This window comes from Heterodontus francisci, chromosome 24 (assembly GCF_036365525.1).
Source record: "Heterodontus francisci isolate sHetFra1 chromosome 24, sHetFra1.hap1, whole genome shotgun sequence".
Lineage (NCBI taxonomy): Eukaryota > Metazoa > Chordata > Chondrichthyes > Heterodontiformes > Heterodontidae > Heterodontus > Heterodontus francisci.
In genome coordinates, this window is record NC_090394.1 from 62,455,719 (window position 1) to 62,527,807 (window position 72,089).

The 72,089-nt window shown below is 41.3% G+C and overlaps 2 protein-coding genes across 9 annotated transcripts in view; one reads left to right on the plus strand and one right to left on the minus strand.

Moving 5' to 3' along the window:
- The first annotated feature begins 4,182 nt into the window (after positions 1-4,182).
- Positions 4,183-44,235, plus strand: emp2 (epithelial membrane protein 2). The gene is made up of 5 exons (XM_068056396.1): positions 4,183-4,376; positions 31,436-31,569; positions 36,143-36,239; positions 37,387-37,527; positions 40,230-44,235. The coding sequence occupies exons 2-5, from the start codon at positions 31,492-31,494 to the stop codon at positions 40,394-40,396; spliced, it is 483 nt and encodes a 160-aa protein (XP_067912497.1). The 5' UTR covers positions 4,183-4,376; positions 31,436-31,491; the 3' UTR covers positions 40,397-44,235.
- An 11,545-nt stretch (positions 44,236-55,780) lies between these two features.
- Positions 55,781-72,089, minus strand: part of atf7ip2 (activating transcription factor 7 interacting protein 2) — a 186,575-nt gene continuing 170,266 nt past the window's right edge. For 5 of the 8 annotated variants that reach the window (XM_068056399.1, XM_068056397.1, XM_068056401.1 and 2 more), the window contains 2 exons: positions 68,428-68,513; positions 55,781-58,780 (listed from right to left, as the gene is read on the minus strand). In XM_068056399.1, the coding sequence (XP_067912500.1) occupies positions 58,373-58,780; positions 68,428-68,513 (494 nt within the window). In that variant the 3' untranslated portion in view covers positions 55,781-58,372. Of the gene's footprint in view, positions 58,781-68,427; positions 68,514-70,030; positions 70,192-70,926; positions 71,137-72,089 lie in introns of those variants that run through there. The other 3 variants (XR_010977408.1, XR_010977409.1, XR_010977410.1) reach the window with 3 other exon arrangements.

Genomic DNA, 72,089 nt, shown 5'->3' on the forward strand with positions numbered 1-72,089 from the left:
GTTGATTTATTTTTTTACTATAATAGTCTAAAGTTTTAAATTTAAAGGGTTTAGTCATGGCAGGAGAGCTTAAAGCTGTGGTTTGCTCCTCTTGCTGCATGTGGGAATCCGGGAACATTTCCCGTCCCCGGGACCAGCATGTGTGTAGGAAATGTGTCCAGCTGCAGCTCCTGGAAGCTCAGATTTCAGAGATGGAACGGCAGCTGGAAACACTGTGGAGCATCTACGAGTCTGAGAGCATTGTGGATAGCACGTATAGAGAGGTGGTCACACCGCAGCTGAAGGGACTTGAGGAAGGAAGGGAATGGGTGACCACCAGGCACTCCAAGGGAATCAGGCAGGTAGTTCAGGATTCCCCTGGGGTCCCGCTTGCAAATCGGTATTCCATTTTGGAGGCTGATGAGGCTGGTTCCCTCCAGGGAGTGTGAACAGAGCCAAGCTTCTGGTACCACAAGCAGCCTGTCTGCACAGGAAGGGGGAAAGAGAGGAAGAGCAATAGTAATAGGGGATTCTATAGTCAGGGGAACAGATAGGCGCTACTGTGGCCATCAACATGACTCCAGGATGGTGTGTTGCCTCCCTGGTGCCAGGATCGGGATGTCAGTGAACGGCTGCAGGGCATCCTGAAGGGGGAGGGTGATAAGGCAGAGATCATGTTACATGTTGGTACCAATGACATAGGTAGAAAGAGGGATGAGGTCTTGCATCAAGAATTCAGGGAGTTAGGCAGCAGATTAAAAAGCAGGACCTCTCGGGTTGTAATCTCTGGATTACTCCCAGTGCCACATGCTAGTGAGTATAGAAATAGGAGAATAGCACAGATGAATGCATGGCTTAAGAGTTGGTACAGGAGGGAGGGTTTTAGATTCTTGGACCACTGGGACCGTTTCTGGGGAAGGTGGGACCTGTACAAGAGGGATGGTCTACATCTGAACCAGAGGGGAACTAACATCCTTGCTGGCGGGTTTGCTAGTGCTGTTGGGAGGAGTTTAAACTAATTTGGCAGGGGGAGGGGAGTAAGACTCCTAGCAGAATAGGGACACAGCTAAACACAGGAAAGCAAACAAGTCAGAGGGAATACAGCGGAAGTAAGTTTCAAGGGAGTAGACCAGGATGGATGGCCTCTACTTTAATGTTAGGAGTATTACAGGTAAAACGGATGAGTTAAGGGCAAGGATTAACACGTGGAATTGTGATATAGTAGCCATCACGGAGACATGGTTGAGGGAGGGGCAGGATTGGCAGCTCAATATCCGGGATATAGACTCTTCAGGCGAGACAGAGGAGGGGGTAAAAGAGGAGGGGGCATTGCAATATTAGTTAACGAGTCAGTTACTGCAGTAAGGAGAGATGATATCTTGGAGGGGGCATCAAATGAAGCTTTATGGGTAGAGTTTAGGAATAAAGGGACAGCCACATTGCTAGGTGTTTATTATAGATCCCCAGATAGTCAGCGGGAAATTGAGGAGCAAATATGTGTGCAATTCGCAGAGATGTGTAAAAATAATAATAGGGTAATTATATTAGGTGATTTCAATTTTCCCACATTAATTGGGATAGTCATCGTGTTAAGGGCTTAGATGGAGTGGAGTTCTTAAAATGTATACAGGAGAACTTTTTAGCTCAATATGTAGAGGATCCAACAAGGGAGGGTGCAGTGCTGGACCTAATTCTGGGGAATGAAGCCGGACAGGTGGTTGATGTGTTGGTGGGGGTACATTTTGGTGATAGCGACCACAACATGGTGCAATTTAAGCTTGATCTGAAGAAAGAAATAGACAAGTTGCAAAAAAAGGTTTTGGATTGGGGGAGAGCGAATTTTAGTAAAATAAGGCAGGATCTGGCCAAGGTAGACTGGAAAGAGTTACTTGTCGGGAAATCTACAGAAGAGCAGTGGGGGGCATTCAAAAAGGAAATGGGGAGGGTACAGGCCCAACATGTTCCCTCTGGGGTAATAGGTAGGAGCAACAAGCCCAGGGAACCATGGATGACCAGAAACATTCAGGGTACAATGAGAAGGAAAAGAGAGGCTTTTAGCAAATGCAAGGAGAGCAAATCAATGGAAGCATTAGTGGAGTACAGAAAGTGTAGGATGGAGCTTAAGAAAGCAATTAGGAGAGTAAAGAGGGGATATGAGAAAGCTCTGGCTGGTAAAAGTAGGGAAAATCCCAAGATATTCTATAAGTATATCAATGGGAAGAAGATAACCAGGGAAAGAGTAGGACCCATTGGGGACCAAAAGGGAAATCTGTGGGTGGAGCCAGAGGACATTGGTAGGGTGTTGAATGAATACTTCACATCTGTCTTCACCCAATAGAATGAGGATGTAGATATGGAACTCAGAGAGAGAGACTGTGTGGTTCTTGAAAAAATTGTCATAGGGAGTGACAAGGTATTGGAGGTTTTGGCAGGCTTAAAAGTGGACAAATCTCCAGGTCTGGGCGATTTGTGTCCCAGGATGCTGTGGGAGGCGAGGGTGGAGATTGCAGGGACTCTGACCCTAATTTTTAATTCCTCTGTGGCTATGGGGGAGGTGCCAGAGGACTGGAGAACAGCTAATTTAAGAAAGGTTGTAGAGACAAGCCAGGGAACTATAGACCAGTGAGTCTCACGTCAGTGGTAGGGAAACTATTGGAGAAAATTCTGAAGGAGAGAATCTATCTCCACTTGGAGAGGCGAAATTTGATTAGGAATAGTCAGCATGGCTTTGTCAGAGGGAGGTCATGCCGAACAAATATGATTGAATTTTTTGAGCATGTGACCAGATGTGTAGATGAGGGTAGTGCAGTTGATGTAGTTTATATGGATTTCAGCAAAGCCTTTGACAAGGTCCCACATGGGAGACTTATCAAGAAAGCAAATGCACATGGGATACAAGGTAACTTGATAAGGTGGATTCTAAATTGGCTTAGCTGTAGGAGACAGAGAGTGATGGCAGACAGCTGTTTTAGTGACTGGAAGCCAGTGTCCAGTGGCGTACCACAGGGATCTGTGCTGGGTCCCCTATTGTTTGTCATTTATATAAACGACATAGATGACTATGTGGGGGATAGGATCAGTACGTTCGCGGATGACACAAAGATTGGCCGAGTGGTTAACAGTGAGGTTGAGTGTCTTGGGTTACAGGAAGATATAGTCGGGATGCTCAAATGGGCAGAAAAGTGGCAGATGGAATTTAACCCTGAAAAGTGTGAGGTGATACACTTTGGAAGGAGTAATGTGACACGGAAGTATTCAATGAATGGCCTGACACTGGGAAGTTCCGAGGAACAAAGTGACCTTGGCGTGTTTGTCCATAGATCTCTGAAGGCAGAAGGGCAGGTTAATAGGGTGGTGAAAAAGGCATATGGGACACTTGCCTTTATCAATCGAGGCATAGATTACAAAATCAGGGAGGTCACGTTGGAGTTGTACAGAACTTTGGTAAGGCCACAGCTGGAGTACTGTGTGCAATTCTGGTCACCACATTATAGGAAGAATGTGATTGCATTGGAGGGGGTGCAGAGGCGATTCACCAGGGTGGTGCATGGGATGGAACATTTAAGCTATGAAGAGAGGTTGGATAGGCTTGGGTTGTTTTCCCTGGAGCAGAGAAGACTGAGGGGTGACCTGATCAAGGTGTGCAAGATTATGAGGGGCATGGACAGGGTGGATAGGGAGCAGCTGTTCCCCTTAGTTGAAGGGTCAGTTACGAGGGACACAAGTTTAAGGTGAGGGGCAGGAGGTTTAAGGGGGATTTGAGGAAGAACTTTTTTACCCAGAGGGTGGTGACGGTCTGGACTGCACTGCCTGGGAGGGTGGTAGAGGCGGGTTGCCTCACAGCCTTTAAAAAGTACCTGGATGAGCACTTGGCACGTCATAACATTCAAGGCTATGGGCCAAGTGCTGGCAAATGGGATTAGGTAGACAGGTCAGTTGTGTTTAATGCATCGGTGCAGACTCGATGGGCCGAAGGGCCTCTTCTTCTTTGTATTATTCTGTGGTTTTGAAACTCTCTATTAAATGTCTCCTTAACCTTCTTTGATCTAAGGAGAACAATCCCAGTCTCTCCTATAAGTCAGGAGGGAAACAATTATTTTGCTGCTGACATGTTTTACTTGCTAAGTCTCAACATGGATTTCCATCTGAGGCTGTTTACAGGATGAGTCAAGCGATGGTGAGTTACTGCAGATAGGGGTGTGATGGTGACTGGAGTGTTTGGGAAAGCCTTGTGTGGCTGAAATTTCCAAGTGAAATGCACTCACCGCGCCCAGTTAACTGACATCACAGGGAGACGCCTCAGAAGCCAGACTTTCAAAAACACATCTGCCAAACCTACGATAAACAGCCCGAACTCGGACCCTCACGCTTGGACTTTTCTTCGCTTGATACATCGTGTGAGTAAACCGGAAACTTTGCACGTTAAACAATAACATTCGGAGTTCAGATGTTTCTGATAATTCTGAAACGTGGACAGAAAAGGATTTTTTCCCAGAAGGGGGAAAAGAAATGGAACAAATAGGTCGCGTTTAGTAAGGTTCGGTGTGATGCCACCAGCAGTTCAATATTTGCAATAATGAATGACTTTTTTCTTTCTTTGCAAATTTTAGTTCTAAAGCAGAAAGTTCTTTTTAGAGACACACACGTTTTATTACTTGTGAGTTTAATATTGCTGTCAGCTGTACTTTATTTACTGGTTGGCTTAAGAGGTGACTCGATGCGAGTTAGGGCTGCATGCATACAGTTTGGGGATGGATTTTTCTTTCAATTTAAAACTTGCGAGCTCTCAGCAACTATTTTCTTTCCAAGGGAAGCGGCGCTGGAAGTTTTCTTGTGTTTGTAGTTTAGCGGCCCCTGGAGGATCGGGTTCCCGAGTTCATGGACTGCTCAAGGCGCCAAACTTCTTCTAACTTCAATCTTTACATTTCAAACAGTCACCGAAGTATCGGGAGGGTTAAACCCCAATGGGATTATCTCGAGAAGTTTAGAAAAGTAATTTGCATCAGCAGATGCTATTTCAACCAGGGCCAGATTTTAAAGGGGTGTGGTTATTCAGTGTTTGTGCCAGAAAGTTCAGCTTCTAAACCGTTGGAAAGCTGGCTGGTTATGTGATTTAAATTCAAGTCAATCGCTGTTACTAACTTCTTAAAATAAAAATAAATGGCGCTGGAGTGTTTGCAGTTCAGTAAACCTGTGGCAGCTGCCAACAGGGCACTTGTGGAATTGAAGTTTCCTCACTGAGTTGTTTCTGGAATGGACCCAGCTTAAAAAGCGGCTGTGAAGCCCCTTTCAAGTCATGGCATGTTGAGAATAGGGGTGAAAGAATTAATATTTACTGTGTTGGCTTTCCATGTGTGACCGCTAACTTACTTCACCAGTTTATAGACTCAGCGTTACACTTCACTTCCACCAAAAGTCCATAACCAATTTCCTGAAATCCACCTCCTGAAAACTGCTCAAGAATACGCCGACCGGAATTTCTTTGCTGCTTCTCCCGAACGTCCACCTTAACTTCAGAATCCCCCGTTTGTGCACTTTCCCGGGGTCTCCCCCCCGAAGTTGCGGCGGACGATTTGGGAGAACTGCCGAAGAAGATTTCTTTTGCCGTTCCACATGAACCTCTGGCTACTCTCCTACCCAGACTGAACGTGCAAAGCAAATTTACAATCACTTCAATAATTTCTTTTGACTTCAAAGTCAGTGATTTTCTATCATGAGATCAGTGACATAACCTGAGTGTCTCATTTGCATATTTGTCTGAAATCCCAGGATCTTTGTTTTTAATAAACTTTTTTTCTAGGTTTGCACTATTTATATTGGAATGTTTCCAAGCAGAGCAGATTGAGGATTTTAGACAGTTGGAAACAGCCAAATAAAACTTGCAATGCACAATGAGCATGGATACCAAGAAAAGCGCCTGCTGCAGGGTCTATCCGTCAACAGAGGTCCTAGAGTACAGGAACTGAAGGGAGTGATGTTGGTCTTGGGTGTGAGTGTCAAGTGGGTGAATGAAGTCAACAGAAAAATAACTGGAGTGGGAGTGCAAAATGGGTATTTTGCATCAGCACCCGGGACCCATTTCACCCTCTGACAGTCTAGGCTGGAAAGTCAGGAATAAAGACAATGCTGGAAATACTCAGCAGGTCAGGCAGCATCTGTGGAGAGAGAAACTGTTAACGTTTCAGGTCTATGACCTTTCATAGCTGGAAAGTCAGGAGTGAAGCCCATGCAAGACCCTGGAGAGCGGGCACTGCAGCACTTCTTGTAGCTGATTGAAAACCCAGACCTTGTTTTTTTTTCCAACTTCATTTTACACAACGCGAGCTCAGATTCTAGACCACTATTGAAAACAGATATACTGAGTTTCAGCTGTCTCCATGTTTGCACATCAACCTCCTTTAAGTTTGAAAAATGGCTGTCGCAGGAACTGAAGCTTGATTCGCGTCTTCCTCTTGTCTGGTTGAAACTGTCGCGTTTCTTTTTGAATAAACCTTACCTATTTTCAAATATGGCATGCAGAATATTTATGATGAGCTTTGTGCTGATGGTAGAGTGAGATATCAGCAATAGAGAATGGAACATTTTTCCATTTGGACCTCTCAGAAAATACAGGGGGCATAACTGAGTGTAAATGCCAGCATGTGTGCGTCTTGGGCCTCCATTGTTGATCTGTCAGAAGTTTGCAGAGGCAGGGCGGGGCAGAGAGATGCATGATTGTATGGGGTGCATACCATAATGTTAAGTTGCTAGCCATGTTGGTGATTGCCAGGCCATCTCTTGAAAATAAGCAGGAGTTGCCCCTGGTGCACACTCCTTTTTTAAAGGGAATGTTTGGGCAAAAGCAAATGTAGTTCTCTCCTTAAGGCTTCAAACCCAGTTGGACCTCACTTCTGTCTTTTTTTCCCCCCCCAAGTAGCTTGGTGCACCTGGCCTCCACTGAGTGCCACAGTACAGGATCTCCGGCATTCTGGAATCCTCCCCCATCATGTTGTCTTAAGGGGAGGTTGGAGGTTTTGCTCTCAAAGCATAGCAGGAATTCCCAGGGCTCTGCCACTTGGTGTATCTGGGTCCTGGCAGAGTTTGCAGCTACCCTGGCAAACCCCTGCTGGAATTACAGTGGCAGTCTACCACTTTTCTGGGCCTTGATGTCAGTGACCAGTATCTCCAGGTGAGGCTAGGTATGGCTGGCTGAAGGTTAAACCTTCACTACCTCTACCCTACTTGTTTGCTTCAACCCGATCTCAGAATAGCACCCCATACAGCACCAGTGTAACATTTCCATTTGTTACACCAGTTATTATCTAACTTGGGTTTTCTCCGGGTGCTCCGGTTTCCTCCCACAAGCCAAAAGACTTGCAGGTTGATAGGTAAATTGGCCATTATAAATTGTCACTAGTATAGGTAGGTGGTAGGGAAATATAGGGACAGGTGGGGATGTTTGGTAGGAATATGGGATTAGTGTAGGATTAGTATAAATGGGTGGTTGATGTTCGGCACAGACTCGGTGGGCCGAAGGGCCTGTTTCAGTGCTGTATCTCTAATCTTAATCTAATCTATAATCTAATCTTTCACTTGAGTGAGATTAATATGACTGATTTTGTGCCAAATTCAATAGCATGTGTTTGTGGCCCTGCACCCGACTGCCTAAACCTATTTCATCTATAACCAGTAGAGGACAGTGGTGAGCCTGATGGATTTGGAGTTGTTTTTCGCCCACTTAATGAAAATCCTGGTCTTTTATGGACTGACTGGTACAGAAGGAAAACTTTCATCTAGTTTCAAATTTCCAGGCTGAAATAACCTCTGTTTCACTTACTTCCCAGCTGTGTAGTAAAACTCAAACACATCAAAACAGGCCAAATCTATGAAGTTTGATTTAAACAATCCCTCTCTGTAGAGTGTAAGGGGCTGAATGAGTACGGTTTGGGCTGTTCTCATCCAGTTCATTGTGGGTGTGACTGAAAATACAAAACAACCTCATAATGTAGCACTAACTGGTACTGACTGAACAGCTTTACTGTGCACATAGCCCATGCTCTGAGTTGTAAATGCAGAATACTGACCTGGGGTACAAAAGATGGATGTGCATTTTGTTCATTAATGTTATTCCTCACATTGAGAAATTTCCCACTCTCTGCCACTTTAAAACTATTGAAATGTCACTTTTTTTGGTTCTTGCAATTAATAGTCAGGCATTAGCAGCTAAGAACAAAGCCTAATTTTTCACTCTGAAAATCCAGGTGGTAATGCATTCAGTTTGAACTGTAGCTTTTTAAGTGTGGTCTTTTGTGATGGAAACCACACCTGCCAACTAGAAACATATTAATTTCGTCATATGGAATACTACTTGAACTTTTTACTGGTCATTGAACATAACTTGTTTAAAAGGACCACAGAGCTGAACAGCTAAAACATGGCTGCACATTTGCATTCTGAGAGCTGCACAGAGAGACAATGGGAGTGCTCTCTTATTCAATTGGCAAGATGGGTTTCATCAATAGTGGTGATCAAAGGACATTGAAAGCGATTGAACTTGTAAGAGACAGCATTCCACCCACCCACCCCCCTCCCCAATGAGTCTGTCTAGTAAGCTTTGAAGAATCAACAGCCCTCGCTTACGATGCTGTTTCAAACAAAGAGGTGGTCACATGACTAACCTGCTGGCCAAACTGGGAAGTGATTGAATTGAGCCTCGCAGAAAGGTTTGGGGCAGACTGCAATTTGAAAACCAAAAAGAAGGAAGGTACATCTCTCTCTGTCTCTCTCTCTCAAGCAAAATCCCAGGGACCCAAGGAATAGAGGCCTGCTACCCGACCTGGACCCGACGACATGTGTCGGGTTCGAGTTGGGCCCATCTTCTGAGGCCGGCTTTCGGGGTTGGGTCGGGCCGAGTCCTGATTGAGTAGGGTCGGGCCAGACACACACGGTAAGTGCTCTGCTGGTAAGTATTAAAAATAAAAAAACTTACCTGAGCTGGGAGTCCGGGACGCAACTGAGTCTGCGCAGTGAGCGAGTGATGTCACTATGATGTCTCGCGCATGCGCTGCAATTTCTTGCAGGTTCGATATCAGGAAGGTAAGTAAAGGGATGGTCGGGTTGGGCCGAGTAGTGACGGGTTCGGGCCAAATCGGAGGGACTTGCAGGTCGGGCTCGGGTCCGCTGTGGTTCAGTTGGGTTCTTTTTCCCGACCTAAAGCAGGCCTCTACCACGGAAGCAGCTTCAGCCTCGACAGAGGACCTCTTCAGCTTTCTGGTACTAGGGAAACAAGTTTGAAAGTGTACACTGGGCCCCAACAAGAACTGCAAGACTTCAATTATAATCAAGGACTTTACAGCAAAACTAAAGACAGCAACTGAATTCCATTTCCTACTCCAGCCCCCCCACCCTTATTCTTTCGCCTCCTCTGTATCTGTGTGTGTGTTTATCTCTTATACATGGTTGCGTCACGTATTTTAGTAATTTTAACTAATGGTAAGGCTAATAAACTTGCATCTTGTTTAAACCCAAGAAAACCTGTCTGGTTGGCTCATTTACAATTACAATTAGAGTGCAGTGAGCAAGGATTCACTGAGGTTAAGCTATAAACACTGTTTTAAAAGTTAAACCCTGTTAGAGTCAAACCAGGAAAGGGGTCAGAGGGGAGCCTGAGACCCCTTCCTCACCTGCTTGTAACACTATTTAGTTTAATATTTAACAAATATACCAGATATAGTAGTGGGCACTGTTTCTGTCACTACTAGCTCCCTGGGCCTACCATTGCTGCTGTTGATTTTTGGAGGCAAGTTCCAAACTCAGCAAGGCACCATTACCCGACAACTGCTACAGCCAAAACAAAATGTAAACAAAAATCTTAAAGCCCTTAGCCTCACCTCTGCCTCAGTTGTGCTGTGTGGTGGGGCAGTGGCTTGTGTAGTTAGTGCATCCCATTTCAGCTGCTGCATTGTATCAAAAGTTTGCACTGAAGAATGCATTCAGAGGCTGTATTGTAATATATATTAGATCAGGTGCATTGTTAGTAGAGACAATTGAGAAAAGCCTGTTCAATACAAGATTCATATCTCAGCAAAATTGATTTTAAACTGTATTTATAATATGTCTGAAGTGCACGTATAGAGAGGTCTTGATTTAATGCGAGGGATCTGGTTTCAGTAGCAATTTAATGCAAAACACATGATATGGAAAATTTTTAGTCTAGCACATTGTGTCCGATGCATGCAAATTGATCTTCATCTTTCTCATTTGTTCCCCTCCTTTTGGTCCAACTGCCTTTCTTTCTATCTATTCTCCCATTGCTCAGTATTTTATGCCCTTTGTTCTCCTATTTCTTTCTCTTATTTCTCTATCTTCCTCTTCTTCCTTCTCTACTGTGCATTGTTGTTTGTTCCTGCCGTGGTTCGGTGCCTTTTCAAAACACCCACCCTTGACATTGTTCATCTTTTATTTGGGAAATGGAAAATTCTCATCTGACGAATAAAAACATCTCGAAACAAATCTCTCGCCATTTATTGTAGCTATAGAACACAGTACATGCATACATACATAGCTGCTAATTGAATCCAACCCCAGTTTTGTGAATACTGGTTCTGTATCACTTGAGTGATAATCCGTTGTAAAGTGCTTTGGGATGTCTAGAAGAGGCACATACCTACAAGTTTCCCTTTTATTTCAGGTACATGTAAATAAGACCCAGATGGATTCTGAGTGTTACACATACTTCAAGTAGAATCTCAATCACAAGGCAATGACGTTTACAGAACAAAGAGCTGCAAACACTCAGTGTGTTGGTTAGAATCGGTGGAGGGAACAGACAAAAAGAAAGATGTGCATTTATACAGTGGCAGCCAATTTCTGCACCACAATCTCCCAGAAATAGCAGTGTGATAAATGACAGATAATTGTTATTTTTCAAGTGTGGATCCTTCATCAGGACTGTTAGCTATGGCAATTCCTGGAAGAGATGATTAGTAACTAGTAAAATATTATAGGAAGCATATGGTGCCCTTTTGTTAATTTACTCCCGTTTCTTTAGGCGATGTGCACTCAGAGCTCTGGTGCTGATCTGTAACTGACTGCTAGAAAATGAGAATGGAGTGGGTTAACACAGTTCTTCAATTGAATTTTTCCTCATTTGTTGTAGGTGCCAACTTACAACCTGCTACTCCATGTTTAATATGTTTTACATAGAATATATAGCATAGAAACTGGCCATTTGGGCCAACAGATTTATGCTCCACTCATACCATCTCCCATTTATTTACTTAATTTTGTCATTTCAACATTATCCTTCATTTCTCTGATCTAGTTTTCCTTGGAATGCATCTATGCTATTTGCCTCAGCTACTCCAGGTGGCAGTGAGTTCCACATTCTCTCATTCCACATTACTATCTCTCTGTACTAAATCCCACTGAGAGTAAGTTTGTGATATCCGTAGTTACTATAAAGTCTAGAAACACAGGGGTTTCCTCACTCTCCAACTCTTTTAGCTGGCAACTATTTGCAATGTGCATTACGTTTTTTTTGTACTGCACATTTTTTTTTATTTCCAAAATATACTTTATTCATAAAAATCTGTAAAAATTACATTGCCAAACAGTTTCCAAAAAGCACCAAAATTACAAACATTGCAAGGGAGATCAGTTTCCTTCAATACTGTCATGAGTTTCTTCCCAACCCTTTCGTTTCACAATTGTCATGTCAATTACAGTTTTACATTTACAGCAATTGAGAATATTAACGATACAGTTCGAGGGGTTTCCCATGGATCCAGCCCCTCAGTCCAGCTTGGTGGGGGAACCTTACACTGTGGTCTTTCCCCATTGAGCCTTTGCTGCGGCTGCCCCAAGCTTATTGCGTCCCTCAGCACGTAGTCCTGGACCTTGGAATGTGCCAGTCTGCAACATTCGGTGGTGGACAACTCTTTGCACTGGAAGACCAGCAAGTTTTGTACTGCACATGCGTCAGTTTTGTATTCATTCACGAAATGTGGGTGTCGTTGGCAACACCAGCATTTATTGCCCATCACTAATTGTCCTTAAGGTGGTGGTGGTCCGTCCTTTTGAACTGCTGCAGCCTATTGTAGCGGTTTTGATACAAATGAGTGGCTGGCTTGCTAGGTCATTTCAGATGGCAGTCTCATGTTATGTTGCTGTGGGTCTGGAGTCACATAGGCCAGTCCAGGTAAGGACTGCAGATTTGCTTCCCTAAAAGGACAGTAATGACAATCTAGTAGTTTTATGGTCACTATTATGGATGCTAGCTTTTTGTTGTAGATTTATTTAACTAACTGTATTTAAATTCCCCAGCTGTCGTGGTGGGATTTGAATTGATAATTCTGGATGATTATTCCACTAACATAACCATTATTCCTCTAGTATGCAAGGTGATCACAGTTAAGTGATACCACAAAGTGCAAATGTCTGGAGTCAGTGGAAGAATGGGATGATAGAGGGTTGGGTAGGAGATCTGATTGTTATTTCATTTGAGCACAGGCTGAATAACTGAAGCAAGTACCTGAATAGTAAAATAACCCTGTTTTTTTTTTAAAGTACAATATGGTGGAGCAACCCTTCAGAAGGAGTAAGTACTTTTTTGGCAAACTGGACTCATGAAGCTGTGGGACGAACTTTAGAGTGGTGCTGAATGTGGGGGAGGTGAAAATAGTCCAGAATAATCTGTAATTTGTGCCTGGCGCGGGTACTATTTATGCCCTTCAGCTCAGAGGTTTAGAGATATCAGCATGTAAAAATACTCTTTTAAAATCAGTTTTACCTTTTTTAACAGGGTTTCATTGAGAAAGGCACAATGTTTTGCAGTCTATTTTCCCCTAGCAGAAGGAACAATAGCAGAAACATATTGATTGTGCAACTTTATATAGTTAAGGCTAAATATGAATGTCAGGAGTGGGTTTACCACAGTTACAATTGGTGGATTGTTTTGAGGTTAATATTTATACCTTTTGGCACCAAATTTATTTAAACTGGGAGGGCTACTCCTGTGGAAAATAGTTAACTAGCACAATCTATAGGGATTTAAAAAAAAACTGAGCTGTCCAGTGGTTTTATTAGACTGCTGGACTTCTGAGTCCAAATTCCACTCATTTTCACCCTGGAGAGATGAGTTTGTTGTCTTGGCTCAGCCCTCCTTAAGGGGGAAAGCGACAGCTGTGGTCACCAATGTGTCTCTTGGTGCAGCATTCCAGCAAATTTGCTGGCAGTTTGAAGAAGAACTGGGATTAATAATCCATGTCTATGGCTGGAACATTCAGAATTGCTGACTGAGCAGTATGCTATGGATGCCTTTTGGGAAAGAGACGGAAACAGTGGAAAAGCATGATTTTATAATTTGCTTAGTAGGAATTGTTTTCAAAACTCTGCAAGGCTTGGTGCATTTAATTACATATTTTATGCAAGCTCCCTCTTCCCCTAGGTGGGTCATCTACAGTATATTTACTATTTGTAACTTTCCCAACATTGTGATCAAATGATGCTGAAGTGCTGTTTATTCTGAAAGTTCAAAATGAGTTGCTATCAATCAGTGCAGTAGGCTTCTGTAATTGGCAGCATTTAGTACATTTGTTTAGTTTGTCTTTAGGCTCCATCCAGCAAAAACACCATTTGCTGACTGGCTGAAGTGGTGCGAGCTCCTGGCCATTAAGGAAACAAAAATTCTGAATTAGATGTTGGTAAGTGTGAACAAATGAGACTTCAGTGGAAAAGGACATTGGGCAGGGTGTTAACAGAAGCTGCTGATTTGCTATTGCCCATTTTGTGCCAACACTGTAGTCTAATTTTGACCCCCATGTGAATCCATGAAATGATACTGGGCAGCCTCAATGCAGTTCTTGGTGAACATGAGTTACATAGCTTGAGATGTGGGCTAAGACACATTGTAGCAAGGTTAAGGGACATTTATTCTGCGTCTGGCTGTTATTTGTGACTTGAGCTTGCTTAATGCTGACCCAGGCTGCCAGAAATGGAAATTTTCATTTCCCAGTACTGATATGTCTCTCCTGACACAACTCAAAAGCTGCTGCACAAATCCTCGCCTATCCTTTTGTGGATGTCACCCTTTTCATAACGTGTAGATTTGCAAGTGTTGTAATGTAGCTAAGACAAATTTGTAAATCATGTGCCTATTAGGATATTGCTATTTTTGTGCTCGAGTTATTTATATTGTGTTTTTGGTTGCCCTGTCACTCGTTGGCAGACATGTGAATGTAGAGTTGCTATTTAATTGAACAACCCTGTCGTGAAGCTACTGTCATGAGGAAATATGTGATCGTGTTTGACTACCCTAAATTGGGTGGGGTTGCACAATCTTTGTGTTGCTGTGACAACCCAAATAGTTTGTAAAAAGGATGATGTATATCTCGAGAGATATACAATCAATGTCATGATGTTTTATAGATCATCCGGAAGGTCAGCTCTTGGGAGGGTGCTACATTCACGGACTCCCAGGCCTCCTGTACTTTCTGCGGCCTGGACGAGTCCGTGTTCCACGTTTACACGGAGTGTGCGAGGTTGCAGCCCCTCTTTGAGTATCTGAAGGGGCTGCTCCTCAAATTCTGGCTGCACTTCAGTCCCACGCTCCTGATCTTTGGGCACCCGGTGTGGAGGGGCTTGGGCCAGGAGGAGGATCTCCTCGTCGGTCTGCTCCTGGGCCTGGCCAAGGTGGCAATTCACAGGTCCAGGTTGCGGGCCGTCGGGGGTTCCGTCCTCCCCGACTGCCTGCCCCTCTTCCGTGGTTACGTTCGCGCCCGGGTGTCCCTGGAGAAGGAGCATGCAGTGTCCGCTGGTACGCTTGAGGCCTTCCGCGACCGGTGGGCACCGCAGGGACTGGAGTGCATTGTTGACGTCGAGAATGGCATTTTAATTTGAGTTTTTGTTTATTTCTGTTTTTAATAAAGTTATTTTAAAAATATAAGTGTGTACATAAAGGGGGCCTGAGGAATAAAGGCCCCCTCGATATAAAATATATAAAAGGGGCCTGGGGTATAAAGGCCACAAAAAAAAAACAGGGGTTAGATACAGAGTGAAGCTCCCTAAAAAAAAACGGGGGTTAGATACAGAGTAAAGCTCCCAAAAAAAAAAAAAAAAATGGCAGTGGTACACAGGGACTAACTGTAACCTGATCCTGTACTGTATGGGAACAATGGTCAACAGTTGAGACAACATGGTGAGGCTTTGCACTGAACAACTAATGTGGCACCATGCACTGGTGGGAGAGGAGCTCAACCTTGTAATCTTGACTACTTGTGTGTATGAGAGCTCTCATTTGGATCATGCTGTCTAAGGGAGGCATTTCTACTGAGGTGAAAATTGAAGGGCAAATAAGCCCTTAGTTTCTGGTTCGCCTCATAATTAATAAAAAGCTACAACAGTAGAGGTCTTAACCTGTTAGTCTTTGTTTCTGTGTGGGGGAATCATAAAATGCCATTGAAAAGTAACATACAATGCACCTCCCACCTCCCCGCCCCAAGGCATTTATAAATTTCAGTGGTTTCTCTGTAACTACTGTTGCGTAACAGTGGAATGGAAATTCAGTACAATGGAAAACTTTTATACATTTACATTGTAGATAAAATTTACAAGAGACCAGCTTCACTGTACTTGGAAGTGGCTGAACTTTGCAGTCTGACAAAATGGAGACGACAGAAAGTTGCAGTTAACAGTCTGTGTTCAGGCAAACATACTGCTGCTTGTGATTCCAAGACATTCCTGAACTGCAGTCGAACTTAAACTTACTGAACTCACTGTTACTTCAGATTGAGCCTGACTGCAATGGTTTTCAAAACAGACATTGCAATCCTGAAATCAACTTGTTTTCTGTAGCTGAGCTTAAATGAAGCCTTTCATGAGTTGTAGTTCTGTGGGAATCTCTGTGTCGAGGTCAGGCATTTCATGACGAAGGGCACTGGTTTAAACAATGAATGTTACTATCTGTATTTTCATTACATGGGGTAATTTCACAATGAAAGGAATATCATTAATTTAGTTGATGCAATTGAACTGGGGCACTGGAAATTCTCATGTTTGTTATAGGTAGATGCTATTACATTTTATATTTAGATACACCAGTTTTTGTTTTGGATGATTCTCATTGGTCTCCACTATGCACCTCATGAAGCTGAAAATCTCTATGTACTGCCACCACAACAATGCAATCACACCAATAGCAGAACCGATTCTTGGACCTATTTTTTAAATACAGTCACAGGATCTGGGTGTTGCTGGCCAGCGTTTATTGCCTATCTCTAATTGGTCTTAAGGTGGTGAACTGCTGCAATGCAATGTAGATGGTACACACTGCAGACATGGTGTGCCACTGCTGGAGGAAATGGATGGGGTGTTGATAAAGTGGGTTGCTTTGTCCTGGATAGTATATAGCCTCTTGAGTGTTTGGAGCTGCAGCCATCCAGGCAAATAGAGGAGTATTCCATCGCACTGCTCACTTGTGCCTTTGCGAATGGTGGAAAGGCTTTGTGGAGATAGGTGAGTCACATGCCACAGACTGTCCAGCCTCTGATGTGCTTTTGCAGCCACAGTATTTGTTCAATTACGTTTTTTGTCAATGGTAACCCCCAGGGTGTTGCTGAGGGATTCAATGATGGTAATACAACTGAATGAAAGGGGAGGTGTTTAGACTATTTCTTGTTGATGATCATTGCCCTGGCACTTGTGTAGTGTGAATGTTACTTGCCACTTATCAGCCCAAGCCTAGATGTTTTCCAGTCTTGCTGCATGTGAGCAAGGGCTGCTTCATTATCTACACCATGGGTTATTTTGCAAATATAAATACATTGAGATTTTAAATAATTTTCCAATATAGATTTCCGTATTCCCATAATAGCTAATAAAATGGAATGTAAGGCTTTCCAGGACATACAACTCTGGTATTTCAACATGGAAGTTTGGCATTTGCTACCAGGTAGTGAAGAAATTCAGAAGGCAAGAGACATTTAGTCCTTGCACAAATCTCATGACTGCAATGAAGCATGAGGGTAGGCTGACGACTCCATCTCCCTAGACTGTGGAAAGGCGGTAGGGGAAAAGGGATCAAAAGTAAAGACGTATAGCATGAAGAAAATATAATTTTAAACAGGTATTTTATTGCACAGGAGCGGTGCTGTCATTCACTCGTGCCTGCTGTACCTAATACTTTTCACACTCCAAGAACTGTTGTCTACTGCTTTCTTTGGCATTTTCTATAAAATAGGTCGAGGGAAAATTTGAAAACATCACATGGCGTTAGATTAGAATCTACTGCTGAAGACTGTGTGCATTCTGGGGTGACTGGTGCTGTTTGTTCAAATTGATGTACAGTAACAAACTTGTGACCCTATTAATTATTGGCATTGCAGAATGATGGTCACACATGCATTACAAATGCTACAGTCTTTTATAGAAGAGAGCAGGGGTGGGAGGAGATTTTTATAGGGACGGAATGTATGAGCCTGGGAATTGCTATGAGAAATATTATCTGATCAAATTTTTTCTCCTCAGCTATATTATTGGCTGGAGTTGAGCCATTTGTTTTAAATGGAATGGCGAATCTTGCTTTAGTGGGAGAGAAGAATTTATAACCTATTAAACATCCTCACAGTAATATCCCTTGTGGGAATTTCCAGCCTATTCAAGATTTTGAGAACTGTTGCTTTTGTCTTCAGTATCAGTGGCATCAGAAACATAATTACTGTTTGGTACAAAGTATTACATGATTTAATGCTGTGCTGCTGAAGAGGGAGCGGAGACCTGAAAAGGCAGCAAATTGGGATATGGAAATGATTGCCACCTAAATTTTTTGAAAAAAAGCCTTCCGAACATGTCCACAGCATGACTTCTGTATTCCAGTTGTGTGGTTAATGGGTTCGCAGAGAGGAAACCAGCTGTTTCCACACAAGGAAGAGTGGATATGTTTTCAAAATTATTTTTGTGCTTTTTCTAGTATCATTAGATTAGTGGAGGACCAAGACCCAGTCAACTGTTTGTGCTGTTAGCTTGGATGGCGAAAACATCTTAAAAGGGAAGTCAAACACCCACCCACCTGAAAGAAAATAAAAAACATTAATCTCCTGAAGGTTGTAGGTATGCAATTTCACAAACTTTAAATCAACCACTTAAATAGGATGTAGTTAGGAAAGGACGTGCATTCAGGACACTTGGGAGTATCATAAGATTATGGATTGGAACACAATTGGATTTAATATGAAATGATATGGCCCCACCCAGCATTAAACTCTAATAGGTGGCATGTGGCACAAGTATGCTGGAGGCCAATTCAAATTAGCTTTTGCAAAAAATATTGGTGAATCAACCGATCACAAATTAAGTCATTATTTTATGCTTGTGTCTTTCAAAAGAGAACTGCAACTCCTGAGTTCAAAGCATATGACTTTTCAATTTGTATTTCAAATCTCCTTGCATGCAGGGATTTTGAAGAATTGTAAACCACAATGTCTGTGGCTCAGTGCATGTAACGAATGCATAGTTGCTGAAGAGCATCGCATTTAGGGTTAAACCATTGTCTCTATCTAGGAAACCACTAGCCTTTACATTACTTTGCTGAAGCTTAATATAGTTGCTATCTTTTGCCAAGTCACTAATCAGGCAGGATGGAGGGGCAGGGCAGGAGAAGCTATGGGATCCTGACTTGAATACTGATTAAGTTTTTGCCATTAATTTTATAAACTTTCACACTCTTGCCTCCACATCACGAGATTTTTTTTTTTCCAAAATATACTTTATTCATAAAAATCTGTAAAAATTACATTGCCAAACAGTTTCCAAACAGCACCAAAAAATACAAACATTGCAAGGGAGATCAGTTTCCTTCAATACTGTCATGAGTTTCTTCCCAACCCTTCCGTTTCACAATTGTCATGTCAATTACAGTTTTACATTTCCAGCAATTGAGAATATTAACAATACAGTTCGAGGGGTTTCCCATTGATCCAGCCCCTCAGTCCAGCTTGGTGGGGGAATCTTACACTGTGGTCTTTCCCCATTGAGCCTTTGCTGCGGCTGCCCCAAGCTTTAGTGCGTCCCTCAGCACGTAGTCCTGGACCTTGGAATGTGCCAGTCTGCGACATTCGGTGGTGGACAACTCTTTGCGCTGGAAGACCAGCAAGTTTCGGGCAGACCAAAGGGCGTCTTTCACCGAATTGATAGTCCTCCAGCAGCAGTTGATGTTTGTCTCGGTGTGCGTCCCTGGGAACAGCCCGTAGAGCACAGACTCCTGTGTTACAGAGCTGCTTGGGATGAACCTTGACAAAAACCACTGCATCTCTTTCCACACCTGCTTTGCAAAGGCACATTCCAGGAGGAGGTGGGCGACCGTCTCTTCCCCACCACAGCCAACGCGGGGGCATTGTGCGGAGGGGGCGAGACTTCGGGTGTGCATGAAGGATCTGACGGGGAGGGCCCTTCTCACCACCAGCCAAGCTACGTCTTGGTGCTTGTTTGAAAGTTCTGGTGATGAGGCATTCCGCCAAATGACTTTGACGGTCTGCTCGGGGAACCATCCGACAGGATCCACCGTTTCCTTTTCCCGTAGGGCCTTGAGGACATTCCGTGCAGACCACTGCCTGATGGACCGGTGGTCAAAGGTGTTTTCCCGCAGAAACTGTTCCACGAAGGATAGGTGGTATGGCACCGCCCAACTGCATGGAGCGTTCCGCGGCAATGTGACCAGGCCCATCCTTCGCAACACCGGGGACAGATAGAACCTCAGCACGTAGTGACACTTGGAGTTTGCGTACTGGGGATCTACACACAGCTTGATGCAGCCGCCCACGAAAGTGGTCATCAGGATGAGGGCCAAGTTGGGTACATTTTTACCGCCCTTGTCCAGAGATTTGAACATCGTGTCCTTCCGGACCCGGTCCATTTTAGATCCCCAGACGAAGCGGAAAATGGCTCGGGTGACTGCCACGGCGCAGGAGTGGGGTATGGGCCAGACCTACGCCACGTAGAGCAACAACGTGAGCGCCTCGCACCTGATGACCAGGTTCTTACCCACAATGGAGAGAGATCGCTGCCCCCACATGCCCAACTTTTGTCGTACCTTGGCTACTCGCTCCTCCCATGTTTTGGTGCACGCCCCGGCCCTTCCGAACCATATCCCCAGCACCTTCAGGTAATCTGACCTGACGGTGAAGGGGACAAAGGATCGGTCAGCCCAGTTCCCAAACAACATGGCCTCGCTCTTGCCGTGGTTAACTTTGGCTCCCGAGGCCAGTTCGAACTGTTCGCAGATGCTCATCAGTCTGCGCACGGACAGCGGATCCGAGCAGAAAACGGCGACGTCATCCATGTACAGGGAGGTTTTGACCTGAGTGCCTCCGCTGCCTGGGATTGTCACCCCTCTTATGCTCGCATCCTTCCTAATAGCCTCCACATCACGAGATGCACGTGTCGTTACACATTTTAAGTATCCCTTTAAATTTAGAGTTGGGCTGTTCATGGGTGATGTCTGTCAGGAAGCACTTCATACAAAGGGTAGTAGAAATCTGGAACTCTCTTTCCACCATAAAGTTGCTGAGGCTGGGGAATCAATTGAAAATTTCAAAATTGTGTGCGCTAGATTGTTATTAGGTGAGGGTATTAAGGGTTACAGCACCAAAATGGGTCGGATGGAGTTAAGATACAAATCAGCATGATCTTATTGAATGGCAGAAAAGCCTTGAGGGGCTGAATGGCCTATTCCTATGATCTGTAGAATTTTCTGAACTATCCACTCAAATTAAGCTGGCCAGACCAAAACTGGACAGGTGGCAACCCTAGTAACTGGATGCAAAATAAAATTTGATGCTAATTAAGTTGAAACACCAAATGCTTTATGTTGCCAAAATAATAAATTAGACAGACTCTATTGCCAAGTTGTAACATGGGAACTAGAAGACTAGTGTAATCAGTCAAGCAGTAGCCTTCCAGTTGGAGTTGAATCATGGAACTACTTGATCAACTCGGGAAAGCCAAGAGAAGCTCCTGATGCTTGCAGTGAAGAACAGAAATAAAATAGTTGACCTTTCTAAGTTTGCAAAAATAATTCAGCAGCAAAATCTAAACTAACCAGATTACAGTTAAGCATTGCTTTCAATATTTGTTTCCAATTCTTAACATTCATCAGAAGATGTAACAATGTTGAAAAATTCCAGCAATACTAAAGGGTTAGCTTAACCCCAATCTCATTCCAAACCAGTTTTTTTGCTTGGGTTAATTGTAAGTTTTAATCCTCCCTAAAGAAAGAGGAGAGTAAATGACAGCAGATACACTAATATACTTTGAGGGTTAAAAGCAGACAGTCCTTCCCCCTTTCTCTGTTTTTCACCCCTCCCCACCCCATTGGCCCTGCTCCTTCTGAAACCGGAAATAAGACTTGATTTTCTAAGATGTAAAGCATTTGGATTTGGGACTGACTAACTCTAAATTATTAATTACTTGCTGGGACAGTTGAGGCATTTCTTCATGTCATGCAGACCCCCACCTGCCAAGAATGAGGCATATTTTGTCATATAAACATTGATTTTAAACTGTTGCTGGAGTGAGGAAATGACTTGTTAAACAGATCAGCCATGGCTGGAAAAAATTTTTACATACTAACAGTGCTTGGAGAGACAAAGGGGCTATTCCCTGCTCTCGTTTAACCTGCAGTGGAATTTGAGCACCAGGTATTGTGTGTAAGAGACATTCCAGGATCAGCTAAGACAAGAGAATCCACAAACCGATGTGGTCAGACCAGCTAGTCACATGACTAACCTTGGCAACCTGGGTTTTTCTGAATTGTACAAAGAGTTTGAACTAGAAAAAGACTGTTTGCTCCTGGAGTGAGAAGACTTCTTCTGTCTGCTGCCATCTTTCTCACAAGCCTCTGGACCCACTGAGGACACATGAACTTCCAGAGAAAAGTCTCCTTCATTGAACAAGAATACTGGATCCCAACAAAAAGCAAGACCTATCTACAATTGAGGACTTTACAGCGAGCTTGAAGGACAGTAACCAAAACCATCTTCAGATATTGCCTCAAACTTTTCCACTTTATTTCTTCTGCTCTTTTCTGTCTCTATCTGCATGTGTCTATTGCATATGCATGTTAGCGTGGGCGTGTTGCGTATCCATAGGCATTAACTGAATTAGAATTTAAGTTTAATAAAGTTCAACTTTTTTTTAAAACCCAAGAAAAAGCCTGTTTGGCTAGTTTCTTTGCCTGATAGTTGGAAGTTAGTGAATAAGGATTTACTAAGGGGAAGCTTAAAAAAAAAAATGGTGTGTTTTAAAATTAAACCCTATTACGGTCAGACCAGGTAAAGGCTGAGAGGGACCCCTAGACCCCAATGTAGATTATGTGAAAGATTTATTTTCATCTTGAATGTTTTCCAGTATTTAGTGGCCTTTTTTCCCCCCTCTTCCCACCCCCCCGCCTCCACCCCCACCCCCAAGTCTATCTGGCAGCCAGATAGCCTGTGAGTCCAAATCTACCGATGTATAGCATTTTAGATATCATTGAGTGAGTGGGCAGAGCGCTATTAAAATCTCATAAAACTGCAAACTCTTCTCCTTGCTATATTGGATTTTAAATTGAACTGTTGTGTAAAATTTGTTTTTTTTTAATTGCCATTCTAAGCACAAACCAAACATTGTGCTCTGTTCTACAATAGCAGACTTATGTGCATCTTTCTTTATCGTGTATCAAGCTAATTTAAAGACAATATATATTCAAAATTACTCTTCTCCCTCAACTGCTGAAGTTGAGGCTTAGTTATGCATGCAGACTTGGGTTGTTTTAGACATGTGAAACCAAGATGGGTAAATAGAGTTAAGATACATCTCAGCCATGAGCTAATTGAATGACAGAGCAGGAACAAGGGGCTGAATGGTCTTCTCTTCCTATCTTGAGTACCTTGCCAAATTAGGCTTTTGTGAACCTAGAAAGCTATTCAATTGAGGGAACATATCATAGCTAAGACAGGTCTGTCCTTATCCAACATCTGTACATACACGTTCTAGAACACATTGGATAGAGATTGGGAGTGAAAACTTGGCTGACTTTTCCCTTCCTACCTTGAGGTGCTGAGGCCATTCATAGTATCCTGACTGGGATGAAATAACCCTGTATAGACCAGGAATACACCCTGGACCTTCTGCTCTCTACACAATTGAGGGAGCCAAGATTTTGTTTAAGGTTCAAATAATAACTGGAGAAATCAGAATTCTGTAAATGCAGGGAGTCGTACCAACACTTCTGTCACAGTATTTTCTAACTTGTTTCTTCCTTTTCTGTTGCTGGTTCAGTGTGTTTCTGTGATTATAGTGCGTGGGCATAATGGTTTCCTTCCCCTCACAACTGACCTAGTTTGCCTCATTCCTGACTTAAAAAAAAAATTCCTTCATTGCATTATGCACAGTTATATAATGGCATAGTGCACGACACGCTTAAGGTGCGTTAGCATGAGTTGGCATTAAATGGAATAAGAACTGTAAGTTCCTCAATTTGCTGGCGGCCAGCGAGTAGGGCAAGGCAAATAATATGGAGCAGAAGTGCTACAGGATAAATAGCGTGGAGCAAATTCAGTGCAGCTAATTTTGTGGCTTTATGCGAGTAGGTGGCAGTATAACAAGCGCACTGTAAGCAAACACCCTGTACTGACTAAGTGGGAATACATTTTCTGCTGTCTTTGAACCCCTCCCTCCAGCTGCAGATCCTAGTCTACCATGCCCTAACCCAGGCAATTGTAATGTTGAAAGAAAAATTGCAGAAATTCTCACTTTACCAGTAACCGTGGTACTCTGAAGAAGGGGAGAGAGAACTGTGGGATTATGCTCCTACTCGCTATAATACTTGGCATTGATTATGTTTTATCCATCATATTTACCTACTAGTGGAAGGGCAGAGAATATCTTTAGAACATGAAGAGTGCACAGTGACTTTTCTTTTAATGTCTTAATCATGCTTACAGCTCCTTCAGAGCCTGGCAAATGAGAACATAGTTAACTAAGGCACTTTTTACTTTCTATGTAACAGAAATTCAGACACTCAAATTATCACCTGCACTGTTAAACTGTCATTTTATGGCTATTACATTTTGTGTAAATGAACTGGTAAAGTTTTCAAGTGCTGTGGTTGGCTAGTGGATGTTGGAAGTAGTCTAAAAGTGCCCTGCAAATTGATCTGAATAACAGATCAGATGCATGCTGTTTGTTGCTGCTACTTAATACCATTTGATGACTGGATTTGCTGTCACTGGCATTCAAAATACATCATGATTCCCATTGGCAGTTTCTTGCAAAACCAAATTTGCCCAAGGTGGTCCTATTTGAATCTATTTTCATCCATTTCTGTTTGGCCACTTGGTTGATTTCATACTTCAGGGTTGGGCTTTGGTACTTGGTAGTCCATTGTTTTTTGCATCCATTAAAGTGAATGGGAAGAAATATCATGAGTACGCAGGTGCATAATCTGAAAACTCTGGTCCTGATAACACTGCCAGCCCTGTCCTGTAAGTGGAACCATTGATCATTACAACATGTATCACTTGAAATTGACTTACAACTGATTGAAATTCTGAAGTACAAAGTCTTAGAATTCCAGATTTCCTGAAAGATAGAAATCAAGATCTGAATCCAAATTCCGATTGAGATTGATGTAGCTGGGAGCTCCATCAATTACTGAATTGTATTCAAACAGGTTGGAAATGTGAAGTTTTCAAACTGGCAGATGCACAACCATTTTCAGTGTGTCAGTATTTTTCTGCAAGTTAAATATGCAAGCAATTATCATTATTGTACATTTTGCTGCACAGCACATGCCAACCACAGAGCCAAAATGTACAGCCAAAGAACAGAGGCTCCGTTCTGATAGCTGAAATGCTGGCAATGACCCTGTGTGTGTAAGTACTCAGCAGGTTCCAGGTTTTTCTCTTCGTACTGTCTAGTCTCATAGAATTATTTTGTCAATCCTAATTTACTGCATGTAACAGGATTCATGATTTTCATGAAGTAGATTCAATTATCTTTGTGATGGCTATCAAGAAATAGAACATTCACATCCTATTTAAGTCAGTGTGATGCTGCTTGACTCATCGAGCAGGTGTTCATGCATATCCATCTGCTTCTTCTTTGATACCCCTTCATACTATTCAATCTAGCCATTCAGCCATTTCCATTCGTTTCTAAGGATGATTCTGTACCCCTGTGTATTGACCTGCTTTGTTCACTAGGTGCGACTACAAATATGAAGTCAGATTTTTTTTCATCCAAGGTACTTTTATTTTTAGATATTTAAGTTTGTTTTCCCTAGTTCTTTTTCTTATGCTGTTTCTGTTCATTGAGAGATTGGGACAGTTCAAATTGCTGACACATTGTCAGTTGATGTATTGAGAGTATGAGAAGAGATTTCCCTCAGTCAAACTATCCTGCCTTTGACCGACTGCCTATCTGTGATTCACATGGTCCTTCAGCAGAAGGCAGATGAAACTGAGATTTTACATAGTCTCCTACAGTGCTGAGGAATCTAATGTAACTTTTCAGTTGCCTTATGCACAGATTTTCTCAGCATGGAGGGGATTAGCTACATCTCTGATTTTAACAAAGCAAACGTTTGCACAGTAGCATTTTGCTTTGGCAAGCAGCAAATTTGTCATTTGTCCTGCATTTTTCTGGTATTCCTTGTAGGGTGGAAGATTTTTTTTTTCTTAATACCCTCCTTATTCCTCACAATTAAGTTGGTTGGTGGTAAGAATTTATTTGCCACAGTCCCCCAAACATTAAAACCTCCAACCATATGAGCACATCATGAGATGTAGTCGGAGGGAGTTGGACTGAATTACATTGCGGGGTTGAATGAACTTGAATACTGAGGGTGACCATTGAAAGACTGAATGTATACTGTTGCAATAGTATGGCTTTGGGCCATAAAATAAATGTTCAGATAGTTTTTCAATTTGTGCCTTTTTGTTTTTTAAAAAAATGGGATGTCAGGGTTATAATAAAGAACACGTACACATTGAAGGAACGTTTGGCATTGCATTTGGAATGAGTAAGTTTACTTCAGCTTTGTGCAGTGGACCACACCCATTGTTTAGAAAAGGATTCATCAGCACGGCATTCAACTATGGAGAAGTTGAATCCTTGCTGGCATTTGCTTTATGCTCACTAATATTCAGATCTTTGTCCAAATTGTGTTGTCTTTTTTTTCTGAAGAGGGGGAGAAAGAGAATGTGTGGGAGGTACATATGCAAAATTTCAACCACTCTGGAATTCTTAAAAGTAGTGCAATGAATTCTTTCATAGTAGCTTTGTAACAAGGCACCATTGTTAACATTAGGGAGGGAGAATTTGCTGCCGAGTGACTGGTCTCCCTTATGTTCTGAACAGCCTGTTTTGAATCTAAGGAAACAAAAAAATTTGAGAGCAGTGGAAGGTGTGGCAGCTCTGAATATTTGCAGACTAATCCTATCAGCTGACCTTCACCTTTTAAATGTGTAGATAAGAGCTATAACCTAAAGTTGATTCAATTTACCATTAATATGTTAACTGAAATCCTTAGGTTTTGTGATGGAAGTACATTGGGACCCTGCTATAACAGTCTGCTACAGGGCTAACTATATCATGGACCTCAAATTTTCATGTAAATTTATCATTTTGGAACATTGAAGTATAAATGCTCCACAAATGACTTAAGAACCAGCCAATTGGATGGCAGCCTCATGACTAATTAAGGCGCCAGTTTTCTCTGTATAAATTCTGGTCAAACTTGCACTGATACCCATACAATGATCAATGCAAAATCATGCGTACTAAGTCGTGAAAGAGAAAATCTTACACCATTACCCAGATCAAGGAAGGTGTTACATGGACATCTGTTTCACAAAGAATGGGGTCCACTGAATCAATGCTTTGTGGGTGGCTTAAAGATGAAAAGAAGTTAAGGATGTCATTGGATAATGAATGAAGGTGGCCAAGCAAGAAAGAGCCCAAAATGCTGACAACATACTTCTCCACAAGACCGTATACATGTGGTTCAGCCAGCAGAAAGATGAGGGCTTATCTATGTCCAGTCCTGCTGTTCAAGCTCCGGTTAAGAAGTTTTGCTACCTATGAATGGAAATACCAACGCCCCAATAGAGTATGGAGCCAGCAAAGAACTAATCAAGAGAATGGTGGACAGTAAAGATGAGGTGACCACTTACTTGAAGAAACTTGACATGAAAGAGGGAAGTGGCAAGAAGTGATCAACTCCTGGAGACACCCCTGGGTACTGCATTCGAGATGGAAACCAACAGTGATGACATTGAGGTTTTCAGTGGCTTCACCTGAAGAAATACTTGAAAGCCAAGAATTGTGGATTATGATTCAATGCCCACAATCTAAACAATGCCAGGTCTATACTTGGAGCCGAATTAGATACTGACCACGTCAATGCATGGCTGAATATTGACGCCCAAGATGCTACCAATGGGACGATGGCAAATGATCAAATATTGGCCAGCGTAACAGATTCAAACCCTCAAGGTGTCCAAGCGAAAGACAATGATGATCCACTGCCATCATCCCAAACAGTTATCAACTATCTAGACGAATCACCTGGGATGATTGGAAACCAACGAGAAATGAACTGCAAGTATGGTACAACTTCAGAACGTTCTACATCTAGCAAAGGCTGAGGTGAAGAGTAAATGTGAACAGTTTAAAAATTACTGATTTCTTCAACATGTCCATCTGTTCAATAATCGTTTTTATTTTTGTACATTTGTTACCAGAAGCAATAATTGATTTTATTTGAATTGACTGTCTTTTTGTTTTATTATTCTAGGATGATGCTTTTGAAAGGGCCTCATTTATAATGTGGCCTCATGATGTGGACCCAGTGGGCCATGTTGTAGTGGGTTCCCAGTGTACTATTTCAAATCTGTGTTGATTTATTTAGAGTTGTGCACTGTTAAATGTTTTCACATACACGCTTACACAGGATCCACATTGGTGATAATACAGTAAGCTTGAACTTGCACTCATAACATTGCGCAGACAGTTGCCAGCTCACATTGCCATCGTTTAAGTAGATTCCCTGCCATGACTGCCTCTTAAACAAGGATGCTATGTAATTTTGGTACATAAGACTGTAACCTATCCATTGCTTTAGGTGGCACTCAAAGCTTGAGCTCCACATTCATACCTTATAGTGTTATAGAATCATAGAAAGATGCAGTGCAGAAAGAGATCATTCTGCCCATCCTGCCTGTGCTGGCTCTTTGAAAGAGCTATCCAATTAGATCCACTCCCCTGATCTTTCCTCATAGCCCTGCAAATTTTTCCTCTTCAAGTATTTATCCCTTTTGAAAATTATTTAAGCCCTTTATGTATTTACACTTTTATATTTTTGTTTGGTAAACTCATTATATTACATAATCAGTTTGTATTCCCATGGGAGGGTGAGTTGTGAGGAGGATGCAGAGAGGCTTCAGGGTGATTTGGACAAGTTGAGTGGGTGGGCAAATACATGGCAGATGCAGTATAATGTGGATAAATGTGAGGTTATCCACTTTGGTAGCAAAAACAGGAAGGCAGATTATTATCTGAACGGCTATAAACTGAGAGAGGGGAATATGCAACGAGACCTGGGTGTTCTCGTACACCAGTCGCTGAAGGTAGGCATGCAGGTGCGACAGGCGGTAAAAAAAGGCAAATGGTATGTTGGCCTTCATAGCGAGAGGATTCGAGTACAGGAGCAGGGATGTCTTACTGCAATTATATAGGGCCTTGGTGAGGCTACACCTGGAATATTGTGTGCAGTTTTGGTCTGCTTACTGAGGAAGGATGTTGTTGATATAGAGGGAGTGCAGCAAAAGTTTACCAGACTGATTCCTGGGATGGCGGGACTGACGCCTCAGGAGAGATTGAGTCGGTTAGGATTATATTCTCTAGAGTTCAGAAGAGTGAGGTGGGATTTCATAGAAACCTATAAAATTCTAACAGGACTTGACAGGGTAGATGCAGGAAGGATGTCCCCAACGGTGGGGGAGTCCAGAACCAGGGGTCATAGTCTAAGGATACAGGGTAAACCTTTCAAGACTGAGATGAGGAGAAATTTCTTCACCCAGAGAGTGGTGAGCCTGTAGAACCTGCTACCACAGAAAGCAGTTGAGGCCAAAACATTGTATGTTTTCTAGAAGGCGTTAGATATAGTTCTTGGGGCAAAAGGGATCAAAGGATTTGGAGGGAAAGCGGGAACAAGTTACTGAGTTGGATAATCAGCCATGATCATAATGAATGGTGGAGCAGGCTCGAAGGGCTGAATGGCCTACTCCTATTTTCTATGTTTCTATATTTAATAAGGACTCTTGTTGCAAAACTTTCTTTTATAGATCAAAGGTGAAATTGTATCATGGAACAAATAAATAGGGTCTTAAATTGCTGGAGTCATTCTGGATAGGCTGATGGAATTCCTATGAGAAAGATGTAGGAACATTCAGGCTGTTCTCTAATATGGCAAGAATTTGTGGAAACTATAATGAATCATGACTACAGAAAACAGCACTCCCATTTAATGGGGACAGTTTCATACTACAAAGGCTTCAAACACAGATGGTTGACCGAGAGACTTGGACTCTTGGCAGTCAACTGTGTTCATGCTGAGATTTAACCTCTGTCTTCTGTAGCCAGAACAAGGACTGCAACCAACAACAGTAACTTGATTCTCCAGTTGACAGTAGTCATATTGCTATTTGCAGCAGCTTGTTTCTGAGTACTAGTGTTTGGGAGTTGCTGTGAGAAGGGCTGGGTCAACAGCATCATATATTCTGTGCGAGATTCTCCACTAAGTACTAACTTAGTTTGCAATGACAATGCAATGTGTAATCAGTCAATAAAAATAGTCTATAGCGATCAGAATTCCTATGAACGCCAAAGGAAGCAGACCATTGAATTTCCAAGTAGAGGATTCAATCTAAACTAATAAAGTGCTTTTTTAAATAAAAAAATTGCCTTTTGAATTAAATTATTTCAAAATATTTTTGTTTCCACTTATTTATGCAACATTTACCAAAATAGCTCTCTTTTTGGCAAGTGTTTGCATTCATTCTCTCAAATATGTGCGTGCACTTGTGTGTGCCCATTATGTTATAATTAATAGAGCACTGACTATATTCACTATGTTGATTAAAATTAAATTAATTATAAACAATTTATCCTTAAGACATTGTATTTAGGTGAGAACAGTACTCCTAGGGAGTAAGTTCTATTGAATGGAAAGTAGTTTCACCACATAATTGGAAGAAAATTGTCTTGCTCCTGATGAATTAATTTTGTAAGTGAACTCCACTATATTGGGCCTTTTAGATGGCAATGTCCTGGTGGGCTGTTGAGCAGATCTACTGGATATGTAACCTCAATGCTGAGTGAGAACTGACCCCCCCCACCCTTCACAATTCTTGATGTCAATTTTAGTGTTGGACGATAGTTCTGAAGTTCTGCTCAAGTAATATGGTCAAGATCCCAGACTGGGAAGGCACTAACCACTGCATAGCTGTAAGTGGCAGGAACATTTGATATGTCATTGATTCATTTTTTTTTCCTGATCAGTAACTATTAAGTAAAATTGCTTTAATTCAACAGTTTTAACTTTGAAACAAATAGAGAATTGAATCCATAATCTTAAAACCTCAGCATGGTCCTGATGCTGGTACACTCACTTTCTATGTCAGCTGTGGTTCAGTTAAGTAGCACCCTTGCCTCTGAATCATTACCTTCTGGGTTCAAGTCCCACTCTAGGACTTGAGGGCAAAAGTTAAGGCTGACACTCTAGTGCAATACTGAGGGAGCGCTGCACTGTACATGGTCTTTTGGATGAGACATTAAACAGAGGCCCCATCTGCTTGCTTGGGTGGATGTAAAAGATCCCATGGCAATATTTTGAAGAGCAGGGGAGTTATCCATGGTGCCCTGGCCAAATATTTATCCCTCAATCAAAATCAACAAAAAAAAAGGCCATTATTGCATTGCTGTTTGTGGGGGTTTGCTGTGTGCATACTGGTGCTGTGTTTCTTGAATTACTACAGTGAGTACACTTGAAAATACTTCATTGGCTGTTAAGTGCTTTGAGATGTCTGGTGGTCATGAAAGGCGCTATTTAAATGCAAGTCTTTTTCTTATAGCACTGTCTTTTTTTCATTTTTATAAGTGCTGTACACTGGTTCTGTTGAGATGCATTTGAGATTTTTTCGGGCAGGAACTGGCCATATATTAAACTGCTAAGCAGGCACTTTAAATGGGAAAAAAACATTTAAAAATAGTTTTGCCAGATGTGCCTGGCTCCAAACTTAACTGTCTGTTCCCTCCGCAACAATCTTTTCCATGAATTGTGCAAGCATGTCATTTTATCTGTGTACCACACACAGTCTGTCCTTGTTTATTGTTGTACATAAAAATGCATGAAAAACTAATTTGTATTTTTTTGTTTTTACAGCAAACCCTTGCCGTTTGAAGTTCAGCCTGAGACACGTATAAACACCTTTTATCGTGATGCTTGTGCTTCTGGGATTTATTCTGGTCTTTCACGTAGCGACAGCAGCCCTGCTGTTCATCGCCACAATAGATAATGTGAGTAAACTATCGAGTTTGTATAGGTACAAACTATACAAGTTAACCAGATTTTTGGTAAATGATGGATCGTAAAGACAAGTTATTATGAGGTTCTTTATGATGTGGGTGTTAATAGTAGGGATGAAAACCTACTCCAAACCGATAGGGTTGAAGCTCCCTAAAAGGGAAGCATGATCAAGTTTGGGTTTGACTTCCAAAATGGAAGAATAATAACTTGCAATTATAAAGTGTCTTTTTTTAAATAAAAAAATGTCTCAAGGCACTTCAGAGGCTTAAGGAAAACAAATGAATGTTAAGTTAGGAGGGGTGACCAAAAGCTTGGTTACATCTCACCTATCGACGGGCTGGCTCAGTTCAGCTTCTGCAAACAGTGACAAATCACATGACTTGTCTTTGTAATGAGAGTATTGTGGTTGGCACATCTGGTAACCTAATATTATCCATAATTGTATTTTAAAGTGAATAGATTTTAGGAGTTTTCCATTTTTGTTCTCATAAAGGAAGTAAGCAGCTCATTAAGTGCTTGTCTGGGTAATTTTAAGTTAATGCTGTTACAACCAAGGTGGGAGGAGTGTACTGTTAATTCAGTCCCACTTCTCCACAGGTCACAGCATATCATTAAATTTTCCCACTCACTGAAACAGCCAATTAGATACTCTTTGTCCCCAGAATAAAGCACACCAACCAGGTTTCTTTAATCAACAACAAAATTAACTGTTTTATTATAAAACCAAGTCTTAACCAATAGTGAAGTAAATCTATGTACGAATTGAGATATTAAAGCTCCTTATTTTTCCCTAGCCCTCATGCACACGCACATACATCCAAAAACCGGTTAATCAGGGAAAAAAGGGATTTATGGTTGACAGCTGTTTCAAAGGAATGAAAAGAATAATAAACTTAGACTGTCATGATCTGGAAGGAACTTCTTCCATTTGGCGAGGTGTCCCACTGTTGAATAGTTGGATGCCACTCGTAGTCTTTCCAGCCTTCACATAGGTCTTCCATCTGGGGTGTAGCAACAGGTGGCCATTCTCACATTTGATACTGAAGTCTTTTTTTTTAAAGATGCAAGATTTCTGCAAATTCAGGGTTTCTTTGAAAGTGCAGGAGGCAACAGTATCACTTCTTACAAGCTTTTGCTTTTCAAGAGCAAGGATTCTTTAGAGAGGTAATACTTTTCTGGTGGTACGTCTGATTTCCAAGTAGGTCCAAATCAAATGTCAATGCGTGCTTTAGTCCAAACCCACTGGCTTTTTAAAGTTCAAAAATGAAACCAAAACCTTCCAGAAACAAGTCAATGCCAAGTCAAAAATTCTCTCTTGTCACAAGAGAGTGGCTCTTAGGTCAAACCCCCTGCTGGTTTCCTTTTGAAATTACCTGCTTACCAGCCCTTGTTTACAAGTTCAACTTTTGTTGAACTTCCTTTCAAAACATCCATAAAATACAATTATCTCCAGATATCTCAATGTCCACTGAAATCCTTTTCAGTTTTTAATAACATAGAATCCCAAGTTTTAGTACCAAAAAAAATGGAAATCCTCATAACCATGCTCATTTGCTCCTCCTTGTCAACTGTCAACTCATCTCAAAGCTCCCCACCCATGCTGTTAGTAAAATATTTCTGTCTGCTGTCTGCTGTAGGTGGGAATTCTCATGAGAACAGGAGTTCCTGCTTATAGTATGGACTGGTTGGGATCCCTTCATTTAGTAACAGGCTCTGATGGGAGTCCTACAGAAGAGAAAGGGGTGGAGCAATGGCATGTAATAATGGAGAAAACAACAGGAAATGGATAGTAGTGATGTTGGAAGGGGAAAATGAGTGGTAGTGAAGTGAGGAGGGTTAGGGTAGTGGAAACTGGAAGTGGTGCTTTGGGGTAGAATAGGAAGTGCAGTAGAAGGTGGGTGGAGGGAGGAAGAGAGGAAAAAGTGCTAGCTTGAATGAGGGAAATGCTAACTTTCATGGGGGAAAGAAGAATGCCAGTTTGCAGTGGGCTGCAGGGGAAAGAATGCTATTGACTTGACTTGGCTCATTGTAAACTCGAAATACTATGCTCTGTCATCCCTGCCAAAGTCTTTGAGGTAGGAGTTTAGCTGTAATGCTGCTGGCAATAGGCTGTGTAATACTTTTATTTCCTCATTTTAGTTGCCCAAGAAAGGGAGAGATCAGATTAAATTTCTGACAGTGAGTTCAGTGTGAGATGCGTATAAAAACACCTTTTTATTGTGTATCTGAGGAATCTGTCTGATATTCAAATGATATGGCTGGCGGGCAGCCATAAAGACAGGGCTAAAATGTGGCGAGTCGAAGAGACTTAGTAGTTGGCAGGAAAAAAGACAGAGGCGCAAGGGGAGAGCCAACTGTGCAACAGCCCCGACAAACAAATTTCTCTGCAGCACCTGTGGGAGAGCCTGTCACTCTAGAATTGGCCTTTATAGCCACTCCAGGCGCTGCTTCACAAACCACTGACCACCTCCAGGCGCGTATCCATTGTCTCTCGAGATAAGGAGGCCCAAAAGAATGGGTTTCAATGAACAAAACTGAAGTATTTCAGTGTCACTGAGCTGATTGGCCATCCCTTGGATCAATGCTCATCAGTGTTTTTTTTTTAACCTGGTGATTTTTTTCCTTTGTGCTCTGCCATCCCATAATAGGAGCAGTCACTGAAGACTCTGGTCTTCCTCGGAGAGAGGAGCACCAGTCAATCCTATTTCTAGAGGGGCATAAGCAAATCATGGAAGAAAATTGCTGTGGTTGAGTGGTTCTTAGCATGGTAAAAATGAACAGGCAGGCTGTTCCCATAGAGGTGTCAAAGGTATTTAATCTAAATTTGGTCAAGTCTGCAAAAATGAAATTTATCTAAATTGCCTGCCTATTAAATATGGATATATGAAGTAATTGATAAAGCAGTTGAGAAGTTCAGTTACATGAAATAGTGAAATATTCTTCCCACTGGTTGAAGAAAGGAACAGAGACCTAGGATTACTATCTTTAGAAACAGGAGAAATTAGACAAGTTTTTCAAAGGGTTATTAAAACATAGGATGCTTTATCAATTAAAGGGGAAATTGATTAAAGGTGGAATAAAAAAAGACAAAGGGCACAATCATTAGAGAGCTGCAGGTACTGAGTTAACAGCAGCACTGGCATGATGGCTGAATGGCCTTATTTTGTGCTGTTAATTTTAGGATTCTTTAGAAATTTAATGCTACCTTCATATAAATAGGACCCATTTGTATTACAGAACAAAATAAACAAAACTGTCTTTAACCTACAGGTTAAATAATACAATTCATTGTCTCTGATGTGGGATTATTCCAAATAATTTTATTAGCAAAATTAAAGGGACAGCGGCAGCATGGATATAATATTGGTTAAGGGATAGAAAGCAGAAAAAAGTGGTGAATGGTTGTTCAGTCTGGAGGAAAGTATACAATGGTGTTCCCCAAGGGCAAATATTTTAAACTGCTGCTCTTTTTGATATATATTTAATAACCTGGACTTGAGTATACAGGACAAAATTTCAGTGTTGTAGATGATGCGGAACTCTGAAATGTAATAAACAATGAGATTAATGATGGGTAAAATGGGCAGATGGAATTTAATGCAGTGAAACATTTAGTGGGAAGAATGAGGAGGGGTAATAGGAATTAAATGATACAATTTCAAAGGCAGTGCAGTAAGAGAAACCTGTGAGTGGATATACACAAATATTTGAAGGCGGTAGGACAAGTTGAGAAGACTTTTTGTTTAAAAAAGCATATGGGATCCTTGGCTTTATTAATAGAGGCATGCAGTGATTGAAGCAAAGATGTTATGCTAAACCGTTATAAAACACTGGGTATTAGCTGAAGTATTGTGTGGCGCCCAGAGTTGAACACTCTTTAGGAAGGATGTCCAGGTCTTGGAAAGGGTGCAGAAGAGACTTACTAGAATGGTATCACAGATGAGGGACTTTGGTTATGTAGAGGGGCTGGGGTTATTCTCCTTCGAGCAGAGAAGGATAAGAGGAGATTTGATAGAGGTGCTCTGAGTTTGATAAAGTAAATGAGGAGAATCTGTTTCCAGAAGTGGAAGGGTGGTCAGTAACCAAAAGACATAATTTAAGGTGATTGGCAAAAGAACCAGAGGTGACGATGAAGAAACATTTTTACACATCAATTTGTGATCTGGAATGCACTGCCTGAAAGGGTGGTGGAAATAGATTCAATAATAGCATTCAGAAGAGAATTGGATAACTACTTGAAGGAAAAATAAATTATAGGGCGATGAGGAACGTGTAGGGGACTGGGCTTAGTTGGATAGCTCTACCAAGAAACCAGCACTGGAATGCTTGGCCAAATGGCCTCATTCTGTGCTGCACTATTCTATGATTTTTAGATCAACCTAAAATGGGGCATTTCTGAAATTAATCCCTTTTGTAGAAAACGACTAACTTTCCTCTTTAATGGGAGATGAAAAGTTTTAGGTGTCTCACTTTTCAAAATGCAAGCTATGTTTGAAGGAAGAATGCATTTAACCCATGTTCCAGTCATTTAATTTTTCAAAATATATTTTTTATTTTCCGTAGGCCTGGTGGAAAACCGATGTAAGCAGCACCGATATATGGCAGACCTGCTACAACAATGGATCTGAATGTGGCGATGTATCTATTGAGCACTATGGAGGTATGTATTTACACTAACCATCTTGTCTTTGACCAACATTGAATTAATTTTAAGGGTTTTGATTTCTACCCACCTCCCCCCCTCCCCCACCCCACCCTCCACTCCTATCCCCAAAGCACTGTTGGAGCATGGTTTACACTGGTGTTTATTGCCTTCTGGTATCTGACTCAAATGGCCATTACTGATGTGTGAGGCTGGACGCTTGAGGGGCCAGAAATCCACAATCAAGCTCTGCTGCTGTAACAATGTTGAAAGAAGGACATCTCTGCTGGACACTTGTGCCTGACCCTGTTGAACTTAGGGTCAGGAAATTTAAGCAAAGTGGGTGGGTGCTTACACGAGTAGCAATGCAGCTCAGCAGCATCTGGGGACCAATGCAAGGAGCTCCAGCCTAAGATAGAAATCGAAAGTAAAAACGGACCTTTCCCAGATGGTTGCTTTGCTTACTGCAACCAATTACTTTGGAACTGACTGCTGAGGAAAGTGGCCTTTCCTATTTTGATGGGCTGTATTTAAAAACTGTACACGTGGCTTACCTTCAGTTACTGCCACAAATTCTGTTCCCTAGCCACTGACTTCATCCCTTTCCCTGGCAACTGCTGAGGCTGAACCAGACTGTTTGCAACATTGGTGTTGTATTTGACCCTGAGATGAGCTCCTGACCACAGATCTGCCATCACGAAGGCAACTTCTATAATGTTGCCCAACTCTGCTCCTGTTGAAACCCTCATTCAAGCTTTTTCTTCCTCTAGACTTGACTATTCCAATGCTCTCCTGGCTGGCCCCCCACCTTCCATCTCTGGGATGCTGCACGGCATGGAATCTCAGAAGGGGTTGGGGGAAGAAAGATAGAAAAATAATATAACAAAATCATAAATTTTATTTGCAGTAACTTATTGTATTGGTTTATTTGTGTGACATTTTTGGTCTCTCATCGCTTTGTCTTTTTTGGATGTCTTTCCTCTCTTTGCTAACTGGTAAAATAACCCTGAAATGTATTTCTAAAACTGCCAATTTCTTAACAAAAAAATGTATCGGAGCAAGTGGTGAGGACTTTTTAAAACCCAGAATTAAATTTGCTTTTACAGTCGTCCTAACATTTTGGCAAAAGTCAATCCCCTTAACCATCTTTGTTTTTATTCTGCAGATTGCATCAAGGCAATACAGGCAACAATGTGCCTGTCAGTGATTTTTTGCTGCATTTCATTCATTGTGTTTGTTGTTCAACTGTTCCGACTGCAGAAGGGGCAGAGGTTTTACATCGCTGGAACCTTGCAACTGCTTTCTAGTAAGTCTGCTTGTGTAACTGTAGCAAAAGTGCTTGCTCCCAAAACTCTTTGACTCCCTTCAGTCCAGCGGCTACCCTGGCTCAAGGCACAAACAACACCATCTATGACTCTGATCATGATGTATTATCCCTGCTTGTTCTCCTCAACCTGTCTGACATTGTCCAACATTGTTTTGCCTTTGTGTGGTTCCACTCCTGCATCATTCTTTATCTTCTCTTACCTCTGCAAATTCACCTCCTCCAGTTCCCCAGGGATATGCGGGCCGTTGGTGACATCATTTACAGGCATGGGATCAGCTTTCAGATGTATGCTAATGGCCCCTAGTGGTATCTATCATTTGCCTGGTCTCCATAACTACCTCTGTGCTGTCTGTCTGACTACTTAACTTGATTCCCATCAGGCAGTCTGACAGCATATAATTTCCACCAACTGAAGATTGAAGTCATTGCTTTTAGCCCCCCACCATGAATTCCTCTGCAGCTCGGCTGTGCAAGCCTTGATGTCCTACTTGATTCACAATTGAGCCCAAAGTCATACTATCCATTCCCAAATCTGTTTTCTTCTACTTGTGTAGCATTGCTTGCCCCTCCTGCTGACATTGTTATCCACACTTTTTTTTATTGCCTCTAGATTTCTGCAAAGTCCTCCTTGCCAGCCTCCTATTCTCCTCCTTTCAAAATCTCCACAATTTATTCAAAACACAGCCACTTGTATCATGTCCAACCCATCACTGACTATAATGGTCCCATGTTCCATAAAGCACTGAATTTAAAATCCACATCTTTTCAAATTCCTTCATCCTATCTTTGTAACCTCCCAAGTTGAGTCCCCTCCCACAGCCGTTTAGTCCTCTGAATTTGGCCTTCTGTACATTCCACCTGCTTTAACATCACAACTGGTGGTAGAGCCTTCAGTTGCCTCAGTCCCATAATCTAACATTCCTCCTTTAAACCCTTTGTCTCTCTCTTTCTCCCCACTTTTTAAAAGCCTCCATAAAACCTATCTCTTTGACCAATCTTTTGGTCAGCTTTCATGTCTAGATCCATGGTTCACTGTCAGTTTCTTTATCTATTTTCCCTGTGCAAAGTGTCTTTTTCATATTTTCCTAGATTAAAGTTACTATTGTGTCGTAACTTGTCACATGACATTGAAATAATTAACAATGCTACATCAGGATGCCATTGTGCATCAACAAAATCTATTGACACTAATCAGGGAAAAAAAATTAACAGACACGTGGAGAGGTTTGAGTTAATTAAGGATAGCCAGCACAAATCTGTAAAAGGGCAATCATGCTTGTCTAATCTAATTGAAATTTTTGATGAATTAACAGAGAAGGTTGATTGAAGGGAATGTGGTGGATATTGTCGAAATGGATTTTCAGAAAGCTTTTGATAAAGTACTACATAAAAGGCTGGTTAACACAATTTAAGGCTCATGGAATAGGACGGTCAGTGCCAATTGGATAAAAATTGGCTTAAGGACAGAAAACAGCGAGTTGTGGTAAATGGTTGTTTTTCAGACTGGAGGATGGTAGACAGTGGTGTTACCAAGGGTCAGTGCTACGACCACTGCTTTGTTTTTAAAACTGTATAAATGACTTGGATCTTGGAATACAGAGAAATTTGCCAATGATGTCAAACTTTGGAGGTGTGGCAAACAGTGAGGATGATATGAACCGCCTGCAACAGGACATAATTAGGATAGCAGAATGGGCAGACAAGATTTTAATATTGATAAGTGTGAGGTGTATTTTGGCAGAAGAAATAGGGGAGGCAATATATACTTAATGGCACAGTTCAAGTGTGCAAGAACAGAGGGACCTGGGGGTGCATGTACATAGATCTTTGAAGATGGCAGGACATATTGAGAGAGTGGTTAGCAAAGCATATGGGATCTTGGGCTTCATATATAGAGGCATCGAGTACAAAAGCAGGGAAGTTATGCTGAACCTTTATAAAGCTCTGGTTAGGCCCCAACTGGTAGTGTGTCCAGTTGGTCACCACACTTTAGGAAGGATGTGAGGGCCCTTGAGAAGGTGCAGAGGAGATTTACCTGAATGGTTCCAGGGATGTGGAATTTTAGTTATAGGGTTAGGTTGGAAAAGCTGATGGGTGTTCCTTGGAACAAGTGAGGTTGAGGGGAGATTTGATAGAGGTGTACAAGATTATGACAGGCTTCGATAAGTTAGACAAGGAAAAACTGTTCCCATTAACTGATGGTACAAGGCTTGGGGGACACAGATAGAAGGTTTTGGACAAGAGATGCAGGGGGAATGTGAGACTGTCTCCGCTTCCACCACCCTTGTAGGCAACGAGTTCCAAGTCATTACCACCTGCTGTGTAAAAACAATCAATGATTTTAAAAGGAAATTGGATGAGCACTTGAAGGAAATAAACTTGCAGGACTACAAAGATTGAGCAGAGGAATGGGACTGACTGGATTAGTATGGACTCAATGGGCCTCCTTCTGTGCCATAAGTGGCTGTAAATATGCACCATCACATTATCTGACTTACAGAAATATAGAAATAAAATTATTAAATCCAGTTTTGAGGTTCAGATGGAGTTTGGCATCAATTGAACCCCTTGATGAGATTATACAGTAGAAGTTGCCTGTAAATACTTCAGTGGTTTCTTCTTGGGTACAGTTCTGTTAGAGAATGAATTGTATTAAAAACTGATCTTCTGTTTTTTTTCAGGTCTCAGTGTAATGATTGCAGCTTCCATTTATACAAACCAGGAAGAAAACTTCCACAGAAATATGCATGTGGGAAATTACGGATACTCTTACATTCTAGCTTGGATTGCTTTTGCTTTTACTCTGATCAGTGGTGTGATGTATATTGTTTTACGAAAACGTAAATAGAGGCTGAAATTGATTTAAATCCTTCTGTATGTATCACTACAGAAATTGTTTCTGGATGATTAGTTTTGAGATCTCCTGCAAACAAAAACATGTGACTGTCAAATTAAGCAAAAAAAAAAATCATGTAATAGCTAATTTTACACTTTTGTTTTGAAGTCTTATTAGTTGCAAATTCTTTAAAACCAGTTTGGCACAGTTTTTTTTTTACAAAAATCATAAAATTATTCACATTTGTCTACATTAAAGTACATCAAAGTCTTTTTTTGTTGTGTTAGTGATGAGCACTTTTTTGTATTATCCTGCCACCAGTCAGCTTGTCTGCTCATGTTCACCGAGCAGGCAGTTTAAGCATTTCAATCTCCACCAAAATGAGCTATGTTTAGTTCATGAGATGCTTTTTAAATTGGTGATGACTTTCTACTCTGTAAAATGAAGCTTTTCTCAAAGTCAGTTTCTTGTGTATGATCATGTTTAGTTTTCAAAAACATTACTTTTTTGCATATACAAATTCTTAAAACTACATATCAAAAATCATAAATCATTTAGGCTAAAATATCCTGAAAAGTGGCAGTAAGTCTTCAAAGTGCAGACAAAAATGGTCCTTTATTCAGAGAAGTACATTACGTTTTGTCTATAGCCAGAGAACTGTACCATGCAGTATCCAATGGAAAGGCATTTTTCTTCAATGTTGCAAAAAAAATGTAGCAGTGTTGTAACGGTATATTCAAATGAAACAACTGATACCATGTAAAGTGAATTGTTTTGTGGGTTTGGTTCAATGATCCAGACCAAGAATAATAAAAAAAAAAAAAATTTTTTTTAAAAGATACCACTTAAAATTTTTTAAATTTATTCTTGGAAGCTGAAAAAGAGAAATTTAATGTCGTACCAAGCCTATATATATGTCAACAGCAACATATTCTTTACCATGTCAGATAAGAAATGGATCTAATGATATGTAAACATACCCAAGTTAGATGGTGGAATTGGGTGTCAAGAAACTGAAGGTGGTGGGTTTAAAGAAAAATCTGAATGCTCTTAATGTATCAGATGCAAATAGGGTTTAATTTTTGGATTAGATGTAAATCATTTAGATTTTTAATTACTTTCTATCGGTCAAGTACATGGATAGAATTACATCAATTTATGCTGGAGAATCAAACGCGAAACCATAAGTCCCCATGAATTATTGAATTTGCCTTTTTTATATTGTCGGGTCTTGATAGCAAAATCTAAAACAAATGCATAGTCTTCATTATTGAAGACAATTTACCTGATGTCTGGTCCTGTTTGTACATTTTATTTATTAACATAATATAAACCATCTGCTGCAGTGTAAACTACTGGAAACGTATGTTTTCCTGAAGCATTTTTCATTCAGAGCAGCCTCTAATTGAAATAATAGGTTGCTTTAGATCAAACTGATATTTTTGACTTGTTGTAAGTAGGTGCCTCTTTTTTTTGTAAGTGAAGCAAACACTATTGGAATTTTCAATTTTTTAAACCCAACCCTTGAGATTCATGGCACCAGACTAATTAAAAAAAGCTTCATGTTCCTGTTATGCAGATGTGGTTGGTAATCCGATTCTAGTTTTGATGTGGGCTCTTTTTGTGCTTGGGTGGAACTTTTAAAATTTTTTTTGTGTACTTACCTACTGAAAAACATGTCTCCAGCATCACACAATTCTCAGTTCTAGATTTTCTGCCACTAGATGTCACTGAAGTAATCTTTTAAATTTTAGTGACCAGACTATTTCAAATCCATCAGTACGAATGAAGTACTGAAACTCTGCCAGCAGAGTTTTCCCCATTCTTAAACTAAAGCGAAGAGGTTTTCCCAGAAACTAAGTGAGAAACTCTTGGCATGAGAAAATTACTGCCGTAGCTTTTGGGGGAAGCAGAAAGAATATACTGCTGTTAAGGAATACTTGAATTCAGCACTTGTGAGTTGTTTTTGCTGGTTTTCTTCCTGATTATTAGGAGCACATTGTGATTGCAAAGTTTCTTAAATCCAAACATCAGAGAGAACTTGTGTTTGATTACTCTCACGATGTTCTTTTTTCCTGCACCTATTTGATAATTAGAGAGTGAGCAACATAATTCAATAGAAAATAACAATTTGCACTGAAACTTTTCATTCAACCTCCTGACTAAGGAGTGTTTCATCTCTCAAAAGACTTCCATCCCAGAGAAGTGAATTTTACTTCAAGATAACATTTTAACTTTTTAATTAAATCCTAACAGCTTACATGTAGGAAATGCCACTACTGGTTCAACTCCAGAACTGTGACTGCAATTGCAATACTGTAAAATGGTTGGAACACGTGCTAGTGACTTCTAGTGGCAGCAGGAAGGTACTGTCAAATGACTTGTTAATGAATAGCTTGGTCTTGCTGATTTTCTTAAACGTAGTGCCTAGCAAAATGTGGTTTTATATTGTTTTGCAAGTGTAGCTAGGTTGATAGTATAATGAGCAACTATTTGCTTTTTCATATAAAATGTTGGGAGGTGCATCTTTTTCAGTAACATTGGTCTATAGAAATAGGTAAATTGTTTACTGTTGTACAGTTACATAGGTCATGGAGGACACCACAGGTGCTTTCATACTGAGGATCAAATATATATATAATAAAAGTCTGTCTTGCAAGTGGATTCCATTGCATTAACAATGAAATAGGAGTACGAGTGGTTTGCTAATCAATCCGAATCCTTTTTAAAGAAATTTACATAGACTTCAAACAGAATTTTTGGAAGTACCACTTGCAGGACATCTTATCCAGGTGGTGTTGCTTCAGAGCTTAGTAACCAAAGAAAATATAACATTTCCATTGGTTTGTGAAGCTAGCATTTTTTTCAATTATAGTATGTTAAGGTAATTGTTTTTATAACCAGTATGATGTATTTATTGCATGCCAATTTGTTAATGCTTTTTACTCTAATAGTATTGTACACAGTTAAACAAATTGTAAGACTCGAGTGCCCAGTAGAAATTTTCATTTCATACACTTGATACCTGGTGTATAATAAATATAGTTTATCTAATGCAATGTCATACATCAAGGACATTATCCTATTTTTGCCTAAATTATCAGCTGCAGACACAGATCAAAACTATTGAGCATTGGAAAGGGGGAGAAACAAAGTTTTTAAATACAAGTCAATATTGTTGGGTTGTGAAGCTTCCAAATAATGAACACAATACATGTGTTTTTATGGCTTAACATTTGGCCAATGGTCATCAAGTTAATTTCTGCTATTGAGCGATGGGGTTTATTGTATGATTTAGATTTGTTTCAAAAGTTTATAGTTTGTGTTCCAACACACCTTTGATTTGAATCTACATTCATAAATAGTTTAACAGCAGGTTAATTGGGCGTTGACTTAAAATTAAATCTGATTATTTCTACTGTAACATGAATCAAGTAATACGTAGCCCCTTTCAAAACCAGATGAAATCATGATTTCATCTATACAGCATCAGCGCAACAGTACTTAACTAAATCAATGGTCATCAGGATCTGATAGATACATAGCTATGATGAGGTAGGATTTCTCATTGCAAGTTTCATTTAGGGATTTCTTCCTTTGGATGTAATCTACAATATTGTTAGCGTTTGGTCTTCAAAGACATTTAAAAAATAAATTATTCTCCCCTGCAAATATTTACATTTGAAAATATTGATAAATGTCTTTTTGAAAGTTAGTACTACTTAGTACTACTTGGATTCTCTATTTTTCTTGGCATTTTTTAGTTTTGATCTCGTAATTCAGCATCTGTGTAATAAAGGCTGTGTGGGTAAAGAAATATAAAATATAAGAAATGATTAATTATCTGTATTTTGAATGTAATAAAGTACCTGCCTAGCAAATCACTGAAAGGATTGTTATCTATAAGGGTCCAACAAATATTTAGACAGTATACAGAGAAACATATCCAGCTTGCCTGTATGCCAATCCTCTCAACTCTAATGGTCAAATAAGAGACTTATTCAGCATCCAATACATTAATTAGTATGTGTATATATTTAAATCATCCTGCTGTCGAAGCATTTCAGAAAATCCAGCCTATCATAATGTGCATACATTTTTGGGCACATTACAACAGTGAGTACAGTTATTTTAATTGGATTTAGAAGTTGTGACGTTGCAAAATTTGTATTTTAAATACAAGTCCAGTCTTATGGTCTACAATTCTTATGAGAAAGATGTTCAGGCCTTATTACAGAAAATACATTGAAGGGCAACCAAACACAGGAGGTGGTGGTGTAGTGGTAATGTCACTGGACTAGAAATGGAGGTCCAGCCTAATGTCCTGGGGGCACAAACAAGAAATGCTGGAAATACTCAGCAGGTCTGGCAGCATCTGTGGAGAAAGAAGCAGAGTTAATGTTTCAGGTTATTGACCCTTCATCAGAACTGGCAGATATTAGAAATGTAAAAGGTTTTAAGCAAGTAAAGTGGGGGTGGGGAAAGAGATAACAAAAGAGGTTTTGATAGGACAGGGTCACAGAGAATAACTGACCAGATGGTCATGGAGCAAAGGCAAATGGTATCTTAATGGTGTGCTGAAAGACAAAGCATTAGTACAGAGAGGGCATTAATGGACATAAAAATGAGCAGCCCTGGCCCAAAGCCCAAACATGAAAAAAGTGGGTAGGCACAGTAGAAACAAGCTAAACAAACTGAAATAAAATAAACACATAAAAAATAACTAAATAAAAATAAAAAGGGGGGCCCCATCATGCTCTAAAATTATTGAACTCAATGTTCAGTCTGGCAGCCTGTAGCGTGCCTAATCGGTAAATGAGATGCTGTTCCTCGAGCTTGCGCTGATGTTCACTGGAACACTGCAGCAATCCCAGGACAGAGATGTGAGCATGAGAGCAGGGGGGAGTGTTAAAATGGCCAGCAACCGGAAGCTCGGGGTTATGCTTTTGGACTGAGCGGAGGTGTTCTGCAAAGTGATCACCCAGTCTGTATTTGGTCTCACCAATATAGAGGAGACCACATTGTGAGCAGTGAATACAGTATACTAAATTGAAAGTACAAATAAATCGCTGCTTCACCTGAAGGGAGTGTTTGGCGCCTTGGCTAGTGAGGAGAGAGGAGATAAATGGGCAGGTACACCACCTGTGATTTCAGGGGAAGGTGCTATAGGAAGGGGATGAGGTGTTGGGGTAATGGAGGAGTGGACCAGGGTGTCATGGAGGAAATTATCTCTTTGGAATACTGACTGGAAAGGAGGGGAAGACGCGCTTGGTAGTAGCATCATGCTGGAGATGGCGGAGGATGATCCTTTGGATGTGGAGGTTGGTGGGGTGGAAAGTGAGGACAAGGGGAACCCTGTTGCAGTTCTGGGAGGGGTAGAGTTAGAGGAAACTGGCTGCACACAGTTGAGGGTCCTGTCAACCACAGTGGGGGGAATCCTCGATTGAGGAAAAAGGAAGACCTATCAGAAGCACTGTCATGGAAGGTAGCATCATCAGAGCAGATGCGTCAGAGATGGAGAAACTGGGAGAATGGAATGGAGTCCTTCCAGGTGGCAGGGTGTGAAGAAGTGTAGGCGAGGTAGCTGTGGGAGTTGGTGGGCTTGTAATGAATATTAGTAGACAGCCTATCCCCAGAGATGGAGACGGAGAAGTCGAGGAAGGGAAGGGTTCACTGAATTATTGTGTTCAATAATTTCAGAGCATGACGGGCCCCCCTTATTTTTATTTTGTTTTTCTTTTTTTGTGTGTTTATTTTATTTCAGTTTGTTTAGTTTGTTGCTACAGTGCCTACCCACTTTTTTTTGTTTGTGCTTGGGGCTAGGCTGCTCTCTCTGTCCATTAACACCCTCTCTGTACTAATGCTTTGTCTTTCAGCACACCATTAACATAATGTTTGCCTTTGCTCCATGACCTTCTGGTCAGTTATTCTCTGTGACCCTGTGCTATCAACACCTCTTTTGTTATCTCTTGCCCCACCCCTGCTTTACTTGCTTAAAACCTTTTAAATTTCTAATATCTGCCAGTTCTGATGAAGGGTCACTGACCTGAAACTTAAACTCTGCTTCTCTCTGCACTGATGCTGCCACACCTGCTGAGTACTTCCAGCATTTCTTGTTTGTGTTTCAGATTTCAAGCAGCTGCAGTATTTTGCTTTTATTTAAATATCCTGGGGACACAGATTCAAATCCCACTATGGCAGCTGGTGGAATTTAAGTTCAATTAATTAATAAATCTGGATTTGAAAGCTGGTCTCAGTAATAGTTTCATAGTTATCACCATCAGTGATTGTTGTAAAATCTCATCTGGTTCATTAATTCCTTTTAGGGAAGAAAATCTGCTGTTCTTACCTGATCTGGCCTACGTGTGACTCCACCTACAGCAATGTGATTGACTCTTAACTGCCCTCTGAAATGGCCTAGCAAGCCACTCAGTTGTCAAGGGCAAATAGGGATGGGCAACAAATGCTAGCCTTGCCAGCCCATGAAAGAAAAAGCATACATAACACCTGAATTTTGGGGACAACTCCCTATATTCCTGAACTTTTTTCCTTCAATATTTATCCAATTCCCTTTTGAAGGCTACTATTGAATCTGTATCCACTCCCCCATGAGCCAGAGCACTCCAAATCTCAACCACTCATTGAAAAAGGTTTCCTCCTGTCATCTCTGGAGGTCACAGATTTAAGTAATTGGCAAAAGAACCAGTTACTGACCCTTCAGCCACTGGAAACAGTTTCTTTATTTACTCTGTCAAGTCTCCCCTTACCCTTCTCTAAGGAGAACAACCCTAGCCTTTCCAGTCTATCCATGAAACTAATGCCTTATCCCTGGAAGTATTCGATTAAATCTCTTTGGTACTTTCTCCAAAGCCTTCCTAAAGTGTGTTCTCCAGAATTGAATTAAAGACAGTAATCTGGGATCTTCACTTACATTATGGCAGATGATCAGAATACTTGAGGCAATTTCTGGTGATGATGAACATCTAGAATCTAGGTTCTAGAATTCTGTTGGATGTCTCCTACTGAAAGTTCAGCAGGAGACTGAAAGGCCTTGGAGAAACTAAACAGATGAGAATGGCTGTTAAAGCCATTTCTCTGGGGGTGATGCCTGTTTCCTGTCAGATTGACTAGACACTTATGTAGCCAGGCACACATTGATATTGATCAGCATGCAGCCTGAGCGACAGCAATTGCCTGATTGCACTGACTTGATTATGACTGCCCAGTTAAGTTTCTGGTGAATGATGACCGCCACCCAGATATTGATGGTGTTGGTTTAGCAATTCAAGTGCTATTGAAGGTTAGGGGAGCTGGTTCACTTTCTTTTGGTGATGTTCATTTTGTAACATTTGTGATGCAAATGTTACCTGCTACTTGTCAGCCCAAGCCTGAATATTACACAGAGCATTTTGTAGCTTGGTATGGTTTGTTTCATTTTTAGAGTAGTTGCGAATGGAGCCAAGCACTGTAGAATTGTCAAGGGAACAAGCCCACTCCTGACTTTATGGTGAAGGGATGGTCTTTGAAGCATTTGAAGACAGCTTATTCAGGATGCTTCCTTGAAGTACTCCTCTGTCAATATCCTGGGGTCATGATGATTGACACCCCATAGCAACGTTTGTTAGTTATGGCTTCAGCCATGGTTTTCCTTTTGACACCTAATGATTTCTGGTTTGCTCAGGCTCCTTGGGGTTGTACTTGATTTGAATCATCTAATTGAAGGCAGCTATTTTCTCCTGCTGGCGATTTAGCTCTCGCACCCGTGTCTCAACTGAGGCTCCGAGGAGATCTGGAGTCAAGTGGCTCCAGTGGAAATCAAACTAAGCATCAGTGAATTGATGAGTTGGTATCTCTTGATAGCACCATTGAGGACACATTCCATCACTTTTGTAATTATTGAGAGGAAGTTGATCGGGGAGTGTTTGTCCAGCTTAGATTCTTTCCTACTTCTTGATGCATGGACCTCGGATATATTCAGATTGTTGGATAGATGCTGGTCCCAGAGCAGCACTGGAATAGCTTGGGTTGGACTGGTAAGAGGACAAGGAGTTCTAATGTGCAGGTTTTAAGCACTACATCTGTGATGTTGTCAGCACCCTCTGTGCCCAGTGCATTCAGTCACTTCTTAACATTATATGGAACAAACTGAATTGGCTGGACATTGGCATTTGATAGGTGAGAACCTTGAGAAGGAACTGCATAGAATCATTCACTTGATATTTTTGTCTGAAGACATATGCAAACACTTCAGGCTCATATTTTGCACTAACATGATGTGCATGCCATTGTTCAGGTTGTGGATGTTCATGGAGCCTCCTCTTGGTAATTGCCTGGCTGTCCAGCCACTATTCTTTACTGGACATAATAGGTCTGGAGAGCCTTTGCTCTTATCTGTTAACTGTAGGACCACTTAACTGGCTATACTTGTTGCTCTTTTTTATGCAGATGATACTGTGTTTAAGTTTCACTAAGATAAACCTTGTTGCTGATAAAAGTGTAAGTGATGTACTGGGCCATGAAGCACACCAAATCTGCTGCTGGCATCCCACAGAATTTCATGCATTCCCATTTAAGGGCTGCTTGATCTGTCCCACTCAGCACACTAGGAGTGCTGCACCACACGATGTAGTGCCCTTGCAGCGCAGACTTTTGTCTTCACAAGGACTTGAGAAGTGGCTACTCCTGCCAATGGTATTGTAGACAGCTATGTCTATGACATCTCAGGTGGTGAGGACCAAGTCAAGAAGGTTACTCTCATGTTGGTTCCTTTACTATTGGCCCAGGCTGGTAGCTGTGTTTTTCAGGACTTTCCCAGCCTGGTCAGGGATGCTATCACTGAGCCACCCTTAGTCCAGATTAAATTCTGCGCATTGTTGTCCTCAGTTCTTCCTTCCAAGTGGATTCAACAATTACTCAATTCTTTGACTCAGTGGTAGTATTCTGGTCTTTGAATTAAGAAGAATGTGGGTGCAAGCCACACTGCGAGACTTATGTATATAATCTAGACTGACACTTCAGCTCCATAGAGAGAATACTGCACTCCGAAATACAATCTTTCAGTGGAGACGTTAAACTGAGACCCTGGTTGCCTACTCGGGTAGATACAAAGATTCCATGGCACAATTTGAAGAGTAGTAAAGGAATTCTCCTAGTATTTTGACCCAACACTTGTCCCTCAAACACCATCACTTAAAAAGATTGGTTCTAAAATGTAGCTGTTTACATTGGGGGTCCTGCTCTTATGGCCAGAGACTAGAGAATCCCCATGTAATTTGTCCTAATTGAGGTTATCTTGGTACTTAACTGTCCCACTCCTTCAACCACCAATTTCCAGTCAGTTGCTTTCTTTATGTTGCAATTATTACAACAAAGGATCTTATTACAATAGTGGATCTAAGTAAGTTTCACCTAGATATACTGTATCAGTGTCTCATTGGCTCAGACACTGGATTCAGGCTAAGGTACGAACCTTCGTAGATATGAAGAATGTTTGGAAACTGTAGAAAAGTCCAGACAAAATTCTTGTACTGGACTATGAAAAGTTTAAGACCATATTGATCCTGGTTTACAAAATACTAGTTTATAGGAATTAAATACCAACAAAATCAAAGCTCAATGGCCTATAAAATAACGAACACTATCTGAACGAGTACATATTCACTTACCTTATTTTAATTACGTTTTTCAGTTGACACTTTGGTTTAACTGGTCATCAAGCCATTTTTGAAAGATGCTGGTTGACTCTGTGCCTTTCTACGTACGTATTATACACAACACTTCTAATTTCTGCAGCATCACAGCAATTCAGCAAGGCGTCTACATGCAAACGGAAAAGTAACTTTAATCTTTACAAGGTGTCATGCTTGTGTATGGAAAAATTATGAACTATATAAGTATATTGTGTAATGAAGCAGGGTTAATAAGCAATGTCAGAGTAAAAGATCCACTGGGAAATAGTGATCATTATACCAATGAATTTCATGTTAAGTTTGAAACTGACATATTTCAATCACAAACAAGAATCTTAAACTTAAACAAAGCCAATTACGAAGGTATGAGGGGAGAATGGGCAAAGGTTAATTGGGTAAATAGACTGGAAGGCATGGCGTTAAATGAACAGTGGGGAAACTTAAAGAAACAACTCAAAGATTCAACAAAAGTACATTCAGTTCAAAAACTCATCAAGAAAGACCAATCTGTGACTCACTCAGGAAGTTAAGGAGTGTATGAGACTAAAAGAAGAGGGTTACAATGTTGCAAAAAATAGTAGAAAGATTGGGAATGTTTTAGAAACCAGCAAAGGGCCACCAAAAAGTTGATAAAAAGGGAAAAGACAGAATGAGTAAACTAGCCAGCAATATAAAAACAGATTGTAAGAGGTTTTATAAGTACATAAAAAGGAAGAGAGTAGCTAAAGTAGAGGTTGGTCCCTTAGAGGCAGAGACAGGAGAAATCATGATGAGGAATGAGGAAATGGCAGAGGCAATGAACAAATATTTTGTGCCTCTCTTCACAGAAGACACAGGTTCCATACCATAAATTGGAAGAAACCTAGGGGCTAAAATAAGTGAGGAAATTAAGGAGAGTGATATCAGCCGAGGAAAAGCACTAGAGAAACTTGAGGGACTAAAATCTGACAAGTCTACAGGACCAGATGGCCTACATCCTAGTGTTCTAAAAGAGATAGCTGCAGAGATAGTGGATGCGCTGGCTATGATTTTCCAGAATTCCTTAGATTCAGGAATGGTCCCGTCAGATTGGAAGATGGCAAATGTTACACTCCTTTTCAAGAAAGGAGGCAGAGAGAAAATAGGGAAACACAGCCTAACATCAGTCATTGGGAAGATGCTGGAAACTATTATTAAAGAAGTCTTAACATTGCACTTGGAAAAGCATAGTATGATTAGAACAAGTCAACATAGTTTTACTAAAGGGAGATCCTGTTTGACAAATGTATTAGTGTTCGTTGAGAATGTAACTAGTAGGGTAGATAAAGGGGAACCAGTAGATGTAGTATATCTGGATTTTCAAAAGGCATTTGATAAAGTGCCACATAAAAGATTAATAGGCAAGATAAGGGCTTATAGTGTTGGGGTAATATATTACTGTGGATAGAGGATTAGTTAACCGACAGGAAGTAGAGAGTGGGCATAAATGGGGCATTTTCAAGTTGGCAGGCAGTGAATAGTTGTCAAGGATCAGTGCTGGGGCCTCAGCTATTTACAATCTATATTAATGACTTGGATGAAGAGACAGAGAGTAACGAATCTAAGTTTGCTGATGATACAAAGCTCGGTGGAAAGATAAGCTGTGGGGAGGATGTAGAAAGGCTGCAAAGAGATATAGGCAGGTTAAGTGAGTGGGAAATAAGATGGCAAATGGAGTATAATGTAGGGAAGTATGAAGTCGTTCACTTTTTCCGTTAAAAATAGAAAAGCAGAATTTTTTTTTTAACAGGGGTGGCGTAGTGGTTAGCACCGCAGCCTCACAGCTCCAGTGACCCGGGTTCGGTTCTGGGTAGTGCCTGTGCAGAGTTTGCAAGTTCTCCCTGTAACTGCGTGGGGTTTCCGCCAGGTGCATCAGTTTCCTCCCACAGCCAAAGACTTGCAGGTTGATAGGTAAATTGGCCATTGTAAATTGCCCCTAGTGTAGGTAGGTGGTAGGAGAATTGAGGGAAGGTGGGATGTGGTAGGGAATATGGGATTGATGTAGGATTAGTATAAATGGCTGGTTGATGGTCGGCACAGACTCGGTGGGCTGAAGGGCCTGTTTCAGAGCTGTATCTATGACTCCAGGTGTGAAACTGGTAAGTGTTGATTTTCAGACAGACTTGGGGGTACTCGTACAAGGAATGCACAAAGTTAACATGCAGGTGCAGCAGGTTATTAAGACAGCAGATGGCATGTTGGCCTTCAATGCAAGGGGACTGGCATACAGGAATAAATAAGTCTTACTAAAATTGTATAGGGCTTTGGTGAGACCGCACGTGGAATACTGTGAGCAATTGTGGTCTCCACATTTAAGAAAAGATATACTGCACTGGAGGCAGTGCAGCAAAGTTTTACTAAATTGGTCCCTGGGATGAGGGGGTTGTCCTATGATGAGAGGCTGAGTAAATTGGGCCTATATTCTCTGGAGTTGAGAAGAATATGAGGCGATCTAATTGAGACATACAAGATTCTGAAAGGGCTTGATAGGGTAGAAGCTGATTGTTTCCGCTGTTCAGGGAATCTAGAACACGGGGGCACAGTCTCAGGTTAAGGGGCCAATCATTCAGGACTGAGATGAGGAAAAATTACTACATTCAAAGGGTTGTGAATCTTTGGAATTCTCTACCCCAGAGGGTTGTGGATACTCCATCATTGAATACATTGAAACCTAGGATTTTTGATCTCACAGGGAATCAAGGGATATGGGGAGTGGGTAGGAAAGTGGAATTGAAGCTCAAGATCAGCCATGATCGTACTGAATGGTGGAGCAGGCTCGATGGGCCATATGGTCTACTTCTACTGCTATTTCTTGTGAACTTATGAATCAAACCCAAAACGGACACTTTTCCTGAAAAACAAGATGGAGTCGAGAGGTCAGGTGACGTTATCCTGTACTGCCAATGCAATTGGAAACTACAAGAACCCCGAGTCAATCTTCATGTTTGGACCAGCCTTGGAGAAGGCATTAAAATGTAAATAGCCCATTCTGTGTAAATGGCTACCTCTCCATCAAATTGGCTTAACAATGACATGGCAAACATGGTGTCTCCAAATTCAAACTCAAATGAATCTGTGTGAAAAACTTCACTGTCAAAATGGAAATTAATATGGGTGACACCCAGACACCATTGTCTACCATTTATGAGGACAATTGTAAAGAGAAACCATGGTCACAAGACAGAAACCAGGCATCTGATAAGGAGCTTAATAAAAGTATCTTCTGGGCAGACAGAAAGCCAGAAAGTGAGCAAAAGAGACAGATTCCATCTGCTCCAGCCAAAGAAGAAAGACCCTGCCTAGGAACACCATCTTTAAACTACAAGTAGGCAGTGACTGGAAGGGGCCTTGAACTCCATACATTAAAATGTGTCCGAGATACAACAAAACAAAGTCTGCAACAACACATTCGTCCTCCTGAAACTTTCCAAGTTTTGTCTTCAGTGACCCAGAATAAAGGAAAACAGGCCTTTACTGTTTTTAAATCTTCCCCCCCACCCCCACCCCGGGAAGAATGCCAAGTTTACAGTGAACTCTTTTAAAAACCATAAACCTAAATGCATGCATGCTATCTTTTAATTCCTATCTTTTCTTGTGTATGTGTATGTCTACTCATGCATTTTCACACATGCACACACAAGATGGAAGGTAGCATGCGATTAAGAGACTGACTGTTGTAAAGTGAATTCACTTTGAAAACTTCTTGGTTTTCTGGGAGAAATTTTTAACAGCGTTGCAGGCCTGAATGTTCCTCATCTTGGAATTGAAGTGTTGCAGACTTCTTTGGTTAAAACTCAGTCCAAAGTTGGTGGTAGAAGTCCTGGTTCAATTTCTCAGATGGGCGTTTTCAAGGTCACCTTGCAATCTCTCTGCCTTAGTAGTTTAAAGATGGTGCTGGCAGGGCTCCTTGATTAGCTGGATTGATCTTGCAGCTTCTCTAACTGGAATGGCTTTCTGTCTCCCTCTCTGAGAAGTTACTTCTTTTACAGTAAAAACTTAGCAGGTCTTGGTTTCAGTCAGGTAACTCGACACTCTCCCTCGGGTGTTCATACAATGTCCCAGGATGTGGGGGCCATTGTTAAATAATGGCATCTGAATGTGGTCCATTTTGATAAATACATGCAATTTCACATCTATTACCTTGGCTTTGGAGTCAGTCTGTCTCCAAGAGCTTTGCTAGCCCAATGTTTGATGATTGGAGTCGTTTGACATGTAAAACAGCCCATTCCATGCTATGTGCCTCCTCAAGGCGATTCCAGATGTTAATAGTGGTCCTGTCTTCAACACACAAACATATTGATTGACAGTACAGGAGGGGATCACCTGACCTTTCCCTCCATGTTACTGGGTAGCAAAGTGTCCATTTTCTTGTAGGTTAATTCAACAGTTTATTTTTATTGCATAATTCTAGTTCATTTCCTATTTCATCACTGTTCCCTCCATGAGCATGACATTCTTTAAACATTTGAGAAAACCTGTCCTTTGTTTGTTGACCAGTAAAACACTCAGGGGTTAAAACACATTTCTAATAAACACACTGGCTTTGGTCAGTTGAGAGGAGAGAAAGGGAAACCATCGCCTTCATTTCCCACCTGTCCAAAACAAAGGCAATTTCACCTAAAATGACACGGTGTCAGAATATTTATACCATAAAATTCTTATGCTGTGTAACCTTGTTACATCTTGTGTACATTCAATACTGCAGTTAATAAACAATCAGAAAATCAAAGGAACATTGTATTGTTATGAAATCAAAGGCTTTAATGGACTCACATAATTAATCCATACAGTATTTATTTTGTTGTCCCATTTGATACAATTTTGGGCCTTTACAATTTTTGGCACATGATGGGTCAGCCTTTGCTCTGTGCTAGCATTACTGCCTCAGAGTCAGATGGTTCAAGTTCCATCCCAGAGACTTGAGCCTCTGTGCAGAACCAAGAGTGCTGCAATGTTAGAGGTACTGTCTCTCAGATGAGAGAACAGACTAAGGTCATGGCTACCCTCTGTTAATGTAAAATGTCCCATGTCACTATTTAAATAACTGGCCAACATCTGTCTCTCGACCAAGACTAGTGGTCATTTATCTCTGCTGTTTGAGGGGCTTAGCTATTTGGAAATTGGATGACAGCGAGTAGACTTCCAAGAGGATTTCATTTGTTGTCAAGTGGAAAATCACGAGGACGTGCAAGGTATTATGACTGCAAGTTTGTTCACTGTTTCTTTCTCTATGGCTGCAACAAAGACAGTACCAATGATACTATTTTGTTTATAGCTGAAGAATCTGCTGGAAGCAAAACCACAGTTTATCTCAAATATTGCTGGTCTTTCTAGATTAGCAAATGAATACAGTATTAATTGGAGTTCCAAAATCTGGAACTTTGCAAAGAAAGCAACTCAACTTTTATAAATCTCTACCTAGTTGAAAGATGAGGTGGGATTTACCCAATTATTCTGATTTCTGAAAAATGCTTCATGCCACCCATCTTCCTGATGGATCAAGACTTGAACTCCTTCTCCTAGCCAAAATGGTGAGCGTTAAAACTGTAGCAGAGGAAACAAGTAGAATTATATTTGTTCTATGGGTGTGATTAGCAGTTCCACTACCCATAATCATTCACATTTGTAAAAACATAAATGAGAAAAATTCACATGTGCTATGTAAAATTTACCAACTATAGAGAAAAAAAGGAATAAGCCCTCCAATTTTCTTGTGGTATATATTACTTTATTCAAGGTACATGGTGCATAACTGAAAAGCACAGTCACTTTGTTAATGTGGATTCTAATGGTGGAATCAAAGTTCTAGAAGACTAAAATATGAGGAATTCCTGAGCCATATTGCCTATGTTATGTTAAACATACAAATTGAGAATATTTAAATAAAATTGGTATTTCCTCAGTTCTTTGGTTTAAAATAAAATTGCCTTCTATTCACCAGTGTATTCATACAAAACAAAAAAAAAATGCCAAATATATTCCTTTACAACTGCTAACTATAACATACTACAATCTGTGGGATACACCTAAAGTATAGTCAGAGAAGCAGACTTAAGTCACTTGGCCACAGACTGATTGTAGCACCACTGGTAATTAAACACATCATGACTAATTTAACACTCTTAGGTCTTTGGTTACACATTTATTTTTTCCATTTGTAGATTATAGTAACCTGGGGAATTGTGTGACACATAAATAAAGACAATTTTAACATATTATAGAATGAGTTGCAATGCAAGGCACAATTTTAACTCTAATAATCTCTACGCTTAGAAACCTTTGATTCTGAACAGTTGTTTGGAACATTTTTCATGATCCCTTTGCGTTTCCATGCAAGACACAGGCTGTAAGGTATAATTTGGACCAACAGTTTGAAAAAGAGAATTGGATTGATATTTGCAAAATAAATTAAAGCAACTGCCAAACTTGCATTCTGCAACCGACTCCTATAGTTGCACAATTCATGCGATGTTTGACTAACAATTAAGTTTATGTTAGATAATACACACAACTTACAGGCCAAAAATTTTTAATCTTTCTAGATTCATTTGTGATGTGAGGCAAATAAAAAGTTCAATTATCTCATTTTCCATGAGTGAAAAAAGTTTCCACCACTGATTCTTCACTAGTGTAATACATTTCCCTTATAAAAAGTAGGAAATATATGGGCTACATTCCACCCATAACAGCTAAAGGATGGAAAAGTTGCCCCTAAATCACTTTCAATCAAGCCTTACCAGGTCAGTTTCCAATTCATAGGCTCTGTTGTGACACTGACATGTCTCACACCTAAGCCAATTTACTGAACTGTGCAGCTCCTCAAATGGGCTTCATGATGTCTTCACCCATTTATCATTTATCTCAATCTGTATATATAATCTCATTAAAAGTCCTGTGTCCAGAATAGCCACATGCTGAGTTTTTGATTTGATTATCTTCATAAAATTTCAATCTGTGTTAAAGTAGATGAACAGCCTTTAAAAAGATTCAGTTACTAGATGTTTTCAAACTGAGTTTACTATATATGTAGCATGTCTGCAAAGGTATAGGTCACACAGTACAACCTGATTACTTTCCCTACATATTCCAAACAGTTAGGTTTAATTAAAATTAAGAAAATAATTTTACTAGCCTTTTTGATCGAAGTGATATTTGTCATTGCTATTCATAACAGATGGATGTTAATGTTCAGATGGGACTTCTTCCATGTTCATTTCAACACAGTACAGGTAAAGCCTAATTTGTTTCCCCTCTACAGTATTCAGAAGTTTCAGATGGCATTAATTTTAATACCTAAAATTTAGTTGAAAGTTTTTTTTGTGCCATGCAATAAAAAAAAGTGAATTTTACATTTTTATAAATTTCACTGATGCCATAGCTTTAAGGCTGCAAGCATTCTCTTTTCTTACAACTTAGATTTTAAATTTCAAATGTGCATGGAGCACAAGAAAGCACCAACAAATTACACGATAAATGGAATGCAAAATGGATTTTTGAGCTCACCATTTCCCATACACTAAAGTGCAAATCTCAATGACGGAGACACAACAAGCCAGGGGCTTGTCTTCGTGGGTTGTGCGGGGTGGGGAAGAGAGGGGAAACATTGGGAAAAATTGGCAGGAGAAACCCATAGGGTTTGATGATTGCATGTTGATGATCAGCATATCATTGCCAGAGGGCTGAAAGCAGATCATCTGCCCTCACAGTTGCAGATGGAGCAAGACACAGGGAGATCAAAAGGAAGGAGAAAAAATATAAATACCTTCACTGAATTTGACTGTTGATCAAAGAAACACAATTACGAATAATTAGTAAGTCACAAGTTGAAAAGGGAAATATTCTCTAGTATTTTCGTACTCTTCAACATATGCATATGACTTAGAAAAGGGCTAACTAAAGTAACTGTAACACTTAACTAAGAACTGGAAACTACATTTCAAGGTCAAATTGTGAAATGAACACTTTTTAAATACAGCACGGTGCTTAAGAGCCACTCCTGATATTTGAATTTAGTTCTATTCAAAAGTGAATACCACAATGGCTTTTATCTAAACAGAATGACCTATTTACTAATTTTTTCATAAGCTTAAGACTTGGAACCGGACCAAGATCTTCTCAGAAATCAAGTATTAATCTTACTAGAATGATTGTCACAGTAAGCTAACATTACAGTATTATTGCATTGCATAATCAATAGTCTACAAATGAAGACCACAGTTTAAACAAGACTTTATAATGCAACAATTAATGTCTGATAATATAAATTTATTCTATATAGTATTTAGGATTCTAGTAAACAAATAGTTTGGGGTTCACAAAAAGGGCCAAAACGCCCATAAATATCCTTTGCTCTAACTGTAAAATAATATTTGTTTCCAAGTACAAACTGAGTCAAAGTACAAGCCATTGGAAGAGGAAGGGCTTTTATTTCTCCAATTATTTTCCATTGTGATGGGCACTTCAAATTGGGGTCTTCATGGTATGCATACAACTGGTAACAGTGTACTGGGGCACATGTCTGGCTAACATCTGTGACATTCCAGGAGAGTGCGATTCCTTTTGGTTTTCTCACTTGTGCCAGATTTAATTCAGGCTTCTGGGGAGGACTTGTATTATCAGCTTCAGTAGGTAGATCTGATGTTGTCGGTGTCTCAGGTAGTAGAGCAGGATGTACAGATTTAATGGATACCTACACAATATGGAATTATAAAGTGATGACCTCATTTATAAACTTACTTGTACACAGTACTGCAATCATGCCAGTCTTTGAAAATATGGAATATTATACTTTACATTAATTTTTAAAGCAACAAAACATTATTCTCATGCCTTTTAGTTTCCTTAGAGTATTATACATTATTTTCCAACTGAAGGGGTGATCCAGTGCTTGTCTTGTTTGGAGAGTACCAAGAATTAGAAGCTAAATTAAAGAACAGGACCTCAATCTTTGAATTATTACCCCAGCCACATGTAAATTAACTTAGGGATAAGCAGATTAAGGAGATAGACATGTGGCTGAAGGAGGCACTTACCATCTGGGAGAGCAGCGGATCTGTGGGAAGAACATGGAGCGAGGAGCAGATAAATAGAGCCTGAGGATCTCGGCCTACAGCACTTACCTTCTGGGACAGCAGCGGACAGGAGCGGACCTGCGGGAAGAACACGGAGCGAGGAGCGGATAAAGAGAGCCCAAAGATCGCGGCCGAGAGCACTTACCGTCTGGGAGAGAAGCGCACCTGCGGGAAGAACACGGAACAAGGAGCGGATAAATAGAGCCCGAGAATCGTGGCCTAGAGCATTTACCGTCTGGGAGAGGAGTGGAGAGGAGTCCAGGCACGTTGAAATTTGAAAACAAAGTGAGCAGTGACATCACAGGAAAGCTGCAAGGTGATTGGTTGGTGAGTAACTGCTGTTAGGGAATAACTCTAAATAGCTGGGTTAGTAACTAAAGTAAAGAGAAAGGTATGGTCTACAGTTTTTTTTAAACATAGAATTTTTTTTTAGGGACTCAAGGTCCCTAGTGTAAATAATCTCTAATTTTTGAGTAATTTAAGGGAGTACATTAAGGGTAAGTCATGGCAGGACAGCTCGGCAGCGTGGAGTGCTCCTCCTGTGCAATGTGGGAAGTCAGGGACACTTCCAGTGTCCAGGGCGAACACGTGTGCAAGAAGTGTCTCCAACTGCAGCTACTCGAAATCCGCGTTTTGGATCTGGAGCGGTGGCTGGGGACACTGTGGAGCATCCGCGAGGCTGAGATCATCGTGGATAGCACGTACAGGGAGGTGGTCACACTGCAGGTAAAGACTGCTCAGGCAGAAAGGGAATGGGTGACCGCCAGGCAGAGTAGAAGAACTAGGCAGGTAGTGCAGGAGTCCCCTGGGACCATCTCCCTCTCTAACAGATTTTACGCTTTGAATACTGTTGAGGGAGATAGCTTCTCAGGGGAATGCAGCAAGAGCCAAGTCTATGGCACCACGGGTGGCTCAACTGCTCAGGAGGGCAGGAAAAAAAATGGGAGAGCTATAGTGATAGGGGATTCTATTGTAAGGGGTACAGATAGGCGTTTCCGTGGCCACAAACATGACTCCAGGATGGTATGTTGCCTCCCTGGTGCTAGGGTCAAGGATGTCACAGATCGACTGCAGGACATTCTGAAGTGGGAGGGTGAACAGTCATGGTTCACATTGGTACCAACAAAATAGGTAGAAAGAGGGATGAAGTCCTGCAACAAATATTTAGGGAGCTAGGTTGCATATTAAAAAGTAGGACCTCAGAGGTTGTAATCTCTGGATTACTCCTGGTGCCACATGCTAGTGAGTATAGGAATAGGAGGATAGAGCAGATGAATGTGTGGCTGAAGAGATGGTGCAGGAGGGAGGGCTTTAGTTTCCTGGATCACTGGGTCTGTGCCTGGCGAAGGTGGGACCTGGACAAGTTGGACAGGTTGCACCTGAACCGGAACAGGACTAACATTATTGCAGGGAGGTTTGCTAGTGCTCTTGCTTGGTGGGGGGGGTGGGGGGGGAGGTGGTGGGGTTACATTAATTTGGCAGGAGAATGGGATACAGAGTGGAGGTACAGTAGGGGGTAATGCACAGCCAAATATAGAAGAGAAACTACGTCAGTCTGGAAGTCAGAGCAGATATAGACCTGTTAAGGCACAATCAAATAATGCAAGGCTGGATTGCATCTATTTTAACGCAAGGAGTCATACAAGTAAGGCAGATGAATTGAGGGCGTTGATTAACACATGGGAATATGATATTATTGCTATCACAGAAACATGTTTGAGGGAGGGACAGGACTGGCAGCTCAATATTTCAGGGTATAGACTCTTCAGGTGTGATGGGGGTGGGGGGTGGTGGTGTAAAAGAGGAGGTGGCATTGCGCTATTGATCAACAAGTCAATTACTGCAGTAAGGAGGGAGATCATCTTCGAAGGTTCCTCAGATGAGGTCATATGGGTAGAACAAAAACAAAAAAGGGGGGCAATCACTTGGCTGGGAGTGTACTACAGGCCTCCAAACAGTTAGGGAGAGATAGAGGAACAGATATGTCGGCAAATCTGAGTGGTGTAAAAATAATAGGGTAATAATAGTAGGGGATTTCAACTTCCTCAATATTAGTTTAGTTTAGTTTAGAGATACAGCACTGAAACAGGCCCTTCGGCCCACCGAGTCTGTGCCGACCATCAACCACCCACTGGGATTGTCTTAGTGCAAAAGGCTTAAAGGGGGCAAAATTCTTAAAGTGCATCCAGGAGAGCTTTTTAAGCCAGCACATAGGAAGTCCTACAAGAGAAGAGGCGGTACTGGACCTAATCTTAGGGAATGAAGCTGGACAAGTGGTAGAAGTGTTAGTGGGGGAGCATTTTGGGGATAGTGACCATAACTCTAAGATTTAAGGTAGTTATGGAAAAGGACAAAGACAGAACGGAAATAAAGGTACTGAATTGGGGGAAGGCCGATTTCAATATGATGAAACAGGATCCAAAGTGGACTGGGAGCAGCTACCTGTAGGAAAGTCTACATCAGACCAGTGGGCATCATTCAAAAAGGAATGAGTGAGTGTTCAAGGCCAACATGTTGCTGTGAAGGTGAAGGGTAGGACCAATAAGTCCAGGGAACCCTGGATGTCAAAGGATATAAAGGATATAAAGGATTGGATAAGGGGAAAAAATGGAGGCGTATGGCAGATTCAGAGGGCTGAAAACAGCGGCGGCCCTAGGGGAGTAAAGAAAGCGTAGGGGGTACTTAAAGTAATTCGGAGAGCGAAGAGAGGGCATGAAAAAACAATGGCGGGCAAGATAAAGGAAAATCCCAAGGCGTTTTATAAGTATATTAAGGGAAAGAGGCTAACCAGGGAAAGAGTAGGGCTTATTAGGGACCAAAGTGGCAATCTGCCTGTGGAGCCGGGAGGACATGGGTGAGGTTTTAAATGATTACTTTTCATCTGTGTTCACTATGGAGAAGGACGACGTAGGTGTAGAGATCAGGGAGGGGGATTGTGATATAATTCAACAAATTAGCATTGAAAGGGAGGAGGTATGAGCAGTTTTAGCGGGCTTAAAAGTGAATAAATTCCCAGGCCCAGATGAGATGTATCCCAGGCTGCTATGCGAGGCAAGGGAGGAGATTGCAGGGGCTCCGACACAAATTTTCAAATCCTCTCTGGCCACACGAGCGGTGCCAGAGGACTGGAGAACAGTGAATGTGGTACCATTATTCAAGAAGGGTAGTAGGGATAAACCTGGTAATTACAGGCCAGTGAGTCTAACATCAGTGGTCGAGAAACTATTGGAAAAATTTGAGGAACAGGCTTAATCTCCATTTGGAGAGGCAGGGATCAACGATAGTCAGCATGGCTTTGTCAGGGGCAGATCATGTCTAACAAATTTGATTGAATTTTTCGAGGAGGTGACTAGATGTGTAGGTGAGGGTAAAGCAGTTGATGTAGTCTACATGGACTTCAGTAAGGCTTTTGATAACGTCCCGCATGGCAGATTGGTTAAGAGGTAAGAGCCCATGGGATCCAGGACAATTTGGCAAATTAGATCCAAAATTGGCTTAGTGGCAGGAGGCAGAGGGTGAAGGTCGAGGGTTGTTTTTGCGATTGGAAGCCTGTGACAGAGGTGTACTGCAGGGATCGGTGCTGGGACCCTTGCTGTTTTCAGTGTACATTAATGATTTAGACGTGAATATAGGAGGTATGGATCAGTAAATTCGCAGATGGCATGAAAATTGGTGGTGTCGTAAATGGTGAGGAGGAAAGCCTTAGATGACAGGACAATATTGATGGGCTGCTAAGATGGGCGGAGCAGTGTTAAATGGAATTTAATCCTGAGAAGTGTGAGGTGATACATTTTGGGAGGACTAACAAGGAAAGGGAATATACAATGGATAGTAGGACCCTAGGAAGTACAAAGGGTCAGAGGAACCTTGCTGTACTTGTCCATTGATCACCGAAGGCAGCAGCACAGGTAGATAAGGTGGTTAAGAAGGCATATGGGATACTTGCCTTTAATAGCTGAGGCATAGAATATAAGAGCAAGGAGGTTATGATAGAGCTGTATAAAATGCTAGTTAGGCCACAACTGGAGTACTGTGTACAGTTCTGGGCACCACACTATAGGAAGGATGTGATTGCACTGGAGAGGGTGCAGAGGAAATTCACCAGGATGTTGCCTGGGCTGGAGCGTTTCAGCTATGAAGAGAGACTGAAAAGGCGAGGGTTGTTTTCCTTAGAGCAGAGAAGGCTGAGGGGGGACCTGACTGAGGTATACAAAATTATGAGGGGCATAGATAGGGTAGGTAGGAAGAAACCTTTTCCCTTAGCGGAGGTATCAATAACCAGGGGGCATAGATTTAAGGTAAGGGGCAGGAGGTTTAGAGGGGATTTGAGGAAAAAAAAATTTCACCCAGAGGTTGTTTGGAATCTGGAAAACACTGCCTGAAGGGGAGGTAGAGGCAAGAACCCTCACAACATTTAAGAAATATTTAGATGAGCACTGGAAACGCCATAGCATACAAGGCTACGGGCCAAGTGCTGGAAAATGGGATTAGAATAGATAGGTGCTTGATGGCCGGAACGGACACGATGGGCCTGTTTCTGTGCTGTATAACTCTACAGTGTGGGAAAAAGGGGTTCCATTTCATGGGGCACTGGCACCAGTATAGGGACAAGAAGGAACTGTACCGTTGGGACAGGCTCCACCTGAACCACGCTGGGACCAAGATCCTACCCGAAAGGATATACAGGGTGGTCACAAGGGCTTTAAATGAGTAAATGGAAAAGATAATATAGATAACAGTTTGAAAACAAACAATAAAGACAGCAGAGTAACAATCAGAAATTGCGCTTGAGGCACCATAGGAAAGGAGAAACGAAAAGATGTAAAGTAATTGAACAGAGAGGGGAGTAAGAAATGTGTGAGCAAAACATTACAGCAGAACGACAGTTAGTGTGCGTGGCCCAATAAATGTTCTTTACAAAAATGCACAGTATAAAGGAACAAACTGAATTGCTTGCAGAAAATCAATTTGGAGGGACATGGTAGCTATTGCTGAGACATGGCTGCAAGATGGTCAGGACTGGGAACTAAACATACCAGGTTATAAGGTTTACAGGAAAAAAAAAAGGGAAAATGGTAGACTGGGAAGAGTAGCCTTAGCGATGAAGAATGACATCACGTCAATGGTAAATGAGGATATAATGAGAGATAAGCAGGCATTGGGGACCTTATGGTTAGAATTAAGAAATAGAGAAAGGTAGGAGTTGTATATAGATAGGAACTGTGAAGTGGTGGATGATATAAATGCAGAGATTGGACAAACATGTAGCAAAGACAGACTAGTTTTAATGGGGGATTTTAACTTTCATAAAGATTAGGATAAGCAGATTAACATGTCAGAAAGGTAGTGATTTTTGTGTGTGTCTGCAATAGTTTTCAGCAGCAATATGTCCTAGAACCAACAAGGGGGAATGTCAGATTAGATTTAGTAATGAGTAATGAGCCAGATTTAGTTAACAACCTAGCAGTGCATGAACATTTATCAATTAGCGATCACAATATTATCGATTTCAATCTAGTGTTCGAAAGGGAGAAACGTCAAACAGTTACTAAGTGTTACGACCAGGTGAGAAAGGTGTCTAGGGGTCCCTTTTAGCCTTCGCCTGGTCTTATTGTAACAGGGTTTATGTTTTTTTTTAAACACACCGTGTTTTGAGCTCCCCTTTGGTCAATCCTTGTTCACCGCTTTCCAATTATAAGGCAAAGAAATGAGCACACCAGGTTTTCTTAGGTTTAAAGAAGAAAAGTGAAATTTATTAAAACTTAAACTCTAATTCGGTTAACGCCTACGGATATAAGCCGCACCACATGCTAGCATGCATACACGATACACACATGCAAATAGAGACAGAAAAGAGAAGAAAAATAAAAGTGGGGAGGTTTGAGGCAATATCAGAAGAGTTTCTTGTTACTGTGCTTCGATGTCCTTTTGTAGGTAATTCTTGCTTTTCGTTGGGGCCCAGTATTCTTCTTAAACCTTGTTCACTGTAGGAGACTTTTCTCTCTTGGGGTTCATGTGTCTTCAGTTCTGTGAGAAAGAGATGGGAGAAGACAGGACAGAGATGTTCTTAGTCCAGGAGCAAAGAGCTTTCTGAATTTTAAAATTCTGTGGCAAGTTCAAATTCAAAAAGCTCCAACAGCCAGTTAATCATGTGACTAAACTGGCCTGACCACATTGTGTGTGCATCGGGGAAGTGTACTGGTTCCTTTGTTCCAACACGGTCTGCTAGTATGCAAAAAAGGTCTTTCCGGTGGGGGGGCCTGGCAATTCCTTGTGATAGGCCCTCTTTTCTTCCCAGCAACAATTTTAAGTTGAATGGAAGTTTAAGGAAGATGGTTGTGGTTGTTGGAGGTCAATCATCTCAGTTCCAGGACATCACTGCAGGAGTTCCTCAGGGTAGTGTCCTAGGCCCAACCATCTTCAGCTGCTTCAATGACCTTCCTTCAATCATAAGGTCAGAAGTGATGATTGCACAATGTTCAGCATCATTCATGACTCCTTAGATGCTGAAGCAGTCTGTGTAGAAATGCAGCAAGACCTGGCCAATATACAGGCTTGGGCTGATAAGTGGCAAGTAACATTCGCGCCACATAAGTGCCAGGCAATGACTATGTTAAACGAGAGAGAATCTTACCATCTCCCATTGACATTCAAATCGCTGAATCCCCCAGTATCATCCTGGGGGTTACCATTGATCAAAAACTGAACTGGAGTAGCCATATAAACACTGTGGCTACAAGAGCAGGTCAGAGACCAGAAATCCTGCAGCGAGTAACTTACCTCTTGACTCCCCAAAGCCTGTTCACCATCTACAAGGCACAAGTCAGGAGTGTGATGGAATACTCTCCATTTGCCTGGATGGGTGCAGCTCCAATCACACTCAAGAAGCTCGACACCATCCAGGACAAAGCAGCCCGCTTGATTAGCACCCCATCTACAAACATTCAGTTCCTCCACCACCGACACACAGTGGCAGCAGTGTATACCATCTACAAGATGCATTGCAGCAATGCACAAAGGCTCCTTAGACAGCACCTTCCAAACCCATGACCTCTACCACTTCGAAGGACAAGGGCAGCAGTTGCATGGGAACACCACCACCTGCAAGTTTCCCTCCAAGCCACACAGCATTCTGACTTGGAACTATATTGCCGTTCCTTCACTGTGGCTGCGGAGTCTCAGACTAGGAGACAAAGTCAAAAAATTAGAGTCAGAGCTTTCAGGAGTGAAATTAGGAAACTCTTCTACACATAAAGTGTGGTAGAACTTGGAACTCTCTTCCACAATTGGCAATTGATGCTAGATCAATGATTAATTTTAAAACTGAGATTGATAGATTTTTGTCAATCGAAGATATTAAGGGATATGGGACAAAGGCGAGTATATGGAGTTAGGTCGTAGATCAGCCATGATCTCATTGAATGGCGGGACAGGCTCGAGAGGCTAAATGGCCTACTCCTGTTCTTATGTTCCTTTGTCTCTGTAACCTATTACTACATGCCCAACAACTGTCAAAGTTTACCTTCCTGCCCTACTTTCTTTTTTTGACCTTCACTTGCCACTGTGGACCTGCAATTTTGAGGAAGTGCTTCTGGTCTCCTGGCTGAGTTATGGCAAGAGACATTAGGAGAACCTCCATGAAATTTCAGCACCTGAGTCTTTACGTGCATGAAGAGCAAGAAACAGTGGGCACAAGATGACTGATGTGCCAATGTTTGGGTCAGGTGCTACCTTTGTACTAAACGTACTAAAAAGAGCCAATTTACATTTGAGCCAGATCTATATGTACCAAATTGATGCAGAATGTCACTCCCCATATCTATTCAAGATCTGAGCACCAGGATATTCAGGGAGATGAGGAAATATTTTTTATTCAGTGTGTTGTTATGCTCTTGACGGCATTGCCTGAAAGAGTGATGGAAGCAGATTCAATAGTAACTTTGAAAAGGGAATTGGATATCTACTTAAAAAAGATTTTAAAAAACATGGCTATAAGAAAAGGGCGGCACAGTGGCGCAGTGGTTAGCACTGCAGCCTCACAGCTCCAGGGACCCGGGTTCGATTCCGGGTACTGCCTGTGTGGAGTTTGCAAGTTCTCCCTGTGTCTGCGTGGGTTTTCTCCGGGTGCTCCGGTTTCCTCCCACAAGCCAAAAGACTTGCAGGTTGATAGGTAAATTGGCCATTATAAAATTGTCACTAGTATAGGTAGGTGGTAGGGAAATATAGGGACAGGTGGGGATGTTTGGTAGGAATATGGGATTAGTGTAGGATTAGTATAAATGGGTGGTTGATGTTCGGCACAGACTCGGTGGGCCGAAGGGCCTGTTTCAGTGCTGTATCTCTAATCTAAAAAAAAAAAGTGCAGGAGACTCACTGGTAGTAGGCATGATGGGCCAAATAACCTCCTCTATTCTGTATAATACTATTTCTTGTAACTAGGATGTCAAAGTTAGCACAATGATGGAGTGATGAAAGTGAAGCATTTCTGTCTAAGATTTAGCCTGATATTGGCTTAAGTTTGCTATGACGCATAAGGGATGAAAACCGGATTCAGTCACTGAGGAATATTACAATTACGGCTCCCTGAAATGGAAATCTTCCTTTGAGCAGAACACTATATGGTGGTGTAATCCTTAACACATTCCTTTGGAGAGTCAGCTTATTAAAGAAATAAATAGCAGCTATGATGACATGCTGCAAAGAAAATTAATTATTTGGTCTTGTGCCCATGTGACCTGCATTACACTGCACTGTGGCACTGCCAGACAGAAAATATCTCCATCGCAATCCAGTTTGGCAGACTAAACCTAAAGTTAGGATCTTACTACAGGATTTTCTTCCTCTTAGAAGTGCCACTGGAAGGAGGTCTATTTGTTACCTGACCACTGGATTTTTTTCTTAGCTCTGCAAGGTAACTTCTTTGCTCATGCTGTAACCACCAGTGTTTGTTTACGAGTCCTTATAATTTTACTCCTCTGAGAAATCTGCAAAGCTAAAAGGTGGATTATAATCTGGGGAATATCACTGGGGCAGAGTGATTGAAGAAGAATTTAAGATTTTGTTTTTAAGCTCGACTCTCTGCCTGGTGATAGTCGTGTACAGTACAGGAAGGAAAGGTCATGTTTAAAAAAAGAAAAGCATGCCTGTGATTTTCCTGTTGGTGAAATGATGATACCGTAATATGTCATAACCTGGATACGTCAATAAATGCTTTTTAAAATGCTGACAATATATACATACTTAAAGGTTTTCATAGAATACTTGCCTGAAAATGTTGCAGTTGTTGATCCATTATAGGGTCAACAGGCTTTAGATTTTCAGTCATCACATTACTTCCTTTCATTGGTCCACCTAAACAAACATGTATATTTATTGCTTGCAGTGGCTGATTTTATTAGAGTATTTATTTTGTAAAATAGATATTTATGCATTTGGGGGTTAAGGTTATTTAGGTTTAAAACTTAAAAAAAAATTCATCAATGCCAATGCAAAATTTCCTGTGTGATGTTTTACAGTACAAGGCTGACTACAGCCTTCATGATGGACCAGCACTAGAGGGCAAACAACCTAACCTGTGCCATCTCAATTGATATGGGGAATGGGCAGTCCAGATAACTGGGGATGAAAACTATGGCCTGGATTTTGCGATCAGCAATGAAACAACGGCGCTTGCCGCTGACCTCGAAGAAAGCTGCTTACAAAGATTTAGCGATTGCTGTGGCATGGACTTCCCCTTTCCCAATGGTAGTTTAAATCTGACACCAAGTTAAGGGGATCGCCTGGTATGCAGCAGCAGTAATGCCAGTGAGCAGGGTAAGCAGCTAATCATATTGAAGTGTTTTCCCAGGCAGCAAACCAGGAAATTAAAAACACTTTATCCTTCACTTTTAATTTAAACTTTCAAATAGCAAAATAAATGATGAGTGGATTAAGACCGAAACTAAAATATCAAACTTTAAAATAAAAAAAATTGGAATATATCACAATGGAGAAATTTGTCATTCAACAAATATTCAACAAAGGGAGTTCAGCGAAGGTTTACCTGACTGATTCCTGGGATGGTGGGACTGACGCATGAGGAGAGATTGAGTCAGTTAGGATTACATTCGCTGGAGTTCTGAAGAGTGAGGGGGGATCTCATAGAAACCTATAAAATTCTAACAGGACTTGATGGGGTAGATGCAGGAAGGATGTTCCCGAAGGTGGGCGAGTCAAGAACCAGGGGTCATAGTCTAAGGATAGAGGGTAAACCTTTCAGGACTGAGATGAGGAGAAATTTCTTCACCCAGAGAGTGGTGAGCCTGTGGAATTCGCTACCACAGAAAGCAGTTGAGGGCAAAACATTGTATGTTTTCAAGAAGGAGTTAGATATAGCTCTGGGTCTAAAGGGATCAAAGGGTATGGAGCGAAAGTGGGAACAGGCTACTGAGTTGGATGATCAGCCATGATCATAATGAATGGCGGAACAGGCTTGAAGGGCCGAATGGCCTACTCCTGCTCCTATTTTCTATGTTTCAATATAAAATTACTATTTCAGGGCCAGTGAGACTGTCTTAGCAGTAATTTTGAACTTTAAAAACACAGTTACACCTCATTCAACAGGGTGTAACTTTTATAAGGGTTTTTACAGTGAGAAAAAAATGCAAGAGCGGAAATTATTGTCAATTCAATTGATTTCCCTTGATTGCAATCTGGGAAGGGGGGGGGGGGGTGGAGGTGGGTGGGGGGAGAAATGTCATTAGTGCACATTCTGGAAACATTGACTGATTTGCCGTTATTGCCATTGCAAAGTCCGGGCCATTGAGACAGTAAACAAGGGAGAGTTTGGCAGCTTTGAACCAGCCTGACAAGATAATGCTTCACTTCACCTTCCTCGACTTGGTAGCATTTTGCATTGTGATCAACAGCTGGTCACGTTGGCCCCTCTGCTACACAGATTAATTTGGTTCTCGTTACTTTGTACACAACCTCAAAGACTCCGTTAACACGTTCCCTTTTGTTTGTGTGGGGCTTTCTCAAGATGAGGATGCTGCCATGAGGGAGGAGAGGAAGCAGATTCATTCCATCAAGCACTCCAAAACCCTGCAATACTAAAGAAAAGTCCCCTCCGGGTAGTATGGTAGGAACACCTGGTCAAGCATCAAGCACCAGCAAGGAGGTGCAAGCAGAGCTGTGGCAGCAGATGAGCAACAACAGGAGAAAAGGAGGCTGAGTGCCAGAGGGATAGTTACTATGGGATCCGTGGATACTTTAGTAGAGATACATCCTGGGTTTTAGTGATTAAATCAGCAGAAGCGGTCTTTTAAGAATCACAGGAATGGCACAGAATTCTGCAATGTTTCTCTGATATCTATGAGTCTTCTTGGGAACCTGCAGAGAGTGACAACTCTGGGGTGTCATTTTGAGAGCCTCCCCCCCCAGGACGAAGTGTCAAACCACAATCAATTTTGCTAGTCAATGCTGTCTGCTGTATTTCAGAGCTTGAGTTCCACATTACAGGAGCTCTTACTTCTGGTTTAAAGAAGCCAGAGGATTAGCTTGAAAAAACCTTAATGGCAGGCTTAATGCTATTTACTGACAGCCATGGGCTTGTCCCACAGAGATTACTGGTGATCCACAAGGGGCAGCCAACAGGTGGATATAGCAGGAAGAGCAACATAAGAGCTGGACTTCTCAGGTGATGGCAGGTCCCGTCAGCCAGCCCTCTTGGAGGAACGCAGAGCAAAAGCAGCTAGTCAGCCAGCACAGATGCGGAGATACTTACTGACAGTAGTGTTAGAGCCATCTGTTAACGCAGCAGAAATGGGCCATTCATCATTGGTTGGTTATGAGGATTCCGTTGATTAGCAGCAGTCTGCAATCACACTTGCTCCTCCCAATAAGTTGAAGACATACTATACTATCATCAGGGCAAGTATTGGTGAACAAACATATGGAGTAGGGAAATAAACTGCTTGCACCTTCGTTGGAATGGCTGAGAATTTTTTCAACAGAATGATCACATTAATATTGTTGTTAATGGCTAATATGTAGCAATGGTAATGAAGGGACATTTGGACCATTGTATTGACATGGGGCTGTGTAGTATGTAATGAACTACGAAACAGTAAACGTAAAGGCTCAAAAACTTTAATTCATGTCAATCACTCCTTTATACACCACTCTATCTGGCTCTATATCAGCCTCACCCAGTTCTCCCTTTTCCTTCTACACTAACTATAATGGGGAGTTCAGGTTAGCAAGCCAAAGTCAGCAATTAGGATGCATATTTTAGATATATGGCAACTTCGGTTTAAGCAGTGAAGTTCTAAAGTGAAGTGGAGGTCTCCCAGCACTTGTAATATGGGCACTCAGCTAATCAGAAGCTGTGCTGCCAAAGACTCAGAGAAGTTTGATGTAGGGAATGTACTGCTTGGCTCAGTGCTAAAGGTGTATTGTATGACCATAGCCAAGTTGTAGCATGTACTCTGTGCTGTACAGATTTTAATTATGTAATTTTGCATCATGCAATAATGGTTCCAAAAATTTAAGGGGTTGAGATTGTGTGCTGCAAAATGAGTAATTAATATGTTAATGCATTTGTTTGAAATTCCTTTGTCTTCTATTTTAAGGAAATCAACCCATTTCTTTTAAACAGATGATTGCTTTTTAAAATTATGCAATAGAAAATTCATAACACTTGTTAATAATATTGTATCATATGATTTCAATCACCAAGACTGTCAAATACAACAGTAGATCATATGTGTGGCTACTGTTCTACATTTTAAAAAGGTAGAAACATTCAAAAATTCTTACTATTGCTCACTTACTTTCCATGACTTACTATCTCAAATTAGAATATTAATTCATTAGCTGTTCAATTAATTAAAGAAAAATACACCAAGACAGTACCCGTCCACTACATTTAGACACACATCGCCAAAA

What these genes read in the sequence shown, in the direction of transcription:
- emp2 (XM_068056396.1), top strand. Translation starts at nt 31,492, where the DNA reads ATGCTTGTGCTTCTGGGATTTATTCTGGTCTTTCACGTAGCGACAGCA. An exon ending in TCATCGCCACAATAGATAAT is followed by an intron (nt 31,570 to 36,142) that starts GTGAGTAAACTA and finishes TATTTTCCGTAG; the next exon opens with GCCTGGTGGAAAACCGATGT. An exon ending in AACCTTGCAACTGCTTTCTA is followed by an intron (nt 37,528 to 40,229) that starts GTAAGTCTGCTT and finishes GTTTTTTTTCAG; the next exon opens with GTCTCAGTGTAATGATTGCA.